The sequence below is a fragment of the Vulpes lagopus genome, chromosome 3 (assembly GCF_018345385.1).
Source record: "Vulpes lagopus strain Blue_001 chromosome 3, ASM1834538v1, whole genome shotgun sequence".
Taxonomy (NCBI): domain Eukaryota; kingdom Metazoa; phylum Chordata; class Mammalia; order Carnivora; family Canidae; genus Vulpes; species Vulpes lagopus.
In genome coordinates this window covers 110,397,450-110,469,538 of record NC_054826.1, presented here as the reverse complement: position 1 = coordinate 110,469,538, position 72,089 = coordinate 110,397,450, and the positions used below count along the sequence as shown (strand labels likewise).

At 40.4% G+C, this 72,089-nt stretch overlaps 1 protein-coding gene across 2 annotated transcripts; it reads left to right on the top strand.

The window, feature by feature from the left end:
- The first annotated feature begins 29,672 nt into the window (after positions 1-29,672).
- Positions 29,673-62,243, top strand: RBBP6 (RB binding protein 6, ubiquitin ligase). Of its 2 annotated transcripts, XM_041748156.1 has the most exons (18): positions 29,673-31,024; positions 36,357-36,456; positions 38,604-38,640; positions 43,186-43,230; positions 45,306-45,394; positions 45,512-45,608; positions 45,983-46,122; positions 48,794-48,966; positions 50,534-50,637; positions 50,751-51,088; positions 52,482-52,578; positions 52,731-52,809; positions 52,910-52,964; positions 54,409-54,477; positions 56,306-56,668; positions 56,959-57,060; positions 57,909-59,672; positions 60,259-62,243. In XM_041748156.1, the coding sequence occupies exons 1-18, from the start codon at positions 30,859-30,861 to the stop codon at positions 61,826-61,828; spliced, it is 5,388 nt and encodes a 1,795-aa protein (XP_041604090.1). In that variant the 5' UTR covers positions 29,673-30,858; the 3' UTR covers positions 61,829-62,243. The 2 variants fall into 2 exon arrangements, with proteins under 2 accessions (XP_041604090.1, XP_041604091.1); XM_041748157.1 differs by lacking the exon at positions 56,959-57,060.
- Positions 62,244-72,089: the final 9,846 nt, after the last annotated feature.

Genomic DNA, 72,089 nt, shown 5'->3' with positions numbered 1-72,089 from the left:
TCCGGGGCCGTAATATACTCCTTTGTAATGAGACTTTCTCCCTGCAGTCCCCAGACTCCCCATCATTTGCAGAAGGCCTCAGGCCTTAAAACAAACCGGTATGACTGGGTTATAACACATCCATTTGAATTTAGGATCTAAGGCTGTGTACAACATGTCCAAGTGTGGTTGGCTTTCAAGCAATCAATTTTAGGAACATTAGAGGCTACCTGGACCAGGGAGGCCTGACTCCCCCTTGCTTCTCCATTCAAATAGGAGCTCAGACTCTAGCCAGCCTGTGTGTGGCCATCTATCCAGGGCATCTTCTCCCAGTTCTTGCCACTTTCTGTGGCACCTGATAAGACTGTCTAGCTCATGGGGTACTCTCCCCTTAGCAGAAGAGGCCATAGAGAGTTCCGCTTCTAAGGTGACAAGGGTCAAGTACATAGGAAACCTCAATGGATATTAGAGGCAGCGGGGAAGAGACTACTGAGATCTGAACTCATCATTGCCAGCGGGTCTCATCGTGTCTTGAAGCTCTCAAGAGCAGGCATCTTAAAACTCTTGATGGACCCAGAACTTATCAGAATAGAAGCACAACAGTGTTTTGGAATGAATGAATGAGTGAATGAATGAATGAATGAATGGCTTAACAGTCACTAGGAAATGACTGAAATCATGCACTCTCCATGAGAATATAGAAGGGGAGACATGTCCACTTTAAGGGGCATTCAGCAGGGAGAGTCAGGCAACCATCCACAAATGTTTCCTGAGCACCTACTATGTGCCAGGCCGTGTCCTAGGCATCAGAAAGAATGTACTAAACAAGAAGAAAGACTCCTCCCTCCAGAAACTCACATTCCAGAGGGGATAGAAGAGGAGTCAGAGAGGTTGGAGAGTCACCAGTGAACAAGGTTCTAGGTCTCTCAGAGGGGGAAACAGAGGCTCACCAAGGGGCAGACTTGCCCAGACCCCACAGCTGGCAAGCAGCAGTGCTAGGATTCGAACCTATGTCTGTGTGACCACCAATGAACCACATACAGAAAGGAAGGAGAGAGGGATCAGGTGCCTGCCCTGGCCCAACACACCAAGAGGATGCAGCCCAAAGACATACAGAAACAGCCAGCACCTGGGAAGAACTCGGAGCCTGTAGCGGTTCACAGATCGCAGGCCAGAAAACCATCGGCTGCTTCTTAGCGGCAGTTGGGCCTGGGCCCAGGGGAATCTCACTCGCCTGTGTCCCGATGCCAGCTTCTCACCTGTAAAATGAAACTAATGATACCCACCCCACACAGCTTTTAAATGTCTTTTAAGGGGCACCTGGGTGCCTCAGTGGTTGAGCGTCTGCCTTTGGCTCAGGTCGTGATCCCAGGATCCTGGGATCGAGGTCCACATCAGGCTCCCATGGGGAACCTGCCTCTACTTCTCTCTCTCTCTCCCTCTCTCTCTCTCTCACTCTCTCTCTGTCTCTCCTGAATAAATTTTTTTAACTCTCTATTAAAAGTTCCCAACACATAGTTAACACTCAGAAGCTGTTTTTATTACTTCCCGTTTCTCTCTCTTTTTTTTTTTTTGCCCCTTTTTTTCCCCTGGTGAGTTCTCAGAAGTAACTCAACTGCATTTGCCCTCAGTGGGAACTTCCCATCCTCTCAGCCCAGTGATAAAATCCGCTTGCTGGTGAACAGGGACAGAGACACACCTTGGAAGGCGTCTGTCCGGATTCCAAGGTTTTGCCTCTGGACGCAGGTTAAGGGGCTTTGAACTTTGGGGTTAGCCTGACCTCTAGTGGTCAAGCAGAAAACTGAGCAGAACGCTGGTCGCAGTCACCCCAATGCTGGAAGGCTAAGGCTGGGCCCCCCCGCGAGGAGCTTTCCTGGGCCGCCCTTCCGCAGGGCTCACTAGATACTGAACCGTGCTAACCCATTTAGACGTGGCAGGGCTGGGTCTGGCTCCTATCCTGCCTGGCTCTAGAACCTTCTTGTTTGCCCACAAGGCACCATTCCTGGCTGGAGAGAACCATCTATTTTTTTAAAAAAAAGCTTTTATCTATTTATTCACAACAGACACACAGAGAGAGGCAGAGACACAGGCAGAGGGAGAAGCAAGCTCCCTGTGGGGAGCCCAATGCAGGACTCGATCCCAGGACCCCAGGATCATGACCTGAGCCAAAGGCAGGTGCTCAACCACTGAGCCTCCCAGATGCCCCAGAACCATCATTCGTATTCAGACAGATAATCCGGCCTACAAAGCTCCTCGCTGCCATCACTGCTACGACCCAAACGTCCTGACAAAGGTTTTTACGCCTATTTCTTACATCTGGAACCTGCAGTTCTAAAGGGCCCGCCCCTAGAGTCATGCCCAGTCCTCCAATCAATGCATATTTATCCATCTGCGTTGGGCACTACAGTAGACTCTGGCAATTGATGGAAGGCAAAACACGGGGCCCTGCCCGCAGGAACTTAGAGACCAAGGAGTTAGCTCCAGAATGGAGGTTCCCCGCTCCCCATGCAAATGCTCTTCTCCCTAGGACGCTGGAAACACTGCCATGGAAACTGCTCATTTTAGGGCACTGGGCTTCCCACCTGGACTAGAAACTCAGCAAAAGCAGAGATGCCACGGTTCTGTCTCCACTTGCTCCATCCACAAAGCCTCCTATGGGGCTTTCCTTGCAGTCAGCTGGGAGCTCAGGAGGCCCCTTTGGTTACACCGGGTTGGAGGGTTTCTGCACGTTACTGAGATGGTACAGCCAGGACTTGAATCTACATCTGCCTGACTCCAAATCCCACACTTTGAAGAGTGTCCTCTATCCTCTCCCACCTCTGCCTGCCTTCTGGGTTATCAAAGCTTGATCTGTAGAACTCTGTGTACCCCATTCCCTACATGTTGTTGGCCTGAGAGATGGGATCTGAGTGCAAATAGTTTATTTGGGAAGTGATCTCAGGAGGCACTGAGAGAGGATTAGGCAAATGTATAACAAAATACCACTCACTGCGTGGGCTGACACAACAATTTATTTTTTCCCAGTCCTGGGGGCTAGAAACCAAGATCAAGGGGCCAGATCAGTTGGTTTCTCTAAAGTCTCTCTCCTTGGCTTTAAAATAGCTGCCTTTTGGCATGTCCCTGGGTGTCCCCTGGTGTCCCTAACCTTCTCTTCTTCAAGGACATCAATCAGATTGGATGAGGTCCCACCCTAATAGCCTCATTTTAACTTAATCACCTCTTGAAAGGCCCCATATCACCAGCACATTCTGAGATCCTAGAGGGTAGAGTTTCAATATAGAAATTGGGTCTTGGGCAACCCGGGTGGCTCAGCGGTTTAGCGCCACCTTCAGCCCAGGGCCTGATTCTGGAGACCCTGGATCGAGTCCCACGTCAGGCTCCCTGCATGGAGCCTGCTTTTGTCTCTGCCTCTCTCTCTCTCTGTGTCTCTCATGAATAAATAAATAAAATATTTAAAAAAAGAAAAAGAAAGAAATTGGGTCTCAGGAGGGGCAATTTGATCCATAACAGGAAGTAAGACAAGGGAGAAGGGAAGAAGCAAATGAAGGGGTGCATTACTGATTAGGTTACAGCTATGGGCAAGTGGGGCTCTGACCCCACTGAGGGCATGTGGGAGATGGTGTAAAACCTTCTCTGAGTTATCCTGTCCAGCTAGCAAGCTAATGGCTGCCGTGGAGCATTAACTCTCCAGCCCTCCTGGTCCAGGAGGAAGCATTCAGACTCAGATGCAGCCCATTGCAGAAGGATATAGTCAACACGTAATGGAATGGTGAATGCCAAGGGCATAGGGGTGTCTGCTGTGTCAGCTATGCCATCACGACCACCCCCATCTACTGAGTCCATTGGATTCTTACTCTATACTACCTGGCTCCAACTCAACCCTAGAGTTTCAACCGCTGGTCTTAAAATGATCTTTCTAGGGGCACCTGGATGGCTCAGTGATTGAGCGTCTGCCTTTGGCTCAGGTCATATCCCGGGGTTCTAGGATGGAGTCCCACATTGGGCTCCCTGCATGGAGCCTGCTTCTCCCTCTGCTTATGTCTCTGCCTCTCTCTGTGTCTCTCATGAATAAATCAATAAAATTTTTTTTAAAAATTGGTCTTTCCACAATTACATATGTTTACGAGCGACAAAGTAAAGTCAGAGCCCTTCCATCAGAGCTTGCTCGGTTTCCAGTTTTTGCTGCTCTTCCCATCATAGGGCAGGAGCCATTTCACTTCCACATCTTCCAGTGCAACCTTGTAAGAGGCAGGATTCTGATCGCAAATGGCAGAACCTCAGTTCAAATGGGTTTTAGAATAAAGGACCGGGGGAGTTCTGGGCTCACGTCACTGAAGACACCAGCACTGCTGGAAAGGGCATTCGAAAAACAGCCTGGGGAATTTGTCTTTCTAAACCTCAAGCCACCTGAGTGGCTCAGTCAGTTAAGCATCTGCCTTTGGCCCAGGGCATGATCCCGGTGTCCTGGGATCGAGTCCCATGTTGGGCTCCCCGCAAGGAGCCTGCTTCTCCCTCTCCCTGTGTCTCTGCCTCTCTCTGTGTGTGTCTCTAGTGAATAAATAAAGTCTTTTAAAAAATAAAAACAAATTTTAAAAAAGAAAAAAAAACTAGAAATTACTGAAATGAACACCAACATACTTTCTGCTACATTTAAACCAAGAAATCCCAGACAGCTGATTGAAATGAGATAAATCCATACGTACTCATGTGGAAAGACTACTACATTTTTTATTAAATGAAACCATAAACATTTTACTAAGTGAAAAAGCAAAGTAAAACGTAGTGTATGGAGTGCAAACACTTATGTACATTTTTTAAAGGATATATTTGTATGTGTGTGTATGTGTATAACTGCAAAGAATGTAATTTCCAGTATATTATAAACATTGTAGTTTTAAAAACCATTCTGTCATTCCTCCAAAGCTATGCAATGGAATGCAAATACCATATTGACTTTCATATATACCCAAAAAATTTTTTTAAGATTTTATTTATTTACTTGAAAAAGAGAGAGCACGAGCAGGGGAGGGGCAGAGGAAGCAGATTCTCCACTGAGCAGAGAGCCCAAGGTGGTGCTCCATCCCAGACCCTGAGATCATGACCTGAGCTGAAGGCAGATGCTTAGCCAACTGAGCCACCCAGGCGCCCCAACATATGAGCTTTTACAGTATCTATTCTTGACCTCTCCTACACTACACAGAATCCCAAGTGATCTTTTACAATGCGAATGCAATTATATCACGTCCCTGATCAAAATCCCTCAAAGCCCCCTGCTTTTTGGAAATCTTCACCAGCACAGACAAACACCTCCTCTCTACTGAGTGCATCTGTTGATCTGGCAGGTGAGTTCTTTTCAATCCCCATCAGAAAGGAGGATCCGGAGCAGTTCAGTTCCACTTGTCCAAAGCTATACCAACTCCCCTGCTCCTTGTGACAATGTAGTACCAAGGGAACTTGATCTTCTGCACATCCCACAGAATATCACTCTGGTCCATTTTACTAATGACGCCATGCTAATCAGGCCTGGTGAGCAGGAAGTTCAAAATCTCTGAACATTCTGACATGATGCAGGACAGGAGATGAACTCAACAAAGATTCAGGAGCTTGCTGCATTCGTGAAGTTTTCCTTCCAGTAGGGTAGTCTGGGGCATAGCAAAGCATGCCATTCAAGATAAAGGAAAGGATACTGCACCCTGCCCTTCATATCATTAAGAAGACTTAGGCCCAGAGAAAAATAAAGCTTTGCTTTAAGGTTTTTATAGTGCAAGTCGATTTGCAATTTGACCCTTAGAACATGGCAGATCCCATGGCATAGAAGTATCCATGATAGAAAGTGAGACCATGTGGATATCCAGCAAACTCCAATAGGAGCATTGCAGCACAGACCTCTAAGGTTCTGGACAAAGGCCATGCCATGTGCAGCAGAGGACTCTATTATTTGAAGAAGCAGTTCCTAGCATGCTACTATGCTCTACTAGAAACTGAGTAACTCACCATGGGACATCCACCATGAGCTGACTACCGTTAGACCCACTGAGTCATAAGATTGGGCAAGCGAGGCAGAAATTCATAGTACGGTGGAAATGGCACATTTGGGATCAGTCCTGAGCAGTCCAGGGGGCTCGATTAGGTTATACATACATGTGGTCCAGATATCCCTGTATCTACCTGTATTGCTCCAATACTCTTCCTCAGCCCATGCCTATGTCTCCAAGAAGGGTTTCCTACATACCTGCTACAGAAAGAGAAAATCCAAGCCAAGCTCATGGATAGGTTGGCTCAGTATATTGGTGTGAGCTGAATATGTATTTCTCCTGCACTACATCCCCACTTGGGGCCAGCTTTGAAGGACTGGACAGAGCTCTAGGCAGTGGACCTGGTCATCAACTTTGTGAGAAGTAAGAAGTACTCTGTGTTAAGATATATGCTGACTTCTTCGCGGTGGTGAATGGCTTAAATGTTTGGTCAGGAGCCCTGAAGGAGCAAGATCATAAGATCAGAGATCTTGAGGCAGAATTATGTAAATGGATCTGTTGAAGAGACACAGAGTACGCGGGTCCTTGTGCCTCAGGTCTGTAACCATCACAGAGCATCCATCATCAAAAGAAAGCAACTGCATGACAATGGGGCAGACAGGTCAACTTGTCCTGGAGATCAACCAGCCTCTTTCCTCAGCTATAACTGTGCCATAACTGGGAGCCTTTGAGTGGAATAACTATGTGGCAGAGTTGGAGGCTCAGCAAGGATTCAACAGCATGCACTCCCTCCAAAGGTTGATCCAGCCACGGCTGCAGCATCATCAGTTGACACTGACCTCTTAGTATGGTGCCATCTCTGGAAAAAAACAATCAGCCAACTGGTGGCAAATTGATTGCATTGGACCATTTCTAACCCAGAGCAGGCAGTGATGTCTTCCCACTTAGGATTCATGTGGATTCCAAGTATGGGTTAATCTACCTTTCCTGTCCCCAGTGCCTAGCACCAGTAACCAGAGGTTCACATGTATGATTTTCCATCATGGGATCCTGAATAACAAAGTCTTAAGTCAAGGGATTCCTACTTTATGATGAAAGAGAGGTGATCACGAATGTGATGTTCCATGTTACCCAGAAGCTGCCTATCTAATAAAACACTGAAATGGGGGATCCCTGGGTGGCTCAGCGGTTTAGTGCCTGCCTTCGGCCCAGGGCATGATCCTGGAGTCCCGGGATGGAATCCCATGTCGGGTTCCCTGCATGGAGCCTGCTTCTCCCTCTGCCTGTGTCTCTGCCTCTCTCCCCCTCTCTCTGTGTATCTCATGGATAAATAAATGAAATCTTAAAAACAAACAAACACTGAAATGTTTTCTTAAAAGCACAGCTAAGACACCAGCTTGGGGATGACGCCTTGGGGGAAGGTGGGGTTAAGATGCTATCCCTCAAGATGCAGTATGTACTTTGCCCCCATAGCCATTATATGGTAGTACATACCTAATAATAAAGTTATAATGCATGGGTCTGAGAGACAAGAATAGCATCACTACCCCTCCGCCATCACTCCCAGTGACCCACTTAGGGAATCTCTGTTTCCTCTTCCTGCAACTTTAAGCTCTGCTGAACTAAAGGCCCTCATCCCTACAGGAGGGATGCTCCTACCAGGAGACACACTAACCATTCCACTTACTGAAAGCTAAGCTACTACCTGGTCATTTTGGGCTCCTTATGCCAGTAGCCCAGCAGCCAGAAAAAGCAGTTACTGTATTAGCTGAGCTAATTGACTCTCATTATCACTGGGACATAGGATTGCAGCTACATAATGAGGACAGAGAAGAGGATTCTGAAACTCAGAGGATTTGCTGGGGTGCCCGTTGGTGCTCCCATGCCCAATTTTAACTGTGAGGAGGCAATTCCAACAACCCCAGCCTCCTCCAGGCACAGAAACCAGGGGCTCAGAGCCCTAAGGAATGAAGATCGAGGCTAAACCACCAGACAAGCAAAATTGGTGGCCAAAATAAGCACATGAAAAGATGCTCAGCATCATCAGTCTTCAGGGAAATGCAAATCAAAACCAAAATGAGATACCACTTTACACCCACCAGGATGGCCATAATCAAAAAGAAGAAGAAGTGTTGGTGAGAAAGTGAAAAAAATTGGAACCCTCATATATCGCTGGTGGGAATGCAAAATAGTACAGCTGCTTTGGAAAACAGTTTGGCTGTTTCTCAAAAAGTTAAACTATGAGTTACCACATCACTAAGCAATTCCACTCCTAGGTATAGATCCAAGAGCAATGAAAACACCTGTCCATATGAAAACTTGTACATGAGTATTCCTGGCAGCATTGTTCATCATGGCCAAAAAGTGGAAATAACCCAAATGTCCATCCCAGATGGGTAAACAAAATAGTATATTCATGCAGTAGAATCACCCAACCATGAAGGAACAAGGTACTGATCCATGCTACAGCGTGGATGAACCTTGGAAATATTACGTCAATTGAAAGAAGCCAGACACAAAAGACCACACATGGTCTGATTCTGTGTACATGAAATGTCCAGAAGAGGCAAGTCCAAGGAGACAAGAAAGTAGATTAGTGGTTGCCAGGAGTTGGGTAGGGGGGGAAAGCAGAAGTGAATGGGGGTGTGACCGCTAGTGCTGTCTTTTTGGGGTGATGCAAGTGTTCTGAACTTAGTGGTAATGGTTGTGCAACTTTGTGAATACACTAAAAACCATGACGCTGTACACTGCCAAAGAGCGAGTTTCATAGTTTGTGAGTTATATCTCAATAAAAGGAAATTTGTGAGAAAAAAAATTGCTGGCCAAAAGTTGGGGAGACTTGACAATGGATATTGAAGATAAATTATGGACCAACTGAAACAGTGGAGCTGGAGTTTATCCTACCAACACTCTTTTTGGTGATCTTTTTTTTAAGAAACTGTGATGATGGGCCACCATCCAAAGGGACAAGTGACAGGAAAGAATGAAGAATGAATTAATATGAAGCATGAGGGAATCTAGGTGCCCAGCTGTCACATTAGCCTCCAATGCAAACAGCTGCAATTCTTTGCCTGGGACTCTCTCTGGCCAGTGAAGCCACGTGGTCTACCTGCAGGAAAGGCTGAGCATACTCTCAAATGCTAATAAAAATGGAGGGACTGGGTACCCCTGGGTGGCTCAGTTGGTTAAGCATCCAACTTGATCTTGGCTCAGGTCATGATCTCAGGATTGTGAGATTGAGCCCCGTGTAGGGCTTTTGTTCAGCGGGGAGAGTGCTTGAGCATCTCTCTGCTTCTCTGTTTGCCTCTCTCCCCCTTAAATAAATCTTAATAAAACAAAAAAAGGTAGATGGCTCACTCCCCATCTCTGTCTCTCTTGTGGTCAAGATAATTCTATGATGTGTGTTCTGTACCATCTCCCAGAGTCCCCATTAGGGTTCATACCAGTTGCTCACAGCAATAACCTGTTCCATAAAGCACTCCTAATTGGCTGGCTTGCTTCCCTCCAGTGTCAATCCCCTAGTGATGCTTCCTGGGATCAATTGCCAAATTGACTAGTTGCACTCACAACCTTATTGTGGGATCTGCTTCCAGAGGAATTCTTCTGGAGACAACTCCACTCCAGGCAGGGTCTCCCCAGTGGCCATCAGTAAATTCAAGTTTACTACTCATCTTTTCAGCAACCTAACTGTAGGGAAGAGACAGACTGTTTCTTCTGAATTACTTTAGGGTCCGGGGGGAGGTAGGTAAAGTAAGGATCTCCGAGGGATTTTCAAGTAGAAAAGAAACTCTCAAGTAGAAACTCTTTGAGATTTCCAGAATTTCCTTGGCCCCAGTACATTTCCAGCAGCTGCCAATGTTCCCTAGACTACTTTGCCATGTAAGAAGCCACCAGTCTTGAAAGAATTTTCATGTCCTTGGAGTGGAATCATGGACTGCGAAATTTTCCCCAGACTCTTCTTGTAGGGGAACATTTCAAGATGTCTCTAGCATGCTGACAAATGTTTCTAGATATAGTCAATCTACCATAACCCCATAACCAAGACAATATACATGATATACAGCAGAGTGTTTTAAGTGGAGGGGCAAAGTAAGCCATTGCAAGCCTCCCTGGAAGCCTAGAATTTTAAAAAATATTTAATTAAAAAATATTTAATTTATTTATTCATGAGAGACTCAGAGAGAGAGGCAGAGACATAGGCAGAGAGAGAAATAGGCTCCCTGCAGGGAGCCTGATGGGGGACTCCATCTCAGGACCCTGGGATCATGACCTGAGCCAAAGGCAGACGCTCAATCACTGAGCCACCCAGCCACCCCGGTGTCCCTGGAAGCCTAGATTTTTGATGGCCCCATGAAGTTCCTCTGAGATATAGGGACCAGGGGGAGCTGAAAGCAGAATTGGAGGCTGCCAGGTCCTGGCAAACACTAAGAGGCCCGGTTCTTTTTTTCTTCCTTTTTTTTTTTTTTTTTTGGTGGTTTTGGGGATGGGGGTGGGGCATGAATAGCGTCTCTGCAGAGAGGGGAAGCACTTAATAAACCAACTCTAATTTGCCAGGTATGGTTTCTCGATAAGTCAAGTGTTAGTTCGCCTTAGGCCTAGGCTAAGGCAGGCCTGCCTGGGAATGACCTCGGGTCTCTGAGTTCTTACAGTGCAGTTTCTTTGGAAAACAAAGATTTAAGATAAATATGGTATGCTGTGGCAGTTTCTTCTATCTGGGGCATGCTCCTGTATCAGAAGCTCTCTGAGTCCTGCATGCAGGACTCAGATCTTGTGACTAGTAGGGCATCAGAGATTGGTGATAAGTCAAGGCAGAGGCTTCTCTGTATAAAGGTGATTTATGCACACCTCGGAACTCTTGTCATTGCAGCTTTGTGCATGAAGAGGCAAGAGAAGCTATGTACATGGGTACCGCTGGCCCTCCTGATGAGATAAAGACACTGTGCAAGCTACCTCTCCTGCTTTGTATCCCTCTATTACAATACTTCTCAACTGAGGGCTATTTTGTCCCCCACAAAGTATTTGGCAACATCTGGGGACATTTTTCGCTGTCACAAGTAAGGGAAGAATGCTACTGACATCTAATGAGCAGAGGCCAAGAATGTTCTTAAACATCCTACAATGCACAGGACAGCCCTCCCCCCATAACAAAAGATTATCCTGTCCAAAATGTCAATAGTGCTGGGGTTGAGAAATTGTACTGGATTAATCCTGTCATGCCTTTTAAATCTGATAGCCTGTGCTCGCTTCGGCAGCACATTTACTAAATCTGATAGCCCAAACTTGTAACCAAAGCATGATGGTACAGGCTGACCTCGATCAGTCCCCAAAAGTGTACTTATGATGCCAAGGTAAGCATGCCATTTCTTTAGTGAGGATTATCAATTTGTTCTCTCCTGATAGCAGATGCTAATACAGAGCTGAGGCCTTGCCCTCCTGCAGGAAAGAGCTCAGTGCACAGAGGAGGATTTTCTAACAATCCAATAGAAGCAGTCTTGCAGGAATCCACTAGGGGGCAACCATCTGCAGCATCCTCTTGTGAAGGTAGTTTAAAATTAAATTAAAAAATACAAGAAAACAAAAAAGATCTGCTGCCTGTCACCATGCTGTCCTAAAGAGAAGCAAAAGAGCCTGGAGTAAGAAGACACATGAGTTAAAATTCTACCTCTGCCATTCACCCATATTTGCCAAAAAATATAAGACACTCAGATGGGCAGCACATCCTACTTTTTCAAGGAAACATATATGTAAGCATTGTCAACATCTTTGTATGGAAAATTATTTTAAAGTGGCTTTATAGAGATCCCCAGATGGTTCAGCGGTTTGGTGCCTGCCTTCAGCCAGGAGCGTGATACTGGAGACCTGGGATCAAGTCTCGCATTGGGCTCCCTGCATGGAGCCTGCTTTTCCCTCTGCCTGTGTCTCTGCCTCTCTCTCTGTGTGTGTCTCTCATGAACAAATAAATTTTAAAAATATATATTTATAAATAAATAAATAAATAAATAAATAAATAAATAAATAAATAAAGTGGCTTTATAAGGGATCCCTGGGTGGCTCAGTGGTTTAGTGCCTGCCTTCGGCCTGGGACCTGATCCTGGAGTCCCAGGATCAAGTCCCACGTTGGGTTCCTTTCTGCTTCTCCCTCTGCCTGTGTCTCTGCTTCTCTCTCTGTGTCTCTCATGGGTGAATAAATAAAATCTTTAAAATAAAAAATAATAATAAAGTGGCTTTATAAAGACAAGTTTTCTTTTAAAAACATATAATGAGGGAACCCTGGGTGGTGCAGCGGTTTAGCGCCTGCCTTTGGTCCAGGGCACGATCCTGGAGACCCGGGATCAAATCCCACGTCGGGCTCCCGGTGCATGGAGCCTGCTTCTCCCTCTGCCTGTGTCTCTGCCTCTCTCTCTCTCTCTCTCTCTCTCTCTCTGTGTGTGTGTGTGTGTGTGTGTGACTATCATAAATAAATAAAAATTAAAAAAAAATTTAAAAACACATAGTGTAAGTTTCATCAGGCACTTGGGTGGCTCAGTCAATTAAGTGTCTGCCTTTGGCTCAGGGCATGATCTCAGGGTCCTGGGATCAAGCTCCACTCATGCTCTCTCTCTTTCTCTCGCTCTCTCTCTCTCAAAAAAAAAAAAAAACATAGTGTAAGTTTCATAATTGCATATGCACATGGAACAAAATTCCAAACACACAAAAGAATACACAATGGAAAGCAGATCTCTATCATACATTTGTAAAGTTGGCCAAAAAAAATTAAAAGTGTTATCATCCTATTTGCTGATGCAAATGTAGAGCTGGTGGGAGTACAAGTGGGTACAGCCACTCTGGAAAACAGTATGACATTCTTCAAGTTGAAGATGTACAATTCCTCTCCTCATGAAGACATACACCAGGAGACATATTCAAGGTTATTCATAAGAGCATTATTCTCAATGCTGTTGGGAAACATCCCATATGTTCACCTACAGTAAGATGTATAAATAAATTGTGGCATATTCATATAATGAATATGATACAGCAGTGATTGTCAACCTTTTTAAAAAGATTTTTATTTATTTATTTTTGAGAGAGAGTGAGAGATAGAGCACAGAGGGAGAGGGAGAAGCAGGGTCCCTCCTGAGCAGGAAGCATGACAGGGGGCTGGATCCCAGGACCCTGACATTATGACCTGAGCTGAAGGCAGACACTTAAATGACTAAGCCTGTCAATCTTTAAAAAGATTGTCAATCTTTAAAATCTCAGGACTTCTTCACTTGTTAAAAACTACCAACTGTTCCCAAAGAGCTTCTGTTTACATGGGTTATATCTCTATGTACCTACCAAATGAGAAATTTAAACTGAGAAACGTTTTTTTAAGGTTTTATTTTTAAGCAATCTCCACACCCAATGTGGGGTTCAAACCCACAACCCCAAGTTCAAGAGTCTCATGGTCTACCAACTGACCCAGCCAGGCACCCCTAAACTGAGAAACTTTTAATAATTCTATTTATTCATTTTTAAAATAATAAACATATGACATAACAAATCATATTGGTATGAAAAATAACTTGTTCTTTTCTAAAAAAAAAAAAAACTAGGAAGAATGGCAGTATTATGTCACATTTTTAAACATCTCTTTAATGTCTTCCTTAATGGAAGATAAATGAGTTCTTATATCTGCTTCTGCATGCAGTCTGTTGCCATGTTACATATGATATATGTATAACTATATGAGATAGTTTCTCAAAACTATACAGGACCCTCATGAGAGAAGGAAGATTAAAAAAAGACAAATAACTTCTCAGTATTTATATACTACATATGTGTAGTTGGTAGTAGGAAAATAGTTTTGTCTTCTTGGATGGTCTGATTTTGAGAAGCACCACAATATAGCAATGAAAATGAATGAGCGACATCATTGGGTGGGATGTCACAGAGAGCTCTCACAAATATCATATTGAACAAAAGAAGCAAGATACATAAGAACACATTCGTGGGGGAGGAGGAAATGGGAGTCATTGCTTAGTGGGTGCAGAGTTTCAGTTTTTCAAGGTGAAAAGTATTCTGAAGATGGACCATGGTGATGGTTGCACAGCATTGTGGAACACTGAATACCAGTGAAATGTACACTCACAAAGGGTTAACATGGTGAATCTTATGTTACAAGTGTTTTACAACAATTAAAAATTTTAAAAGAATACACTCAGTAAGATTCTATACATGTAATAACATTTCAAAACAGTCAAAACTAAACTAAATTACTTAAGGACACATGCATGCATAGCAAATTTAAGAATGAGGGAATTATTACTACAAAACCAAGATGGTCAGTACTCTTGGAGAAAAGAATGGGGTTGTCCTTGGAGACTGACCTGAGTAGTACTATATATAATTACTCTTTTTTTAAAGATTTAAAAAAAATTTTAAGTAATCTTTACACTCAGTGTGGGGCTCAAACCCACAACCTGAGACCAAGAGTCACATCCTCCATCAACTGAGCCAGCCAGGTCCCCTTGTACATATCCTTTAAATTGAACATATTTTATGCACTTTACATATATATATGTATATATATATATGTGTGTATATATTTATATATATACACACATATACACTTTATATATATACATATAAGCATATATATGTATACATGTGTATATATATGTACATGTGTATATATGTGTATATATATATATATATATATATATAACAAAGGAAAAAATATATATATATAATGGATTGCTCTCAACAAAAGTCAAAGGCATTTGGGGAGAAAGGACATTGGGGAAAGGACAGCCTATTGAGCAAACAGTACTATAACACTATAACTGTAACACCCACAAATCCAAAATAACAAAACAAAGTCTTATCCATAATCAAAAATTTACTCAAAATGAGGATGCCTGGGTGGCTCAGTTAAGCACCTGACTCTTAATTTCAGCTCAGGTCATGATCTCAAGGATGTGATCTCAGGGTCATGATCTCAGGGTTGTGGGATTGAGCCCTACGTCAGGCTCCACACCCAGTGGAGAGAGTCTGCTTGAGATTCTTTCTCCCTCTCTCTGCCCCTTCCCACCCCATGTTCTCCCTCTCTCAAAATAAATAATAAATATTTTTAAAAAATTAACTTGATTGGGAGGACTGGGTTGCTCAGTGGTTGAGCATTTGCCTTTGGCTCAGGGCATGACCCAAGTCCTGGGATCGAGTCCCACATTGGGCTTCCTGTGTGGAGCCTGCTTCTCCCCCTGCATGTGTTTCTGCCTCTCTCTCTCTCTCTCTCCCTCTGTGTCTCTCATGAATAAATAAATAAAATATTTTTAAATAAATAAATAAATAAAATTTAAAATTAACATGAAATGGAGGACATTTAATGTAAAACCTTGAACTACAAAAACACTCAGAAGAAAACATAAAAGAAAACCTCTGTTATCCTGAGTTATGCAAATGCAAAAATTTCTTAGATAAGACAGAAAAAGCAAAATCCACAAAAGAAAAATTTGATGTACTGAACTTCATCAAATTTTTGAAACTTCTGGGGTGCCTGGGTGGTTCAGTCAGTTAAGTGTCCAACTCTTGGTTTCAGTTCAGGTTACAATCTCAGGGTCATGATCTCAGGGTCATGGGTTCAAGCCCCACGTCCAGCTCCACGTTCAGTGGGAAGTCTGTTTGTGATTCTTTCCCTCTCCTTCAGCCCTTCCCCCTACTCGTGCACACTCTGTCTCTCAAATAAATCCTTAAAAAAGAATAATAATAAATAGGGGCAAAATATTTGAATAGACAGTTCACTAAAGAAGATATATAGACTGTCAATGAACAATCTGAAAATGAAATTAACTAAGGAAATGAAAAGACAAGCCACAGACTAGGAGAGAATATTTGCAAAATACATTCTATATACACAGGAAAAATACAAAGAACTTGTGAAACTCCATATTAAGAAAATGAACAACACAGTTTAAAAATGGGCAAAATATTTGAATAGACAATTCATTGAAGAAGATACAGACTATCAATGAACAATGTAAAAAATGAAGTTAAGAAAACAATTCCATTTACAATAGCATCAAAAAGAATAAAGTACTTAGGAATAAATTCAACAACAGAAGAACGAGATTTGTACAGTGACTATTACAAGCATTGTTGAATATAATTGAAGATCTAAATAAATAGGAAGACATTCTGTATTCACAGATGAGAAGTCTTTTTTTTTTTTTTAAGGATCTTATTTATTTATTCATGAGAGACACAGAGAGAGAGGCAGGCAGAGACACAGGCAGAGGAAGATCCTGATATGGGACTCAATCCTGGGACCCCAGGAACATACCCCGGAGCCAAGGCAGGCGCTTAACTGCTGAGCCACCCAGGCATCCCGATCAGAAGTCCTAATACTGTTAAGATGGCAATACTCCTGATTGGCAAATTCAATACATCTGCATTAAAACTCCAGCTGGATTTTTTTTTGCAGAAATTGAGAAGCTAATCATAAAATTCATACCTTGAATGTCCAAAACAATCTTGAAAAAGAAGAACAAAGTTGAAGGACTCACACTTATTTGTTTCAAAATTTACTATAAAGCTATAGTAATCAAGAAAGTGTGGTACAGGTTTAAGGGTAGACTTATAGATCAGCAGAATAGATTTAAGAGTTCAGAAATAAGGGACACCTGGGTGGCTCAGTGGTTGAGTGTCTGCCTTTGGTTCAGGTCGTGATCCTGGGGTCCTGGGATCAAGTCCTGTATCAGACTCCCCATAGGGAGCCTGCTTCTCCCTCTGCCTATGTCTCTGCCTTTCTCTCTGTGTGTCTCTCATGAATAAATAAATAAAATATTTTTTAAAAAGAGTTCAGAGATAAACTCATATTCATGGCTAATTGATTTTCAACAAAGGTGCAAAGGCTACCTAATGAGGAAAGAATACTCTTAACTGAAGATGAATTATAGACCTAAATAGAAATATAAATATAAAACTCCTAGAAGAAAGTATAGGAATAAATCTTTGTGACTGTAGATCAGGCAATGGTTTCTTAGATATGATACTAAAGGGAAAATAGAAGTTTTTCATCAAAATTAAAAAACTTTTTTTTTTCCCTTCAAAGGACATCATCAAGAAAGTAAAAAGGCAAATCACATCATGGGAGAAAATGTTTGCAAATTATATGTCTCATAAGGAATCTGTATCCAGACTATATAAGAACTCTTAATATTCAATAACAAAAATACAAATAACCCCCCCAAAAAATACAAATAACCTAATTTTAAAATGTTCGAAGTAGGGACACCTAGGTGGCTCAGTGGTTGAACGTCTGCCTTTGGATCAGGGCATGATCCCAGAGTCCTGGGATCGAGTCCCATATCAGGCTTCCTGCATGCAGCCTGCTTCTCCTTCTGCCTATGTCTTCCCCCACCCCCACCCCATCTCTGTGTCTCTCATAAATAAATAAATAAATAAAATCTTTAAAAAAATAAAATAAAAATAAGATGTTCAAAGTATTTGAATACATACATCTCTAAAGAAAATATACAAATGGCCAATATGCACATGAAAAGACCTTCAATATCATTAGTCACTAAGGAAATGAAAATCAAAACCACAATACAATAGGACTTTATACCTACCCACTAGATGGCTGCAATCAAAAAGGAGGACAATAATAAATGTTTGTGAGGATGTGAGAAACAGGAATCCCAATACATTGCTAATGCAAATGTAAAAGAGTATAGTTGCTGTGGATGATAGCCTGGTAGTTCCTCAAGAAGTTAAACATATGCTTACCATGTGGCCTGATAACACATTCTTAGTTATCTACCAAAGAGATGAAAACTTATTCTCATGGAGTATGGAGATTCCTCAAAAAGTTAAAAACAGAGCTACCTTATGACCCAGCAATTGCACTACTAGGTATTTACCCAAAGGATACAAACAGTTATCCTAAGGGGCACCTGCACCCCAATGTTCATAACAGCAGTGCCCACAATAACCAAACAATGGAAAGATGTCCAAACATGTCCCAGATGCCCATCAACAGAGGAGTGGATAAAGGAGATAAAGGAGAAGGATAAAGACTCACACTTACTTGTTTCAAAATTTACTATAAATCTATAGTAATCAAGAAAGTGTGGTACAGGGAGGGGTATCACTGAAGAAGATACAGACTATCAATGAACAATGTGAAAAATGAAGTTAAGAAAACAATTCCATTTACAATAGCATCAAAAAGAATAAAGTACTTAGGAATAAATTCAACAACAGAAGAACGAGATTTGTACTATATATATATATATAACTCAGCCACCAGAAAATGAAATCTTGCTATTTGCAATGATGTAGATGGAACTAGAGGATATTATGATAAGTGAAATAACCCAGTCAGAGAAAGGCAGTTATCATATGACCTCACTCATATGTGGAATCTAAGAAATAAAACAGATGAACATTGGGGAAGGGAGGGAAAAATAAAATAAGAGAAAAATCAGAGAGTGAGACAAATCATAAGAGACTCTTAACTCTAGGAAACAAACTGAGGGTCGCTGGAGGGGAGAGGTTGGAGGGAAGGGGTGACTAGGTGATGGACATTAAGGAAGGCTCGTGTTGTAATGAGCACTGGGTATTCTATGCAACTGATGAATCATTGAATTCTACCCCTGAAACTAATAATACGCTGTATTTAATTAACTGAATTTAAATTTAAAGAAAAGAAAATTTATCTTCATGGGAAAACCTACACATTAATTTTGTAGCAGTGTTATTGATGATTGCCAGAACAGGAGATAACCCAAATATTCAACTGATGAGTCAACCAACCATGGTGCATCCATACAATGAAAGATTAGTCAGCGACAGAAGGGAACGAACTGTTGGTTTTACAGCAAGATGGATGCATTTCAAGTGCAATATGCTAAGTGAAAGGAGCCAGCCTCAAAGGCAACATACTATATAGTTCTATTTACATGATTAACTGGAAAAGGCCCATTTGTAGGAACAGAAAGCAGGTCAATGCGTGTCAGGGGCTGGGAGTAGACGGGAAAGGAGCGCACAGAAATTTTGGAGGCTGATGGAAACATTCTATATCTGGCCTGTGGTGGTTGCTACGTGATTGTGTTTGCCAGAAATCAGACAAGTGTAAACTAAAACGCAGTGAATGTTTCTGTATGTAAATTACACTTCAATGAATCTGACTTAAAAAAAACCACAAAGGGAAAAAGTGATTCTTGCTCTACATCGCTGGGCCAACAACTCAATTCTATTTTTCCTTCCCAGAAGACCATCACTGTTACTAGTTTGTAGATCCTTTCAGCTTCTCAGAAATTTTCTAGATATATACAAGTGCATATGGCTACATGTATGTGTATATACATTCACATTTATATACATTTACATATACAAATATGTGTGTGTATACACACACACGCACATATATAAATAGTTTTGGAAGCATATTATGCACCAATCTTTGCTTTGCATCTAACTATATATTTTGAGTACCCTTCCATATCAGTATATAACAGCCTGTCTCATCCTTTTTTTTCTTTTTATTTTTTTTAAAGATCTTATTTATTTGAGAGAGAGAGAGAGAGAACACAAGCAGTGGAGAGGGGGAGAAGCAGACTCCCCACTGAGCAGAGAGCCAGATTTGGGACTCCATCTCAGGATCCTGGGGTCATGGCCTGAGCTGAAGCAGATGCTTAACCGACTGAGCCACCCAGGCAACTCTTCTTTTTTTAAAACAGGCAGTTAATTTGGCTAAACTCAAATCGCAGACTGCCTCATGGGGGTGAGTGGCAGCTGAAGTCCTGTATTAAGTGCTCTGCTAGAGATGCCCAGGTGGCTCAGTGGTTGAACATCTGTCTTTGGCCCAAGGTGTGATTCTGGGTCCCAGGATCGAGTCCCACATCGGGCTCCCTGCATGGAGCCTGCTTCTCCCTCTGCCTGTGTCTCTGCCTCTCTCTCTCTCTCTCTCTCTCATGAATAAATAAATAAAAGTTTTTTTTTTTTAAGTGCTCTGCTAGAGATATGGGCAGAGCTCATACATAGAATCTGGATTCCCCTTCTCTGAATCTTCTTTTTCCAGGATTCCCAACTCAACGTCCAAAGGCTGTGTTTGCATATTCCGTGTTCTCTGGTTCTTCAGACCAGTAAAACCAGATATTCTGGCAGAGTTTTGGCCACTGTCCCTTGGCATGGATTTGCTCTGCCTTTGAAAACGGGACACTCAGCCTGGACTGTCCCTTTCTTCCAAGTGACAACACCTCTCTATCTAGCACCTGCCTGTTTTTTTATTGTTTTACGGGTATTTTAATTTTGTGGGGGTTTTTTGTGTGTGTCTTTTGTGTGTCTTTTGTTTTTTGTAGTTCGTCCAGAGATTATAGTTGTTATGTGCAGGACCCACCAGTAAGGAGTTACTCAGCCGTGACTGGGAGGAGAATTTTGCCTCACTCTTGAACTACCACATTTCCCCTTCCAGGAAACCTGCAAGAAAGGTGGTCCTCTGCCTCCTGTCTGCAGTGCAATGGGTACAATGGCTCCACCGGGGCCCAGATGATTTGAGCATTTGGGGATGGACTATATTTTTTTTCTTTTCTCCTTTATTTATTTATTTTTTTTTTTTTAGTAAAACTTTTTCAGTATGACCTTGGAAAGGTCACTTCACCTCAGTTCTCATTTCTAAATCTGAATAATAATGATACTCTCCTCACAAGGCGGTCCTGAAGGGCAATGAAATAGTACAACGAAGGCCAACGTCTGTGTGGTGCTTACTCTGGGCAGGAACTGCCCTAGGGTGCTTTATTCCTTGCCACAGCCTATGAATGAGGTACTATTATTATTAGCTCCATTTGACAGTGAGTAAACTGGGGCAGTGAGCTTATGCCACTTGCTCAGCACCCCTCATGGCGTATATGGCAGAGCCGGGCTTTACACAGAGGCTGTATACCTGCATCTGTGCCCTTAGCCATGTGCATCCTAAAATGTGGTGGGTCTTTAATCCTGGCTGTGCATCATGATCACCTGCACAGCCTGCAAAGACCTGCTGAATCAGACTCTCCAGCTTCTGCGTTTGGAACAATCTCTGTGCCTTGGCACAATCAGTGTTGGAATATAGGCATTCCCTTCTCCTCTCTGTCTTCCTTTTCCTGACTCACCAGCTCTTTACCAAGTCATAGGACAAGATTATCAGGGTTACCTTTGACCCGTTCCTGACAGAGCTATGTCACCAGCTTGCATGACAGGTAGAACAGGTTCTAGGAGCTGCAGGAAGAGACAGCTGTCACTGGGATCATCCTTCCCCTCCTGTCTGAAGCCACAACCCTGGTCATATGACCACTGGGAAAGATGCTATGAGCCATGGTGGATGTGTCACCCAATCTCTGCCTTTTATATAAATCACACTTGACAACACCTTGCCCCTTCAGGATACCAGAAACTTCTAGGATGTTTCGGGGAAGTATATGATTCAGCTGTAACTTGGGTCATGGGAACCCATGGTAACAGCCATTTGTCGAATTTGCCCTGAACTTTGAAATAAGATGGCCCTGAGTTCTCCTACCCTTCTAGGACTTTCCTGTCTCAAATCAAACTTTGTTTAAATGGCTTTTGTGGTTTTACATGATCTGGCCTCTGCTAATCTCTCTGACCTGAGCCCAGTCACTCCCCATGATGATCCACACTTGAGCCACACCAGGACTTTGACTGTGATGGCTCACACCTCTAGATTCTTGCACTTGTCATTCATCCTACTTAGAAAATTCTTTCCTAGAACCCACATGGCTAGCTCATTCTTGTCACTCAAATGTCAACTCCAATGTCACCTCCTCACAGAGGCCATAGAGTGTAAATCCTCCTCTGCCCTCCCCCTTCATTCTCCACCTTGCTAACTTTGTTTTATTTTCTTCACAATACTTAAAGCATTCCATAGCCATCCCTCTCCTTTGTCTAGGTGCTTATTGTACCTCTCTAACACTAGAATGGAAAATCCAGGATAGAAAAAGCTTTGCCTGCCATGGTCACTGCTGTGTCCCGTGTGCCAGAAGCCTGCCAGGAACCATGCCTAGAACACTCCATAAGTACCTAGGAGATGAATGAGAGCCTTTGTCATTAGCACTTTCTCTCATCCCCCCACTCCTCCAGGAGCAAAGCCAGCAAACTGAGGCAAAGTGTGCACCTGAGAGAGGCACAGGTGTAACAGAGGCCACCAGGACCACCTGACAGGGAGCATAAGCTCCCAACTGGATTTGAATCCTGACTCCATCACTACCGGCTGTAACCCTGGCCTCACCTCCCAGGTGTGTGACCTTGGGCTTCCCCCTCTGAGCCTGTTTTCTTCCTGTGTAAAATCAGGAAAAGGATCAGACCTACCTCACAGGGTCACGGTAAGGTGAAATGAGATAGGACACGTCAAGCACGTAGCAGAGTGCCAAGTCTCTCAGATCAGCGATCCTGGATGCAGAGTCGGGGAGGCTCCCCCCCCCCACCCGCGCACAGAGCCTGCAAGGCGTCCCTATTTGCACTTCCTCCAGGGAGGTTTCTAAGTATGAGGGGACATTCAAGGCCACTGCCGTGCTTTAATCTACCAAGCTTGTTACTGCTGGAGAAGCCAAGCAGAACCACTTATCAAGAGTCATTTTTGGGCTCCCCAAATAATTACCAAGCACCTGCCAGGTAACTTAGGAAAGGCATAGAGGAGGCAAATGATGAGGTCTGAGAACGTAGTCTAGGGGTAGAGACAGGATCAAAACCCAGGACCAGGGACGCCTGGGTGGCTCAGCAGTTGAGCATCTGCCTTTGGCTCAGGGCGTGATCCTGGAGACCTGGGATCAAGTCCCACATCGGGCTCCCTACATGGAGCCTGCTTCTCCCTCTGCCTGTGTCTCTGCCCCCCTCTCTCTCTGTGTTTCTCATGAATAAATAAATCAAATCCTAAAAAAAAAAAAAAAAAACAACCAGGACCAAAGAGGATAAGTGGAAGCCAGAGGGAGGAGGGCCAGGGCAGTCTGAGGCTTTGCTTCTGGTACCTGAAGAGAGGGCACCTCTCCATGGGCCCCTCTGGAGGAGTGCTTCCACAGTAAGATAGAGTCAGTGGTTAGAGAGTGCCCTTCCCATTCAGGCACACCCCTTTTTAAATTGCAACTCCTATGTGACCTCAAGCCTATGATGTCACCTCTCTGAACCTCATTGCTTCATTTATAAAATAGGGAGAATATCCAGGACCTATTCACTGGGTTCTTGAGAGGATTTAAGGAAGTCTGTATCCAAAGTACTTGTCACCGGGCAGTGAAATAGTAAATGTGTGGCAAATGCTAGCCACAGTTGTTTTGTTATGTTCATCCAAGATGGAAGCATTTCAACTTCAAAGAAAACTCTCTAGCACTTGCCACTTAAATTTATTTTCTAAACAACATTTATGTGGTGCTTCTGTGCCAGACTCAGTCATGGATTTATCTTAACAACCTTATAAGGAAGGTACTATTTTGGGGTCTTTTGTTTTTACACATAACATAAAATTTGCCATTTTAACCATTTTTAAGTGTATAGTTCAGTAGTGTTAAGTATAATCATACTGTTATTCAACAGATCTCTAAAACATTTTTGTTCTTTTTTTGTTTTTGAAAATGTGAAACTCTATACCTATTTGGACATCACCTCCTCACTTCCCCTTCCTGTAAACCTTGGTTTCTGTTTCGAGGAAGGTACTATTTTAACTCTGTTTCACAAGTCAAGAAACCAAGATCAGCTACATAATTTGTGGGACTCGGTGCAAAATGAAAATGAAAATTATGAGGAATGGTTAAGATGACCACAGCAGAGCGCTACATGAAGCACAATCACACAGGACCCATGAAACAGGCCCTGCAGGAAACCAAGGACCAGAGAAGTTAAGTTACTTTCCCAAGGTCACACAGCAAGTTTGGGAGCGTCTAAAATCCTTTGCTTATTTTAAACTCCCTGCAGGCAGGGGCTTTGATTTGTTCGTCACAGAGTGCCCACCATAGTGCCTGGCACACATGGTCACTCATTACATCATTCATATCTGGGCAAATGAATAAATAGGTCACATTCACCTGACAGAGAAGGGCTTTGTCCAAGGATCTGTGCTTTGCCTCGGCTCTGGCACAATAGCATTCCCATTCTTGCTCCTCCTTTGTGTTTACCTAGAGCTCTGGAATTTCTAGGAGAAGCAAGCATGGCGTGTGTCTTTCTATATATAACATCTCCTGGCACTTTTATGAGGCCTCTCCTTTTCAAAACATTCCTGGTCTCGAGTCCCACCTTACTGTGGTGGAGGGGAGTTAGAAGTCACTGGATAAGAGCACCTGGAAGGCTCAGTTGGTTAAGCATGTGCCTTTGGCTCAGGTCATGATGTCCGGGTCCTGAGATGGAGCCCTGTGTTGGGCTCCCTGCCCAGCAGGGAACCTATTTCTCTCTATTCCCCGCTTGTGCTAGCTCTGTCTCTCTCTCAAATAAATAAATAAAATCTCAAAAAAAAAAAAAAGTCACTGGATAAAGAAAGATCACTGGTGGCGTGTTCTGACCCCAGGTCCCCAGGTCCCCAGGAGTCTGATGGCCAAGAACCCTTCTTTATCTCAACATCAGAAAACAAACCAAATTATAAACTAAACACGAGTTTCATTTACAGTTATGGCATTCAGTGCTACAAAGGAGTTTAGGGAGCTTGCCGATTTTTTTGTTCCTCTGAAAGGGATTTCATTTCTTCTGTCTGACCATGAGAGTCTTTGCTGGTAGTGGGAAGAAGGAGAGAAGAAATGTCAGGGACACATCAATGAATTAATTATACTCCTAATCTCATGACCTCTCACTGTTTTGTGCATTATTTCCTTGTAGTTTAACTATTCTTTATGTGTTCATTTGCAGGATACTAATGATTACCTGTGAACCCGCCCAAGAACTAGCTCATTGCGGATAGCTCCTACCTCCTCTGGGCTCCTCGTCTCATCCTTCCATCTCAGAGGTAATCGCTGTCCTGAATGTGGTGTCTCCTGGTTGCCAATTTTCAGGTGTGTTACCTTTGTATGCTTCGCTAAATAATGTATTGTTTGCTTTTAGTTGTTTTTGAAATTCATAGGAAGGGTATGGTATGTCAGCTTCTGAGACTTGCTTTTCTGACTCCAGAACAGTCAAAAAGATCCCATTGCCTTGTCATTACACATACTGTTATTTTATGTTTATTATTGCACAATACTCCACTGTCTGGATAGATTTTCACATATTTATTCATTCCCCCTTTCAAGGGCATTTGGGTTGTTTCAGCTTTTTGCTACACTAAAGAAAGCACCCGTGAAATTCTCATGCAAGTACCTGAGTTAAATTTTGCCTTGGATATATTTAAGCAGGAGTGCAATGACCGGTTCATAGGGTATACGAATTGCAAGAGGATGCCGAATCATTTCCCAAAATTACTGTTCCAAACTCCCCAGTGATCATAGGGGATCCCATTGATCCCCATCTCTTACATATGGTATTGTCAACCTTTTTAATTTTGCCAGTTGAATGAATGAATGAATGAATAATGGGGAAACAAAAAAAAAAATCAGTTCATATGCTCAATTAATGACCTTTAGCTTTAAACAAATTAAGTGTGGTTTAAAATGTTGCCAAGGGGCATCTGAGTGGCTCAGTTAGCATCTGCCTTCAGCTCAGGTCATGATCTCAGGGTCCTGGGATGGAGCCCTGAGTGGGGCTCCCTGCTCAGTGGGAAGTCTGTTAGGATTCTCTTTCTTCCTCTGCCCCTCACCCTGCTTGCTCATGCTCTCAGATAAATAAATAAATCTTTTAAAAAAAATAAAATGTTGCAAGGAAGAGAAAATGAAAAGTTTCAAGTAAAATGTTTCAAAAATTTTAAACTCAAATCATTCAATCTATTATCAATTGCCATAAAATATAGTTAAAAACAAAAGAAACTCCCTTTATAAGACGCATGTATAATTTGCATCAAACCATAATACATATTTTATGCTTTTTTTTCCTTTACTAACAATATATTCCACAATTTAAAAAGGGATAAAATGGCCTTCACTTTATATTACAGCCTATATACAAAAAAATTCAAATCGATTACAGAGTTTAATTTAAAATCATAATGCCTGGGACACCTGGGTGGTTCAGCAGTTGAACATCTGACTTTGGCTCAGAGAGTGGTCCTGGAGGTCCCGGGATCGAGTCCCACATCAGGCTCTCTGCATGGAGCCTGCTTCTCCCTCTGCTTCTGTCTCTGCCTCTCTCTCTCTGTGTCTCATGAATAAATAAATAAATAAAATCTTAAAAAAAAATCATAATGCCCAAACATAAACTGGAAGGAAACATAAGCAAACAAATATCTAAGGTGGGTTCTGAGTGGCTAGGAACTATTTTTTACAGCATACGAGTAAAGACCATGAGGATAAAAGACTGATGGACTTTATTACATAAAAAATGCAAAACTTTTTGTAGGCTTCAGTACTAAATAAAGAAAATATAAATATTTCCCCATTTGGGGAAGATACATTGGTGATATAAAGAATCTATCTTTTGTGAACTTGGGCTGAAAACATGGAGGCCAGACTCAGAATTTGTGATGTGCCTGCTGTTGGGAGTACTTGCTGAGATTAGATTATAGGAGTATATAGCAGCCTGGGTGGGGTAGATCTCATTCTAACTTCCGGAGCCTGGATAGTAGCACAAGTGTCCTGCAGCGGACCGGCAGATTTTCTTGGGTCTCCCAATTCTGTTCTCTGAAACTGAAATGTTGGCATACTAAAATAAGGTAGGGGATCTACTAGACGTATGTGTTTGGTGGAAATGTGAGGGTACAGTGGGTTTGAGAGTGACAAAGTTTCAAAATCCTAGGAGGTGGGAGCTCAGGAGATGCTACCTACCAGAAGTTTGGAAAGGTAGGTACAGTACAAGGGCTTTCCAGGGCTTATATGGATATTGGGGTGGGGGTGAGGGGAGAAGTGTCAGGGAGAGAAGCTCCATATTACCAACAGAAATTTAGGGGCACCTGGGTGGCTCAGCTGGTTAAGTATCTGCCTTAGCCTCAGGTCGTGATCCTGAGGTCCTGGGACTGAGCCCTGGCATTGAACCCCCTGCTCAGTGGGGAGCTTGCGTCTCCTTCTCCCTCTGTTGCTCCCCCTGCTTGTGCTCTTTCTCTGTCAAATGAATAAATAAAATCTTAAAAAAGAAAAATTCACATAGTTGAGATCCACTGAGGAATTTAATGGAATGAACCAAAGGTAACATTTTGTCAATTAGGCAAGCAACTGAATTAAATCCCATCACGAGCGCTTTTAATGCAGGTTGTGGGTGAATTTTGACCTGTTTGATGTGTTATAAGGTAAAGTCTCCAAAAGCATGGTAAAGGGCTCTTGGCTGAGAACCGTCGGACCAAACGATAACATTGACAGCGGTTTGGCGCCTGCCTTTGGCCCAGGGTGCGATCCTGGAGACCCGGGATCGAATCCCACATCGGGCTCCCGGTGCATGGAGCCTGCTTCTCCCTCTGCCTGTGTCTCTGCCTCTCTCTCTCTCTCTCTCTGTGACTATCATAAATAAATAAAAAAATTAAAAAAAATACCTCATTTTCCTGTCCACCTTTTCTTTCATTAGATGTAATTACCCCCCTTTGGTTCATACAGGTTTTTCAAGAAAAGTGGCCGTTCTGAAGTGGACCCAAGAGCAAGGAACTTTTGGTTAGTTACCAAAGAAGATAAAGGTGGGAGAAATTTGTTATATGTGTAAAGCACTGATGTTAATGGTGTGGTTGAGTTACACTGTCTTTGTTGTCTCCGGGGCTGATTTGCCGAAATCTTACTGCCATAGTATTTCTATAGATCAATGCATTTATTCAACATATTTATTGAGTGCCTACTATGTCCAGGCTGGGGTTCTAAGAGCTGGGTATATGGCATAACCAAAAGAGAAAAATCCTTGTTCTCAACTGTGGGAAGGAAACAGAAAACTAAAAAGTAAATATATACCATGTCAAGTAGTAATAAATGCCTGGAAGAAAATAAAAAAGTGAAAGAAATAGAATGGTGGCCATCCTATTTGGATGAAGTTCCCTTAGGAAGATTGTCCTAATAAGAGGATGATGGACTTAAACCACATTCTGCAAGGATTGGGTGTCTGTATCTAGGAAGTCCCTGGCAAACTTTGTCCCATCATGGCTGTGTGAGCTTTTTCTCGGTGACTTAACTTCCCTGAGCCCAAGCCAGTAAAAATCTAGGGAGCATGAGGAAAATGCATTGTAAATTACAGTGATTATTACAGTTCATGAATGCATTTTTTTTTTACAGTATGAATTTTATGCATGTTACAATAACTTCCCCATGCCCCAAGGAAAAAAATAATCTCCGACCCACTGAGGGGGTACCTGGCACAGTTCCCTTCTTTTACAGTTAGTAATGGGCTTTCTGAGATGCTACAAAGCAGGCATTCCCCTGACTCTGCGAATCAGAAAGTTCTCGATTGTTAGCTTCCATTCCCTCATCTATATAAATCGGAGATCATGTAGTGGCGACCATTTACGGGGTTTTGTTGATGTTGTTAAAATGACATTTATGGGGCAGCGCGGGTCGCTCAGTGGTTTAGCGCCGCGCTGGGCCCAGGGCGTGATCCTGGAGACCCGGGATCGAGTCCCGCGTCGGGCTCCCTGCATGGAGCCTGCTTCTCCCTCTGCCTGTGTGTCTGCCCCCCTCTCTCTCTGTCTCTCATGAATAAATACATAAAATTTAAGAAAAAAAATAAAATGACATTTATTGAGTTACATGGGAGACACATTGAACCATATGCCAGGAATGGTCCTCAACAATGGAAACGTATTTATTCCTTGAATCCATAACAACCCGGGAGGCCGAGTACCATTTTCTTTCTTTATTTTTTAAAGGTTTTATTTATTCATGAGAGACCGAGAGAGAGAGAGAGAGAGAGAGAGAGAGAGAGAGACTGAGACACAGGCAGGCGGAGGAGAAGCAGGCTCCCTCTGGGAAGCCCCATGCAGGACTCGATCCCAGACCCCGGGATCTCGACCTGAGCCAAGGCAAAACGCTCAACCACTGAGCCACCCAGGTGCCCCCATCCGCCACCCCCAGTTCTAGTTTAAACTGCGCTTTACCGCCGAGGAAACTGAGGCACAGTTAAACCTTGACCCCAAAGCTGGGGTTCCGGACCCCGACAACTGGGCTCCAGAGCCCGGCAGTGCTGCAAAGGGCTCAGCCCCAGGCCTGGCACATAGTAGGGGCTCAGTAAACCTTTCCAGTGTTGGTGGTGGTTGGCGGGGGGGAGGTCTGGTCAGTTGTAGCCTGGGGGCTGCTCCAGAATTGCCGCTTAGCAGAGCCGAAGGCAGCCGGCTCGTGGGAAGGGGAGGCTAGGGGGCGCTTGCATAGCAACCACAGTTCAGTGCATAGCAACCATAATGTTTACTCCAACTGGGGGAGCCGGCGGGGACTGCGGGGAAAGGGAGTTGGCCGGCCGCCCGCCTCCGCCGCGGACACTACCTCGCACGCCGGCCGCGGGAACCCGGGCTCCCCCCGCGCCGAGGCCGCCTAGTGAGCCGGCCCTCCGCGCCGCGCCCCCCCTCCCCCCCGCGAGCCGAGGCCGATGGTTCCTTCCGTTCTCCCGGCTGGCTCAGGTTCCGCGCTCCGAGTCACAAAGCGCGGGGTCACGTGGGCGGGCCGGTGCGCTTTGTGACGCCGAGGGCCCCGCCCCCGGCCCGCCTCCCCGCGCACGCCAGCCCCGCCCCGCGCGCGCCGCCCGTGCAATCCCTGCTTAAGAGACCCCGGAGTGGGGCGCTCGCCCGAAGCCAGGCCGCGTCCGCCATAGTGCCTGGCTTGGAGGTGTCGCCGGCGCTGGGTGAGGGCCCGAGAGCGGCGGGGGGGGCCGAACAAAAAGAGAGCCCCCGAAGCCCGTGCCGTTGCCCGGCGGTTCCCGTGGGGCCTCCTCTCGCGGCTCGGGCCGCAAGGCGACGGGAGCGGAGAGGCGAGAGAAGCGCGGAGCACACGGCGAGAGGAAGCGTCGGGGAGCCCCGGCGGCGTCCCCAGGGTCCGCCAAAGCCACCCGGCCGCTGGCTGGGGCCCGGGGTGGTGAGGAAGCGCTTCGAGGCCTCGTTGAGGCCTAGTACCGGCTTTGTGTCTGAGGCGGCGGCGGCGGCGGCGGCGGGGGGGAGGCGGAGGCGGAGCCGGAGCCGGGGGCGGCCTGCGGGAAGGCCTCTCCTCCGCCGACCGCGCGTTTCTGGCCTAGGCCGCGGGGCCGCGCGTGGCCTCCGGGGAGCAGGCGACAGGGGTCTGTGCGAGGGGGCCTGGGCCTGGGCCTGGGCCTGGGCAAGCTGACGCCGGTCGTCCGGAAGCCAGGAGGAGGCGAGAGGCCGCTCGTGGACTCCGGGCCTAGGCCCTCTCCCCCAACCTTCTCCCGGGGCCTGGGTCACCCCAATCCACGGAAGGAGAGACCAACCGGGAGGTGCGGCCGCGCTATGGACCCCTGACCCCGCGGGGTCATCCGGACTCTAACGTGTGGACTGACCGCTTACTGACTGCACCGCCTGCCCCCCGTCTCCTGCCGGCCCCTTAGCATGAGCGAGGGGGACCCAGCCGGGTGACATTGTGCCCGTTGGCGGATTCTCGATTCCCCCTTTTCCCCCCTCGTCCTCGTCCGCTTCCTCCCGTATGAAGTGCTTCTGAGTCTCCGGGGGGGTGGGGCGGGGAGGGGGCGCCGTGGGTGGGTGGGGGGGCTGTGTGTTCTGATTATTGTTTTTTTTTTTCCTTTTTTTACGAACCCCTGCTTGTGGTTTGGGGGGGAGTTATTTAAACTGAGGCCTTAGGGTCCTTCGGTGTCTTTTTTGAGTGTTTTGTGCGTGTACCTTATTTTGCTCTTAAGTTCATAAATACACATATATTGAGCGTGTCCACGTCTCCTCGCTGAACCTTAGGAATCCTTTGGCACCATGTCCTGTGTGCATTATAAATTTTCCTCTAAACTCAACTATGATACCGTCACCTTTGATGGGCTCCACATCTCCCTCTGCGATTTAAAGAAGCAGATTATGGGGAGAGAGAAGTTGAAAGCCGCCGACTGCGACCTGCAGATCACCAACGCGCAGACGAAAGAAGGTAAGAGCCACATGGGCTCCAGGGACTTGCAGGTTGGAGCTAGGTACCGGTTGTGCTGGGCGCTGGTGGCCCGGCAGGGAAACCGCCATGACGGCGGGGCTGCTCCTTCTCACACTTCGGGGTACAACTTTTCGCTGAGGCCCAAGGGTGGCAGCGGTCGGCCCGCGGGAGTTTAACCGGCTTGTTTGATGCCCGCGTACGTGGGCTCATCGGGTAACAGGCTAACCCCCCAAAGAAAAGCAAACAGACGTGGGAGTCTGGTTCTTCTCGAATGTAATTTAAAAATGAGGATTTTATTTTGGTGGCTGGGGTGGGGGGTGGTTTGCTATCCAGATTCTTGGGGGCCTTTTGCCATGTTGCCTTTCGGAGCTTGGTTTTCATGAGAAGGAGGGGAGGCTTCTTACTTGTTAAAGCAGCAGTCGAGGTACTTCTCTAACTTTCTGCCCTGACAGCGGTTTGGGGTTCAGTGGCAGGTTTTATGTACTTGTGTTTTTGTTGTTGTTGTTTTTATTGTTTTTGTTTGTTTGTTTTCCTGTCCTTGTGCACTTCATTTCTTTTTATTTTGGAGTTGCCTGTGTTGTTGGAGAAGGGATCCTCACTTAAATATTTTTAAATGATTGAATCCAGCCAGTCTTTCCTTACGGTTGGAATTTCTTTTGGAACTTGATGTGTTCTGATGTCACCACTTTTGTGTGTAAATTCCAGAATTAGTAATACAGTGATTAAGTGATTGAACTAACTTCATCACGTTACCCTTAAAATTTAGCAAGTTAGTGAAGATCAAAAACTGGAGGCTCTTCTTTTTTAAGCTAGTAATTAATTGCTAGACTTTACAAGATTATTGTCGTTACCAGGATACGTGAGAATTAGTAGGCTGCTACCGCATGAGTTTCAAACAAGCCACTGATAGGAATCTTAAGTTCTTTCTCCTTTTTGAAAACGTTTTATAATGTTGCAGATTTTCACTGTCAGATAAGACAGTGTGATAAGGGGTCTCTTTGGATTCTGGCTCTGCATTTGTTTTGGTTTCTTTTTCTCAGTACTGTAATGCTGATGTGTAGTTTCAGTAGGTCAGTCTGGGTTGAGAAGAAATAAAGAGAAGTTCTAATTAGCTTAGGGTGTTTTATTGGTCACTAAATTTGGCTTTAAGGTGTGACTTGGGTTCTTTTAGTTGAAATTAAGGAGAGGGTGCCCTCACTTTTAGCCTATAGGGAGTGGTGGTTGTTTTTTTAAGACTTTATTTTTAATCTCTACCCCCAACCTGGTGCTCGAACTCACAGCCTTGAGACCAAGAGTCGCTTGCTCTACTGGCAGAGCCAGCCGGGCGCCCCTAGCCTATAGTTTTTAATAGAGTGAATCTTACTGTGTAAAAGAGCTGCTACCCATTTACATCCAGATATAAGCATAATTGTGTTATGATACAGAGTGGCGCTACTGGCGTGACTCAAATATATTCATTAAGAAAGAATTTTTATTTACTCACGTGATAGATGATATGTGAAAGAATATTCTCTGCTGCCCCCACCCCAACCCTTTTTAAAATTATGTCATACCTAAGGGATACTTCACTTGAAGCTTTGGTGATCATAATTATGTGTAGAATCCTCTACTCAAGGAGAGTAAAAATTGCTAGTCATCATGAACAGTTGAGAAACAGCTTTTTAAAATAGTATTCAAGAAAAATCTTGAAGGAAGTACTCTTTAAGGCCACCAAAAGGGTCCCTCAAATATTTTAGCCACACTTCACAGGACAGATGGGTTTATAAGAATTTCAGGATATACTTGTTAATGGTACTTATGAATGAGAGGAAAGAAAATATAAGTGAAAGCAAAGAGTATTAAGACAATTTTCACTTAGGCAGGTTTTTTTTTTTTTTTTTTTTTTTTTTTTTTTTTTTTATATGATAGTCACAGAGAGAGAGAGAGAGAGGCAGAGACACAGGTGGAGGGAGAAGCAGGCTCCATGCACCGGGAGCCTGATGTGGGATTCGATCCCAGGTCTCCAGGATCGCGCCCTGGGCCAAAGGCAGGCGCCAAACCGCTGCGCCACCCAGGGATCCCTTAGGCAGGTTTTATATTTTACTGGAGTATTAAATGATTTCATCATTTGGGGCTATACTTTGTCCATTTTCTCCCCCCAGTAATTGAATACAACTTTGTTAGATTGGGGTAAGTTAGAGTTGATGGAATTCTTCTCCAGAAATCTGAGAGATTTGTGACATTGTGTTGTTGTTGTTGTTGTTGTTGTTTTCCCGAAGTCAGGAAATTATGTGATGTATTATTTTTATAAATCCTGAAAGCCCGGGAAATGTTCTGCCTAGCAAAACATTTTCTTTTATATGTTTGTGTGAACTGTCCTTATTGGAGAAAGCTTTGGTGTTAGATTGGTTAAGAGAAGGAGCTTCAGGGGAGAGAATGCATTTTGTGCAATCCTCAAATTAGGAGAGGAAAAGATACCAGGCATAGAAGCTCAGAGGATAGTCGCTTAATGAGTTTTACGGGAAATAGCGTCCAACGTCACAGGCAGCTGATTAAGAATGGGCTGGATTTTAGCACCATTCAGTGAATTAGGGAGTACAAAATAAATGTTTATAGCCCTCATAGTTAGGAGATTGCCTGGGAGAGGATGCTGAACTGTATCACTTCAATTTGTTTGAATTAATGTTTAAATTAACCAGTGTATCACATTTCTGTAAAACATTCCTTAGAGTTTTAGGAATCTGTCCATGTTTAGGACCCTTAAATCTTGATTAGAGCAAAATGCTTGGATCAGAATTTCATGTATTAGATTTAAGAATCTTGCTCCTTTATTTCTAGACTATATTTCAAAACAGATCCCAAATGATCTTCCTATATTTTTTAATAGAGCTTTCCCATATAAACTTGTTTTCTTACCTTTCACTTTCTCCCCACCTCCAAAAAAAAAAAAAAAAAAAAACCAACAAAACAAACCTTCATTCTAAACTTAAGTGTGAAAGATTTGAAAGCTGGAATGAAATATTCTTAAAAGATTCTTAATATCTTCAATCATTTCTCAAATTCGTTTTATTTCTCATTTCAAAATCCATGGTCTTCACTTTTTTTTTTTTTTTAATAAAAAATGGCACCTGGAAAGGTACTTGTGATGATGCTGACCGGCTACTTAGTAAGGTATTTTAAGGGTAGGAAGTCAACAATGTAATTCAGGTACTTATAAGGCAATCAGAGTATCTGGTGTTAAGGTACCTGACTTTTAGTCTGACACAGTACTGTGTTGATCAGATTAATAAGTTGTCTTGGGGTGACGCCTGGGTGGCTCAGTGGTAGCATCTGCCTTCGGTTGGGGGCATGATCCTGGGATTTCAGGATCAAGTCCCACATCGGGCTCCTTGAGAAGCCTGCCTCTCTCCCTCTGCCTGGGTCTCTGCCTATGTGTCTCTCATGAATAAATAAAATCTTTTTAAAAAAATTAATAAGTTGTCTTGGAAAGCTACAGTGAATGCTTTTGATAATTGCTATATATTCAGAAAGTATTTTTTTAGTATTTTATTTATTTATTAGAGAGAGAGAGAGAGAGGCAGAGACACAGGCAGAGGGAGAAGCAGGCTCCATGCAGGGAGCCCAACGTGGGACTCCATCCGGGTCTCCGGGATCACACCCTGGGCCGAAGGTGGTGCTAAACCACTGAGCCACCCAGGGATCCCCTTCCAATTTTTCTTAATCAGAGCTTGCTTGAAATTTAGGACTATCACAGACTATCAAGACAATGATGACGGGTCTCTAATGGTCTAGGAAATTGCATCACTCTGATCGGATATACCTTTGAGATACCATCTACTATTTGAAGTATACTGAAAAGAATGCTTTCTTGAACAATTTAGTTTGTAACAGGAAATAACTAATGATGTTATGATTAAAATTAAGAGCATATATAATCTTAAAATGCTTACGTGTGTGATAAATTCAAATAACTGGAAGAACAGAGGTAGTCAGCCACTTGGTGCTGAGTGATACTTAAATGACATAAACTCCGCAATCTTAAGAGTGAACCCTAATATCTGATTGTGTGATGGGGGGATGGGTACATTTTCACATTTATCCCCCTCTAGTGGATTATTTTTCTTTTTGGTATTTTTACAGATCCCTTCCTCAGGGAATCATTTTACCCATAGTTAAATTAATTGGTCTAGTTCCTCTTGTAATTTCATTCTTCCAGAACTATTGCAAGTAATGGGCAGTTTAAACAGAAAAATAGGATCCGCTCATCCTCCTTGTTTTCACCTCAGAAAGTGACATCACTGTTCTTCCAGTTACTTAAGCCAGGGACCCAGTTTTTTATGCTTGATTGTTCTTTTTCCTTCATCTCTTCCTTCCCCCATTAAATCCATTGATAGCATTATCAGTTCCACCTCAAAACATTCTGATTCTCTCCATTTCTTCATCTGTCACGTTCCAGCACAGACAGCGCATTCTTACTGGGATTTCGCAGCAGCCTCCTTAATGGTCATCACCCTCTTTCTACTCTTGTTCCCCTGTGGGTTCGTTTTCCACATAGATACTTAAGTTACCTTGTTTGTTAGTAAGGTAAATCAAATTGTCATCATTTCTGTTTAAAGTCCTTCAGTGATTTCCTGTTGTACTTAGAAACAAACTATAAATCAGTGTGTGATCTATACCTTTCTATCTGTAATTAAAGTCATTCTTTCATTATCTTTCAACTATTCTGGCCTTTTTTATGATTTTTTTCACACGTTTTTCTTTCTAACTGAAACACTCTTTGTCCAGCTTTTTTGCACATCTATCCATCTAGCTTCTCCACCTTTTTTAAGTTTCAAGCGTCCGTTCCTCAGAAGGGCCTTGAATCAACATTCTATCCAGAGTTGCATCCCACTTACTAATTCTTTTTACAAAAGTCTTTTCTCTGTCCAAAATATGTAAAACATGTCAATTTCTTTAGTCTGTCGTTTCTAGTAATACTCATGTTGAAGGGCTATAAGGACAGAATGCCTTCATTTTAAATAACAGCTTTTTCCCATAGTTAGATGCTTAGCATTACTGGCTGAATAAACTGAAGAATGAGAGCCTTACTGAGATTTGGGGTTCCACAAAAGTAGGGACATTAGAGCCGAGAACCTGCTGGCAGTATTTGGCATCCTTGGAAGAGAACCTCCTATGGCTTTGTATATTTGTTCTGGCAATATCAGTGACCTAGATGCAAGGAACATAGAGTAATTAGTGCTCTTTTAAATTTAAGTTCATTTTCCATAGAATTTATGTTTGAAGTTTACTAATTCTTGAGGACTGACTTCTCCAAATCACCAAATAGAAATTCACCTCTTTCTCTTTTTTACAGAATATACTGATGATAATGCTCTAATTCCTAAGAATTCATCTGTAATTGTTAGAAGAATTCCTATTGGAGGTGTTAAATCCACAAGCAAGACATATGTTATGTAAGTATTTATCAAATCTCATGTATTTAAGTCCTCAAAGTAGACTTTTTTTATTTTGTGGGAAAGAACAAGTATTTTAGAACTGAAGTCATTACTTTACCTTAATTATATCTTCTTAATCCTTAAAGCTGTGAGGGTGGATTTGTTTTTTCTTAATTTCTTTCCCCAGTTAACCTGTAGTTACAAGCTATCAGAAAGAATTTTTTGCTACATAAATATGTTAAGAGATTTGTGCTAAGTATTTTGAGAGCATCAAGAGTGTTCAATAATGCTAACATTTGCTTCTCAATAAGGGGCTTTTGTTGGGAAGCTATGGAGTTTATAGGACTTACGGAATCAGGCTTAGGTTTGACTCCAGTAGCTGCTTCACACCAATCGTGTGACTTTGGGTAAGTTACCTAAAGCTTCAAAATAGATTTCTCAAAATAATATAGGGATATGAGTGCTTAATACTAGAAGAGAGCTGTAAGAATTAAATAGTGCCTAGCCCATGGTAGGTGCTCATTGGAGTAAGAACACAACAGTATCTTAGCACCAACCTAGAGGTTAAGACCTTCACAAAAGACACAGGATTAAAACATCTTTAAACTTCTGTGCTTTCTTGCAATTTTAATGATGTTAGAATTCTAATAATGTGGGAAGGGTAATGATTTCCACTTAGAAGTTAGGTGAAATTTTGGCAAATTCTGTTTTTGGCCAATGGAAAATTCTGGAATTTGCCAGTTCTGGGAAATGGAATGTGTTCTTGGAATTGAGGTAAAATAGTCATTTCTTGGAGCTTTACCTCATACGGGTAAGTATTCATTGTAAGATTATTGTCATTGATTTGCTATAAAGTTATATTCCATGTCAGCATTTGGAGATCCTTTTGTGTAATATCTAATACCTTCTACATAGTAACAACTTAAAAACTTGCATACTTTTTCTTATAAATGCCAAGTGAAAAAAATAAATAAATAAATAAATGCCAAGTGAATTACGCACTTTTAATTTTGTATAATTTTTTAAAATTTTTGTATGATTTTAAGAAATTATGAGGAAATAATTCCTAGAATTTAGTGTGAAATTGCACTTTAATTTACCAAGTGCTCTTTTAAAAACAGTAAATATTCAGTTTTTAGTTGTTTTTGTTTTTTACTAAGAAACTCTTAGAGAATTACTTGAAGTACATGGGAAAATAAGGTGCTTCTTAAAATTATGTGTTAATTCACTATGTGTGAATTTTCCTTTGTAATCTTTTTGCCTTGTTAAATGCCTTTGAGTTCATTGAGCAAATACTAGAAAATGAAAGCTTCATTTTTATCCCAGGATTTCCAGATCGCATGTAAACTTAGAAACTCCTTTCAGATGTGCACTAACATTTCTCTGTGGTCAGGATAGCATAAACTTCATCTGAACATTTAAGCTCTGTATTAGCAAGTTAACCCCTGTCCCCTTTCCTATGAAGACTTTTAAAATTCTTCTTTTCTCTTCTTTATTTGTATGTACTTTAAAAAAACCAATTTGTTGAATTCCTAACCATCAAACTCATTCTTTGAACTAACACACTATGAGGCTATATTGTGTTTTTCCAGAAGTTGGAATTCTTGTTTAAACTTTGGTCATTGTTTTGAGATTTATACAAAATTAAAGTAACTATCAACTTGTCTTTCTGGATTTGAAATTTAGTTTTTGGAACACAGCAATTTCTCGGGGATCCAGATTCTTAATGTTAACAGTGATTGGTCTTTTAAGAAAATCTAATAAGAAAATTTACATTTGTTACTATTTTTAAAACCTGGGAATAATATAATTTAGTTACTCAGTCTATTAAGAAATAGCTACACTGTTTCCTAGCAAAAGATCTTCATGCCACCTGTGAGAAAACGTCTGTTAAAAATGACAGGGTACACCTATTCTAGAATTCCTTAATACAGAAGTTATTTATCTGCCACAGATATGTCTTAACACTGTTTAAAGATGGTAAAGATTAATCAAAGTAGTGTATTTATTACTTAGGAAATTGGCTGTTTTTAAGTATTTGTGCCAAAGGAAAATTGTGTTCATAAAGATATGTGATTAGAGAAACGTGTTAATATGGCTTAGGGCAAAAATCCATAAATAGCTGCTCATAATTAATGTTATTTTCGGTTTTGTTTATTTTTTAGAAGTCGAACTGAACCAGTGATGGGAACTTCAAAAGCAGTATGTAAAAACACAATCTCACACTTTTTCTACACATTGCTTTTTGCCTTTATAATGTAGCAGTGAAGTAAATCATTTAGAACTTAATATCCAACTGATCATAGTACATGTTGTAAATAAAATGTATTTTGATGACAGCTCAGTTGAATATGGATATATGTGGCATAATTTGCACATTTACTTTGTAGAAATGGGTAATTTGTGCCCCCCAAAACACTGTTTCTTATTAAATATGAGAGCATCCTCCCTGTATAACACTGTGTTGTACAGTTAATGTATGATTCTTTTTAGATCGTGTAGGTTTTACACTAATGAACATGATAACATGTTCTACATCTGTCTGTCTATAGTTAGTATTTTGTATGTATGTACAGGCTGTTGTGTGCTTTTTGTTTCTTGCAATAAAAAAATGTTTGGAGTGTATATTTTGCCATTTTCACGTTGTATCACTTAGTTTTTGTTAGTTTTTTTTCTGCCTGATTGATGGCTTTAAAAAATGCATTAGCACTATGCAAAGCTAATATTAAAATTTGATACTTTCTCCAAGTTCAGACACATATAGAAAAGAGCTTTCCAGAAACTTTTGATGCAGCTTTATTATTTTGTTTTGTTCTATTTGGCAATTTTGAGTTTTTATTCTTTATATAGAGTGAGACTTGAAATTGGGCCCCCGTGAGTACATAAATGTCTCATTGATGATTTATACAATTGAATATGTTGTTTTTAAATTTAAATACAAGGTCTTCCACTTCTAGCTTGCTTAGTTTTCCAAATTCAAATCTTTCCTTCTTTCTCATAAAGATACTAAAAATGCTGCATTAATGGTAAGCTAATTGAGAGCTGTAGCTTATCAAAGGTAACTCCCCTTGATTGGGATAACATCTTAATTTTTATAATCATAGCTTAAGTGTGACACCATGTTGACTTGGAGGTCTTAAGTAAAAGGCAGCTATATTCTTGGGGTGTGGGGTGACACATTTGTTTCAGAGCATAGTAGGGCTGTAGTAATTGGATTCTGTAAACTTGATGGTTCTCGAAACATTTTACTGCTCAGGCTTGATCTGTACACAATACGAGATTGTCTGAAATCTTGATTTAGAATTCAAGGGTATTGCTTGCTGTTTTACTTTATCCTTTTTAAATACTACTGATCTTTAATTGTGTATCAGGCATTTCACTAACCTTTGATCATTGCATCTTAAACATGATAATATAGAATATCTGAACTTTGGACTTGTTCTCTAAATACATGGCCTTTTAGTTCTCATGGAACTAAATAATGGTGATTCAAAGATCAAAACTTAGTGTTTTGGGGTCATCACCCCCTCCCCGGGGTATATGGGGTTTTTTGGTTTTTATGGTTTTTTCGTTGGTGGTTTTTTTTGGGGGGTTTTTTGGTTTTTTTGGTTTTTTGTTTTGGTTTGGTTTTTTGGTTTTTAAAGCATAATGCTGTAAAAAAAACTGTCCAAGTTTCTGTTTTGCTGGTGATTGGTTTAAAACTGATTTTATGTATCCAAATGCTAGCACAAATTAGAGTGACTATCCTGGTGACTGTAGTAGTTAATGTAACACATTTTGTATAAAGTACTTTTATATAGTATTTAAACTAATTCAGATGAAGTTTTATTTCTTGAAAACAATTATTTCCTTTTTGTTTATTAGCATGTGTATAAACACAAATCACATGTTCATAAATAAAGTTAACATTCTTTTAGCCTTGTGTGTTCCCTGGCATGTCTGTATTACACTACAAGAAGCAGTTTATTTTATGCTTATTTAGATTTCTCTTTTCTTTTTTTCCTTTTTTCTTTTTTTTTTTCCTTTTTTTTCTTTTTTTTTTTTTTTAGATACTTAAAAGTGGCTTTAATTTTTAGGTAGAATTGTCTGAAATGGAGACATTAGATAATTTAATATCCCCATCATTTATTTGCTTGGGGTACATTTGCTGGCATTTAAGATGAGAGAATATATTCATCAAGCATAATTAATGCCCATCTTACAAATCACGTTATTGTACACATTCACAAAAGCCAAGTAAGATAGAGGCACCAAGCCATATTTCTAAAAATTCTGATTAATAAAAGTAGATTTGTGTACATTTTTGGTAACCTAAGCCAGTTGTGATCAAGGATGGCTGTTTCTGTATTCTTTAGCTTTGTTTTATTTAGTCATCCTTTCATGTTGGTACTGCAAAGCTGGATATTCTTTACTAAATATCAGAATTGCATTTTGTAGGATCCTTTAATTTCAAGCAAGTGTAGGTGGCATAAAAGATTTCAGATTCTTTCTCACAGAAGCACAACCACAAATCAGATGTGGGGAAGTGGATTAATTTTAATGATGTCCAAAGTATGCATTCATCAGTTTTTTTTTAAGACAACTTTTTTTAACGTGGTGCATTTTTTTTTTTTAATCATTAGTATCCGAGAGTTAATACATTTAGTGATGCTTAGGACGTGTAAATTCCTAGTCATTTTTAAACCATTCCTTGTCTGCAGTTTTCCTTTTATTTCCAGTACCTTGCTATATGTAGAAAGCAATTGGATGGATGCCTTTCTCAAATTTGTGGTAAATTTGACTTCTTATGGACTTTAAGGTATTTAAGGTGCTTGAGTGATTATTTGATGGAAAAAAGAAAGTGATGTGGATATCATTGAGTATCTGAAACTACTTCTTAGGATACTAATAACAAGCTGGCAGAAAACTAAAAGGGCAAGAAAGCCTGGCATAAGAACCCAAAAAAGCTATATCTTAGGAATGGGAAGAACAAAAAAAGTATTTTGGTTCCAGCTATAGAAAAGTAATATAGCTGCTTTGTTTTAAAGAAATAATCAGTATTAATATTCTAGATAGTAATGGACTATTTTGAAAAGCTGTTAAGTTCTTTGGTTAGAAACATAGATGATACTTGACAGTAATTTGTTCAGTTCTTATTACTTAAATTTGAGTAATTCCTAGCTGACATAAAATGTAACCCTTTTCAAAATAGATTGAAGGATCAGAATTTATTCTGGATAAAAACAGGATATTTGTATATTTGTTTTCTTCTTTAAGCTTCTCTTTGAGATTAGTTCTGTAACAAAAGACCACTTAAAAGCTAGATGAGAATAAGAACCCACTGGTAGATTATATATTTGTGTATTAGGAATGTGGAGTTAGTGCATTATGAACTCTGTAGCCACTCAAAGGGGAGCTAAGAACTTTTTGTTTAAATAAGCATCCCAGTAATAATATCCATTAAACTAATTTTTAAAACCCTAAGATATTTATAAGATGTATTTTAAATTTACTCAACATTTTTATTTATTGAACTCCTACTGTGGTAGGTATTGTGCTATAAGAAACTTCATATTGAAACTGGTAACATTTCTGTTTGGGGCTCTCAGTCATGCTGCTTTTATTTTAATACTCTTAGTTCTCTGGAATATTTGAAAAATACCTGATGGAGAGTCACTTCGCTGTTGTTGCTGTTTTTGTTGTTTTTCTTTGACCCAGACATCTTGTTATATCTTCTCCATATTAAACAAGAGTTCTGACCAATAATGCATGAGAAATTTATGACCTGTTGAATAAGCAACCCAATGACTACATAGGAAGCTAATACTGTTTTCATTTTGGTACACTTACAGAGAACTATCTTTAGAACTAAATGCTAAAGGAGTGTCTGTGTGTGTACACATACACACATATACTTTTTAAAAAACTGATATTAAAATCATTTCAGGGGATCAAATAATTAAAATTTTTTAGAGTTACATTTGAGAATACATTTTTAAAATCCTTCTTATATCCTTCAATATATAATACTTGCTCTGTTTGATTAAATTAACTTTCTTCGCACATTAAAGTCCATCTTCTAGTAGCCCTGTTTGCCTATGCCCCAGGCTACCTTAGGTTTCCCTTTTTTTGGCTTAACATCTTTGCACTGATAAAGCTGTGGGTGTTTTTTTTCTTTTTCTTTTTTTTTTTTTTTTTTGGCAAGAAGCCATTCTTACTCTTTGTATGGGAGAATAAACAAACTTATTCAAACTGAACAGTACATGCTCAAAAAAAAGAGAAAAAAGTAGCAATTATGTTGGAGCTGTTTTATTAAAGCAATTATCTGAGCCTTTAAAGAGCTGCTTGTTTTTACAATGTTATATAATGGCATTCCAGGAAGCTTAGAAAGATTTCTTATTCTCTTATCTAGTGTACATTGTTGAGAATTATCAAATTTAGAGACCATTGATAGACAGGAGACTCTTTAATATTTAGTCAATGCTCTGAACACATTTTCTGTGATATATTTTTCTTTACCATGTTGATTTTTTTTTTCATTGTAATTGAGTCCCCCTTAACTTTAACCTTTTACTGTGTGTGAAATATGTAGAGAAGGGTAAAGAGGGGTGAGCTACAATTTCAGCTTAAAACTGGAAATAACATTCTTTAGAGAACTTGTAAGAAAATGCCCAATATTAGAACATTAAGTGGCAGTAGGGACTAAATGATCACTTTCAGATGTTTTCAGTGTGGAACTTGAATGTGTGTTTAATTTTTTGTGAACAGATTGATGACTCTTCTGCGTCTATTTCTCTGGCCCAGCTTACAAAGGTATATATATATATTCTTGAAAATATAAATCTTTTTCTAACATCGTATTTTTTTTAATGTGGAACAGTCGTTTGAAGAGGGGTTGGGGGAGGATATATTTTGCGAAAACCTTGTACACATTATTACTATCCTGTAAAGAGTAGTTGCCGTTTTGAGAAGATAGGGGGAATATTTTGGCAGCCTCACCATAATGTTGGAGTGTTGTTCATCTTCAAGACAGAAGAAACACATGAAGCTACACTTACTTGGTTTTTTTTTTTTCCCTCATACATTTTGTTTAATTATACATTGGAAACTAACAAAGTTCTGGAGGAATTCCCTGGTTTTGGCTGTAAATTATGTGGACTTTCTTTAAGCAGCCAAAATAGAAGCTTTCCTTTACATGGACGATTGCACGGTTATTTCTTGAATATTTGAATTGATCCCATGAAGGTCAACATTTTAAAATGTGTTAACAATTGTTTCTTTATGCTATAGACCTGTAGTCTGTCTGCATTAGAAAAAGTTTTAAACAACCTAATTTGTTTGAACACAGACTACATGAATTGTGTAAATGTATAAAGCTGTTTGCAGGAATATACCAATGTGTATGTTTGGCAGAGGGGCAAATTGTTACCTCCTGAAATAATTGTATATGCCATGTTTTGCGATAAAATTGCTTGCATTTTCTGATCAACAATGTGTACTTTTGTTTGGGAAAGCACTAGTGATGGATTACTTTTTACAACAATAGATGTAGCTTGCAAATCGTGCCAAAAAAAAAAAAAGACCTATATTACGGAATAGGCAGATTTTGAGGATCAAGAAGGAAGTCTTTCAGTTTTCCAAAAATCCTTTTTTCCCTACTATCAGAAATGTAAAACCAAACTTAGCAACCAAGATTAATGAGTTAGATGGATTTTCCATTAGTGCTGTCCCTGTCTTATCTTTGGCTTTGTTATAGGTTGTGTCCTTTTCCCCTAGAATGTATCCCCCCAAAATGTCCTAGTAACAAATACAGCTTTCTAAGCTCTTGTTCCGGGAATACTAAACATTAAAATTGATTCTAAAACAGAAAGTGGGCTGAAACCATCCTCTCTTACAATTTTCTAATGCAAAGTGGTCTAGCATAGAGTTAACATCTTAAGCAGTTTATAGTTCACGGTTTTAATTCTTATGTGCTGTAAGGACCATATTTGAGTTTTGGTCTGTTCCTACCATTGTTTCTTTGTGGGAAGCAGTTGGGGAATTTTGGAGGTTTGGGGGATTTTTTTTTTTAACTATTTGTAAATTAATGTTTGGGTTCAAACAAATTAGTTGTTCAACATCTGTAATCCAGTTTTCTGTAAATGTTGCTGTTGTTCTAAGCTCTGTTAATGTTAAGCATTCTTTGTATATAAAATTACAATAAAATGTTAAAACTGGTTGCTTGTTTTGTGGATGAATGTAAAGATAAAACCCAGTGAATGGCTGATGTGAGTGCTAGATGCTTGAAGATTCAAGTTATTAGGACTCACTCCCTTAGACCCTGCTTATATCTAGACCATTCTGTGTATAATACCTTAAAGATGAAATTTGTAAAACTTTGGAGACTTGGATTTAAAATTGTGAGTGCTCAGTTTGGGTGCTTTGCACTTTGAAACTGATGCTACTACTAAAAGAGCCTTTCTGGCATAATATCAGCTGTGTAATATGTTCAGTTATTCTACCCAGCCCCTACCTCCAAGTTGTAAGTATTAAGTCTTTATGTTGTGACACTTGAATTATTTTTAAGGTTTAAAATATCAAGTGTTTCCTGAATCTGTTTTTTAACCCATTAGAGGAGTCCTTCGCAAATCTTAATATAAGGTACAAACAGGGTCTAAGGTTTGAGTGCCCCCAGAAAGACCTTCCTCAGCCCTGCAGACACCCAAACATCATGTAATGACCTAAGGAGCTCCCAGTGCCTCTTCTAGGTTAAACATGTAAATAGCTTTCGGCTTTAGGTTTTATGCAAGATTAGATACTGCTCTTTACAGGATGAGTGGTGTTGTCTTTGGCTGTGTGGTCTTAAATGTGTTTCTAATGTGTATGTCAAATAATTACCTGTTAAACAGACTGCCAATCTGGCTGAAGCCAATGCTTCTGAAGAAGATAAAATTAAAGCAATGATGTCGCAATCTGGCCATGAATACGACCCAATCAAGTAAGTCCATACATGCTTCATACTAATAGGTACTTTGGGGTGGATTCCCCTCCGCCCCCAGTCAAAAGCATTATTTTTTCAAGTTTTCGTGTACATGTAATTTTTTTTCCCTTTCAGTTACATGAAGAAACCTCTAGGTCCACCACCTCCGTCTTATACCTGTTTTCGTTGTGGTAAACCTGGCCATTATATTAAGAATTGCCCAACAAATGGGGTAAGTCCAAAGTAGAAACTGTGGTACACCTTATTTTTCTTAACAGTTTCTTAGATATCATATATTTCTTGGTGAACACTGCCTTCTCTGTTACAATGGCAAATACACACAGGCTCTGAAGCCAAATTGCCCAGGCTCTGTCACTTAATGGCTAGGTGAGTTTGGGCAAACTACTTGAGATTTTTCAGGCCTGTCACCACTTCTTTGTGAGATGTAGATGCTCGTGGCAGTATTTCCCTCACGTGGCTGTTGGGAGGATTAAATGAGATATGTATAAAGCACTGCAAATAAGAGAAGCAATAAGCATTGCATGTTAGCTAATACTAAAGGTAACTGCTTGCTTTTTTCTTCTTTCTCCTTTTCCCTCCGAATAGGATAAAAACTTTGAATCTGGTCCTAGGATTAAAAAGAGCACTGGTATTCCCAGAAGTTTTATGATGGAAGTGAAAGATCCTAACATGAAAGGTGCAATGCTTACCAACACTGGAAAATACGCAATACCAACTATAGATGCGTAAGTATGCGAGTTAGGTATGACCTGTGAGGCCACCATCCGGCCAGGCGCCAGTACTTTGTATAGTCTCGGGCTCGTAATGTGGCTACTTGGATTTCTTGTGAGCATTGTATAGTAAGACTGTTATTGTTAGTCTCCATGTGTTGCATTCCTATGTGAAGAATGTGAGGCTGCAGTCTGCTCCATTAAATGCAAATTTAAAATGAATTTTGGGGTTTTTGTTATCACTGAGTGCCACTTCCCTTGTAGTCTTCTGGTTTTTTTCTTTTTCTGTCATACCCTACTTTCTTCCTCATTCACATACATAATCCCACATAACCTTATATGCTATTTACATTTTTTAAGTGAAGAAGACAAATATCTTAATCCTTTTGAGAAATAAAAGGCTTAAGCATAAACATTCTACAAGATGTCAAGGCAAATATAAGTGCCAAGAATAAATGAAAAACTGAGTTCTCTTGAACAAGTTTGGATATACTGTGTGAGTGTTAAGATTCTGAAATATGGTTTATCTTAAAAGCCATTAGTTTAAAAGACCTACAGTGCCGTATGCTACTGCTTCATGCTTATTTTGAAAGGGTTTTCAGATTTTACATTGAGTCAGATTTAGGATAGATGTGAAAACCTCATGATATAGTTCAATTAGATGACTTCTCATTTTATTTGCCCTTATTGATACATCCAATTACCTTTTCAGTTGCCCTGGGCAACTGTGAACTCATAACATGGAGCACAGTATTAATTGTGCCTTTAGACTATGTTCTCTAACCAGTCCTCCAGTGGTTTATGAAGTGAGTGTGTCCTCAGGACATAACCTTGAGAAACATCAATTTAGAGAGTAGCTGGCCATGTTCCTAGTGACCCAGAGAAAATACGCAGAACAGTTATCCTCAGCTTCATACTGTCATGTTGAAATGCAGTGTAGTGAGCAGGTAAGGGTGATGGAGTAAGATAGCTCTGATACAGAATGATATGGAACAGATGATGTGGTTTTGAGTATGCCCTTTAGCGAGTAGCTAATTATTTTAGTTCATGGGTAGGAAAGAATGTTCTTCCGAATTCCAACCCTGTTCACTTTCTCGGTTTCACCCCCATCTATTTTTTCTCCGTCACCATCCTGTGTTTTGTGGTTCATCTTAGAGCAGTCTGTTGTTACGCTGTCTCTAATTCGGATGTTTCATACATGCTTCCAAACAACTTAGGTTGAATTGGATGGTTTTTACAGACACAATTTAAGAGCAGACCGCTTCATCTTAATATAATATATACAAGTAAAAGTATTTAAATAGAAATTTGTGTTGGAAAAATTAACACCACCTTTGTGAACCCTAACTAATAATTAACTCATTGCTTTTGAATGCTGAAATACAAAAGCCCATTTGTGCCAAACACACAGCAAATACTGGGGAAAATGGGAGCCCAAATATTTTAAATGAAACTTTCACCCTCTCCACTAACACCACTGATAAGCAACTCAGACTCTTCTTCTGTTTCTTTTTCTATCCTCTCTTCTCCTCTTTTTTTTTTTTTTTTCTTTTCTCTCTTTTGGGCAGTGGGAGACTCCTCTTTCACAAATTGGGAACAATGGGGCATAAGCAAATTGATACTTATTTCTGGAATCGTGGTGATGTCTATGGAGCAACTGCAACACAAATAACACACCTAAGGTACCCTACTCTGTACAGCTTAGATTCTTTCATTTCCAGCGTTGAGATTGACACACTCTGTTCCTAAATGAGGTAGCAAGAATTTATCTAGGAATTCCTGTGTTTTATAAACCTGCCTGATTATGGAGAAGATGGGGGTGTTCAAGCAGTGGTGACAAGTCTGAGAATAGTGTGTTGTTGTTTTTTCCTTTTAATATATTTAATATACAACATTTCTGCAAAATGCTCTTCTGCTAAAAAATGGACCCCAAATGATGGAAGTGTTACTTTATAGTTTTGTAACACATAACTTTGATCACTTAAGTCCGTAATATTTCTTTTTTCTTTTTTTTTTTTTTTTTGTAATATTTCTTAGTTGGTTGTAAATAGATTAGTCTTTTAAAATCGTGATTATAAGTAGGCCACTGGTTTTGCAGTCTACTAGCAACTGCGGTGGTTGGTGGCATTCTATTTCCCTTGAGCTATCCCCCTTGATTGTGTGATGTCAACACCAATTTCTCTTTCCCATGGTATGGCATTCACTCTTTAATACCTTCACACGTTCTGGAGACTGTACTGTGGAGGGGAAATTTCGTTTGTTTGTTTTTCAAGTAACATGGTAGGATAGAGAAAATTGTGGTTAGGGTGTTGTCCTGTCTTAAGTTCAAATCCTGTCTCTGCCACTTAAGCATAATTTTGTGGCACTGAATGTGTCCCTTTATTCTCTGGCCCTCAGTTGTAGAGTTGTGGATTCTTAAGATCCTTTTAGCCAGTTTTATAGCATATCTTTTTTTTGTTGTACTTGTTTAGGATTTTGTTTTATGTCTTTTTTGTTGTTTAGGGGGAGGATGTTCATAACTACTCCCTTATTTTGGAAGGTATTAAATACTTGTATAAACAAATTTAGCATCATACTGAATTGTAAGTTCCCATTATGGTATAGTAGAACATGTGTATGTATGTACGTATCTTGGAAATACTTTGCGTTCTTAACAGTGTTGAAACAGTAAAACCTTCTTTTACAGAGAAGCGTATGCAATTGGGAAGAAAGAAAAGCCACCTTTCTTACCAGAGGAGCCATCTTCTTCTTCAGAAGAAGATGATCCTATCCCAGATGAACTGTTGTGTCTCATCTGCAAAGATATTATGACTGATGCCGTTGTCATTCCGTGCTGTGGAAACAGCTACTGCGATGAATGTAAGAAATGGTGACCCTTCAAAGGCCTAGATCTTAGAATGTTCTGTGTGTTTACTTGGAAAGGCTCTTAGCAATGCTATAGGTTTTAATAGTGAAGTACAAACTTGATAATTGGTCAGTTCATCAGTGAGCATTTAGTAGCAACCGTTTTTGTCACTACATTTTTTTTTAAGAGATTTTATTTATTCATGAGAGACACAGAGAGAGGCAGAGACATAGAGGGAGAAGCAGGCTCCATGCAGGGGGCCTGACATGGGACTTGATCCTGGGTCTCCAGGATTAGGCCCAGGGCTGAAGGCGGCGCTAGACTGCTGAGCCACCCGGGCTCCCCTTTTTTTTTTAAACAAGTGTTGTCCTGCTAAGTATTAGAATGGACCACTTGTACCTTCAGTGTAGGTGTACCAAGGTTTTATAAAATGAAGGATTTTTGTTTCCTATACATTTTAAATGGTATGCAAAATTTTGAAAGCCTTTTGGGCCTTAGATAATCTTGAGATATTTTTAAATGGTACTTAAATCCCTTTCCTAAATTGTGAAAAATAGCTTATTCTAAAATTCCTAAGTGTGATTGAGAACTGCTCTCTGTAAACCTACTACTACCCAACATTTGTCATGTGGTAGCTTGTGACTTTTTTTCTGATCATTTATATGAGCACTTGGTTTTTTTCCGCCACACTCTAAATTTGCCCCTTCTTAACCCAGATGAAAATGGCATCATCTGAATATTTCACTGCTCAGTCCTGCTCTGGCCTTTTTCATTTCTAAACATAGCTTTGGAATATAAATCTTTATTTTGGGAGCCTCTTCAGTGAAGACCAAAGTTAAGTCCCTTAAGATTTGTGTCAAAGTACGTCTCAGATTTAACAAATCACTTACTCCCAGGTGTTTTATTTTGCAGCATAGTTTGTGAATCTGTCATTTAGTGTTTGCCCTATGTCCTGTTTGGTAGGCATCACTGACCTGCTTGCCTGAATAACGCTGCTGGTTTTTACCCTGTATTTTTCTCGTGAGACTTTTTTTTTTTTTTTTTAAGATTTTATTTGACACCGCGGGGCGGGGCAGAAACACAGGCAGAGGGAGAAGCAGGCTCCACGCAGTGAGCCCAACATGGGACTCGATCCCAGGTCTCTAGGATAAGGCCCTGGGCCGAAGGCAGGCACTAAACCACTGAACCACCCAGGCTGCCCTCATGAGGCTTTTTTAAAAGCCTGTTAACCACATAAAGTTTTTATCTTTCTAGACTGTATCTGATTTTTATTTTTTCCCTTATAATACTCCCCTGAAATAGAAAAATAATAATATTTAGAAAAGAATGCTTTTTCTCTCAACTTAAATGTTTGTTGCAATTATATTTATGACCTCTGTTTTTAAGGTAGAGAGATATTAGAACAGGAGTACTATCAGGCGAGAACTTTTACTTCTGAGTTTCTTAATCTTAGAAATGATTAGTGATGTATGCTTGGAAATAGTCATGTAACTGAACCAGATGTAAGTGGTCTTTGTAATTCATTCCCTGAACACCGAGTTTGTGCTCTGCTTTTATTAATATTTAAAATATTTTACATAGGTATAAGAACAGCACTCTTGGAATCTGATGATCATACATGTCCTACATGCCACCAAAATGATGTCTCTCCTGATGCTTTAATTGCCAATAAATTCTTACGACAGGTAGCTATCTTTGTATCCCTGAAAATTTTTAAAAAAAATTTTTTATTACTTAAACTGTACTTGAGTAAATACAACCTTACATTTTCCTGCATTTTTCTGTTTGATATCTGTAGGCTGTTAATAACTTCAAAAATGAAACTGGTTATACAAAAAGACTACGAAAACAATTACCCCCACCACCACCCCCAATACCACCCCCAAGACCACTCATTCAGCGGAACCTACAACCTCTGATGAGATCTCCAATATCAAGACAACAGGATCCTTTGATGATTCCAGTGACCTCTTCATCAACTCACTCAGCTCCTTCTATGTCTTCATTAACTTCTAATCCGTCTTCCTTGGCTCCTCCTGTGCCTGGAAATTCGTCTTCTACTCCAGCTCCTGTACCTGATATAACTGCGACAGTCTCCATATCAGTCCACTCAGAAAAATCAGATGGACCTTTCCGGTAAGTCTGTGTATCTCTCATTTTTCAGAAATAAGTGAGATCGGTAATACAGTTTTTTATTGATGTATGTTGCTTTAGCAGTTGTAATGTCCTGCAGTACGAATTCTTGTGAACCACTGGGCTGAGTAAGGTGGGGGACTCAATAAAGTAAGCCTCCTCTAAAGGTTTCCCTGTAAGAGATGACTTGTTCTTATTGGAGGAACAAGCAAATGAAGGAGATTTCACTTGGCAAATGATTAAGCATCCCAAGGTCAACAACTATACAAGTTGCCAACAACCTTTGTTAAATGTCGAATCACAAAGAGAATTCACTTTTGGTCATAATGATGGTATTAGAAAAGAGTCGATTTGAGCAGCAGAACTAAACACAATTTGGATCCGTAGAGTAGAGGCAATAAAACATTGGTGGCAGTAAAGAAGTCAAACTAATTATTTTGGGAAAAAAATTATTTTGGAGCCTAATTATATAGAAGACCAATAAAAACTCATTTAAATCCTACCACTTCAGACACTAAAAGGACCTTGGACCACGTAGTCCAGTGATTCATAAATTCTCTTTTATTATTATTATTCATGAAAGATTGAGAGAGGCAGAGACATAGGCAGAGGGAGAAACAGGCTCCTCGTAGGGAGCCCGATATGGGACTGGATCCTGGATCCTGGGATCATGCCCTGAGCTCAACCACTGAGCTACCCAGGCATCCCTGGTCCATAAATTCTTAAAGAATCAACCACCTTTTAAAAAAATAGGTGTCAGAAGTCTGTGCAGATTTTTTGAAACAAAATCTTGACTTTCATATGTATATGGAAGACCTCTCATTAATTTTCTGTGATTAAAGTGGGAATAAGTCTCAGGGTTTCTTGGCTTTTCTATCTCTTTGATTCAGTGGTAGAGCTGGAAGTAGAATTTACTCTTAATTCTGTCTTCCTTGGGTCCCGCACTTTGACTTTTTTTTTTTTTAAGTTTTATTCTTACAGCTCAACTGGTTTCTGTCATGACTATCACAGATGGGACTTCTTAAGGAGACTTCCTTTTTACTTAGCACTTTGCACTTTCCTCAAAAGTTTTCATCAACTTTGATTTAACTCACCTTAATGCGGGTGGTAGGCAAACAGACTTAGTGATAATATGTAATATTTTTACTCTTAATCCTCCATTTTTGATGACTTTTTTTTTTTTTTTTTTTATGATAGTCACAGAGAGAGAGAGAGAGAGAGAGGCAGAGACACAGGCAGAGGGAGAAGCAGGCTCCATGCACCGGGAGCCTGACGTGGGATTCGATCCCGGGTCTCCAGGATCGCGCCCTGGGCCAAAGGCAGGCGCCAAACCGCTGCGCCACCCAGGGATCCCTTGATGACTTTTTAATGTCTTGCAAACTACATTGTTTTACAGGGACTCTGATAGTAAAATACTGCCAGCTGCAGCCCTTGCACCAGAGCACTCAAAAGGGGCCTCTTCAATTGCAATCACTGCTCTTATGGAGGAGAAGGTAAGTTTAGTTGGCTCTTAAATTTGGAGATTTGTCATATAGTTCTGGTTTTTCTCTGATTTTTTTTTTTTAACTCTTCTGTTTCTTTTTTATTTCTTTCTTTTTTTTTTTTTTTTTAACTTTGTCTTTTTACTTGTGTTTTTATCCTACAGGGTTACCAGGTACCTGTACTTGGAACCCCATCTTTGCTTGGACAGTCACTATTGCATGGACAGTTGATCCCCACAACTGGTGAGTAAAATCATTTTGATTTGAACATTTTCTCCTTTCAGAAATAATTTTAACTTTACTTAACATGTGGTTTCATATTTACATTGTTTTTTATTCCAAGGTCCAGTAAGAATAAATACTGCTCGTCCAGGTGGTGGTCGACCAGGTTGGGAACAGTAAGTATATGTTTAAAATAATCTCCAGATGATTGCTTTTGAACTAGATAATGGAAATTAGAATCTAGTGTGTTTCTTGTTATTTTTTATTATAAACTCCTCTTTTGTAAATGCCCTGTTAACATAGTTTTTGTTTAGTGTCACAAATCCAAGATTATGTGAAGAACTATTTCCTAAAAGAATGAGTAAATCTGGGCAGCCTGGGTGGTTCAGCAGATTAGTGCTGCCTTCAGCCCAGGGCCTGATGCTGGAGACCTGGGATCAAGTCCCATGTCAGGCTCCCTGCATGGCGCCTGCTTCTCCCTTTGCCTGTGTCTCTGCCCCCCTCTCTCTCTCTCTCTCTCTGTGTCTCTCATGAAAAATAATCTTTAAAAAAAGAGTAATTCTTCTTAAAATGGTAAAATGTAAATTCTTATCTGTTCTTTTCACTTTCATGTCTTACCAAATGGTGTTCTTGATAGGAATGAATAGATAAGTTGTCTCTTCAGTTATCTATTCATTTAGGGAATAGATAAGTAATTGAAAATATTTTTTTATTTTACATACTGAATCACTTATGGTGTAAATAAATTAAACTTTTTCCTAGCCTTAATATGGATTTTAAAAATTTGATTTGAGTAAACAGATATTGAGGCTACCAAAAACAGAATTTCTCATTTTGAAAATAGTCTGAAAAAGAAAATAGTCTGTTGGTGATATTTTATTACATATTAAAATCTGTAGGGTATGATTTTCTGTCCTGTGAAATACAAAGAATTTTGATCTTTGTAAGATGGCCTATGGCATTAAAAATTCATATATTTGTTTGTTTATGGTCTTTCTATGTATAGTCCTTTTTGTTTTTATAATCTATATAAACCCGTTTTTATATTTATATAAGCTGGCTTATATTCTTAAACTTTGATCTTTTTGTTTGAGAGATAAGTGAAATTTTTTGTTTTAAAAAATATGCCATGTTGAGAGACTTAGCAGATGGTGTCAATGGAAGGAATACAGGATTTGGAGACAGGTAGTCCCACGTTAGAATCTTAGCCCCTGCACTTAACAGCTACATAATCTTGGGCATACAGTTTTACTCCTCAGCTCCATTGCCTCATCTGTAGAATTGGAATGGTGCTAGTTCCTCACCTCACCTGCACAGTGCCTGGCAGATAAGCGGGCTTTATTTCTCTTCTGTAACATAAATTCACAGTTACTTGTAGAATGCTAAATGGAATGCAGTATTGCAGAAGTTTTGTGCATTGAGGTTTAATGTCAAAATAATCAGAAAAAAATAGTTTAAATGTAATACTTGCCCGTATCTTCTGTATCTGGAACAAATTTCAGAATAGAGGTCAGGGAGAGGAAAACGTTTCTAGAATAGTTAAAATATATGTCTTAAAGTCTGTGCACTAAGAGAGATTGTGTGTTTCACTCAAGCCCACTTTATCTTTCTTTCCAACAGTTCCAATAAGCTTGGATATCTGGTTTCTCCACCACAGCAAATTAGAAGAGGGGAAAGGAGCTGCTATAGGTAGGCTTGTTAAAAATCTTGGAAAACTGTAATCTGATGATATGCCAAAAAATACAACACAAAGAAATTAAAGCTCTCCAGTGGCTGGGAAGGGAGGTCATTTGGTTTATGCTTATCTTACTTAAGTCCTCAGGAGTTGCCCCTGAGGCCTAGAGAAAAACAGATTACATTTAATCTTTTAAATGATGGTTTGGGGCTACATCTTTAATACTCCTTCCCAATGACTACTTTGCCCCAGCACACAGGAGAGTATTAGCTTACATTTACTCTTTTGAGGATAGAAGGAAGTCCTTAAGGCCCAGAAAATATTTAAGTGCCAGTTTAAGATGAAAGTTAACTAGCTCACCTACCAAACATGAAGAAGAATTGCATTTATTTCTCTTCTAGACTCCATTGTCTGAATCTTCTCCCACCTTCTCTTTTCCAAAACAAGAGACCAAGAGATTGTTCGGGGCTCTTGCCTTGGACAGGCAAGAGCAATGTTAGTCTGTGAAGTAAGCCCTAGGTCTTATTATGTAGGTCACACTCACCACCAGGGTAAAGAGCCTCCAAATTAACTCTCTAGCAAGAATATTAAGGATATTTTCTAGGGCTTCATTGAGAATTGCTAAGAGCTTTGTTACTAGATCACATGCTAATAGAAGATAATATTTACTAATTTAGGCTGTGAAAAGAGGGTTAAAATCTAAACCCCTGCTATTCTGTGCCATTTATCTATAAATTAAAGAACGTTTAAGCTTAACAGAAATAAGCCCATTTTTTTTAAGAAGCCACTATTTCTTTGATGAGGGACCAATCAGAAACTGGTCAGTACTTTTACTTTCACCCAACTCTTTAAAAGAAAACACTGATATTTAGTTAATTACAAATGTTAAGAGTAGTACTTATTTTCTTGAGGATGAAAGGAAGAACATAGGGAATATAATCAATGGTATTCTGATAGTGTGATATGGTTGACAGATAGTAGTTACATTGTGAGCCTCACATCAGGTGTAGACTTAATTGCTGTGTTGCACACCTGAAAATAATGTAACCTTGTGTGTCAGCTATACTTCAATTTTTTAAAAAAAACGTAACAAATAAGTACTTTAATTGCAAAAACAAAACCAAAAAAAAGTACTTTAAATACAAAAACAAAAACCTGTTCAGGACACCTGGGTGTCTCAGTGGTTGAGCGCTGCCTTCGGCTCAGGGCATAATCCTGGAGTCCTGGATCAAGTCCCACATCGAGCTTCCCTGTAGAGAGCCTGCTTCTCTGTCTGCCTGTGTCTCTGCTTCTCTGTGTCTCTCATGAATAAATAAATACAATCTTTAAAAACCAAAAGCAATGAAGCCAGAAATATTTTAATGACAGAGAAATGTTTTTCTGTCAGAAAAATAAAATGATGTAAAATGTCAAAAATACCTAGTACTTAGGTACTGGTACCTAAGAAAGATCATTTATTTATACACTTCCTACCTCAAAAGATTACAGGAAGTGGTTTTTCTTCATTGAAGATTTTGGTCTGGAAGGCATTTGGGGGAGGCCTCTGTCAGAGAGGCATTAGCATTGTCAGTTCTTTTAAAGCACAGATTAGGAAGTCACAAGAGAACTTATAAATATAGCATCTCCATAGAGAGAAGACCCTGTAAACTTGTATCATCTAGGTTCTCAAGTGGCCTTTAAAATTATATTTACATATAAATAAGTGTTCCTATGCTTATTTGAACAGTTGGTAATATTCCATCTTTTGTAAGTTTAAAGATAATTATGAATAGAAAAGACAAGCTTACTTGTCTTGGGTGATTTTAGTTTGAAGGAATAATATCTCGGAATTTATTTCTCCAGAAGTATAAACCGTGGACGACACCACAGCGAAAGATCACAGAGAACTCAAGGCCCATCGCTACCAGCAACTCCAGTTTTTGTGCCTGTGCCACCCCCTCCTTTGTACCCGCCCCCACCCCATACACTTCCTCTCCCTCCAGGTGTGCCTCCTCCACAGTTCTCTCCTCAGTTTCCTCCTGGCCAGCCGCCACCTGCTGGCTATAGTGTCCCTCCTCCAGGCTTTCCTCCAGCTCCGGCCAATTTATCGACATCTTGGGTATCGTCGGGAGTGCAGACAGCTCACTCAAATACCATCCCAACAACACAAGCACCCCCGTTGTCCAGGGAAGAATTCTATAGAGAACAACGACGGCTAAAAGAAGAGTGAGTGTTTTAATTTGAAATTCTCATACACTTTCATTTTCTGATGTAACATTAAGCCAGGTATCTTTGGAAACATTTTCTAGTGTTTCCAGTTAGTACAAGAAAAATCACCTAAAAACTGAACCAAAGCCATACAAGCAACTTCCTCAGGGATTCCTAGTTATTTATAGTTTTAAAATGGAAAACTAATGGCAATTTCATTCATTTCATTCATGATCTAATTACATTTGTCTTGTTAGTTTTCTTAAATGGTTTTTGTTAACTTTCACTCTTTAACTTTATTTTACTAGGGAAAAGAAAAAGTCCAAGCTAGATGAGTTTACAAATGATTTTGCTAAGGAATTGATGGAATACAAAAAGATTCAAAAGGAGCGTAGGCGCTCATTTTCCAGGTTAGTGTTTTGCAAGCCTTCACAACAGAATTACAAATGGGACTTTGAATATCCAGGGATTAGCTATGGATATAAATAACATTGCACTTACGGAATTTTTCTGATTCGGTCTAGGTTTATAGAAATGGACATGTAGCTTATTTCCCAATATCTGTTTATTGAAATAATGTCTCAATGTAAATTCTATTGTGTAGAACTAGCAGTTACGGGGATTAAATTGCCCTTGTCCCTTGAAGTTATTTGTAGTGTGAAATAATTGGGAAATGTTTGTGGAAGGAGAGAAATAGAAGAATAGCTAAAGAACAATTCTGAGGACCCTTTTACTTGAGGCTACAGCTTCTTGCTGGAACATTAACCTGTATAATTAATGAAGTAGTGGTAGACTACAAATGCTTTATCAGTAGAAAAACTGAATTATAAAAATTCCCTGGAAGTTTGTTTAAAAGACTTATTTTTTAAGCTTACATTTGAAAATGTGGTTCCTTTCAAAGCTAGACTATTGGCCGACGTAGGACAAAGAAATTACTCCTACTTAAATAACCAGATAGGAAGTTAAATTTAATTGGCATTTTGTTTAGTGTTAACTTAATTAGCTCATATAACTCACGGTACATTAATGCGCTTCACTCTAATTGTCAAGATTTCACTTTTGTTTTGTAACAAGTGATTGCTCTGATCTTTGTGTACTTTATTCCATTCCAGTAGAGGTCACTGTGCCTCTTTAATCATCTAAGATGAAATTTGATATAAAAGATGGAACCGTGAGGAGAGCATGCTAGAGTCTGAATCTGTATTTTATTTTGTATGTATTTCTCAACTATCAATTATTGTTTTGTTTTTGTTTTTAGGTCTAAATCTCCTTATAGTGGTTCATCATATTCAAGAAGTTCCTATACTTATTCTAAGTCAAGATCTGGTTCAACACGTTCACGTTCTTATTCTCGATCATTTAGCCGCTCACACTCTCGTTCCTATTCACGATCGCCTCCATACCCCAGAAGAGGCAGAGGCAAGAGCAGAAATTACCGTTCACGGTCTAGATCTCACGGATATCATCGATCTAGGTCAAGGTCACCCCCATATAGACGATATCATTCACGGTCAAGATCTCCTCAAGCATTTAGGGGACAGTCTCCCAATAAACGTAATGTGCCTCAAGGGGAAACAGAACGTGAATATTTTAATAGATACAGAGAAGTTCCGCCACCTTATGACATGAAAGCTTATTATGGGAGGAGTGTTGATTTTAGAGACCCATTTGAAAAAGAGCGTTACCGAGAATGGGAGAGAAAATATAGAGAGTGGTATGAAAAGTATTATAAAATAGGTTATGCTACTGGAGCACAGCCTAGACCATCAGCAAATAGAGAGAACTTTTCTCCAGAGAGGTTTTTGCCTCTTAATATCAGGAATTCTCCCTTCACAAGAGGCCGCAGAGAAGATTATGCTGGTGGACAAAGTCATAGAAGTCGAAACTTAGGTGGCAACTATCCAGAAAAGCTTTCAACAAGAGACAGTCACAATCAGAAGGACAACACAAAGTCGAAAGAGAAGGAGAGTGAAAATGCTCCTGGAGATGGTAAAGGAAACAAACATAAGAAACATAGGAAAAGAAGAAAGGGGGAGGAAAGTGAAGGTTTTCTAAACCCTGAGTTGTTAGAAACTTCTAGGAAATCGAGAGAACCTACAAGTGGTGAAGAAAATAAAACAGACTCATTGTTTGTTCTCCCAAGTCGAGATGATGCTACACCTGTTAGAGATGAACCAATGGATGCAGAATCTATCACTTTTAAATCAGTGTCTGAAAAAGACAAGAGGGAGAAAGACAAACCAAAAGCAAAAGGTGACAAGACCAAACGGAAAAATGATGGGTCTACAGTGTCCAAAAAAGAAAACATTGCAAAACCTGCTAAGGGACCTCAAGAAAAACTAGATGGAGAGCGTGAAAAATCTCCTCGATCTGAACCTCCACTTAAAAAAGCCAAAGAGGAGACTCCAAAGACTGACAATGCTAAGTCATCATCTTCCTCCCAAAAAGATGAAAAGATCATTGGTACCCCCAGGAAAGCTCACTCTAAGTCAGCAAAGGAACACCAGGAGACAAAACCAGTCAAAGAGGAAAAAGTGAAGAAGGATTATTCCAAAGATGTCAAATCAGAAAAATTAACAAATAAGGAAGAAAAGGCCAAGAAGCCTAGTGAGAAAAGTAAGCCACCTGACAGCAAGGGAGAAAAAAGAAAAAGAAAAACCGAAGAAAAAAGTGTAGATAAAGATTTTGAGTCCTCTTCAATGAAAATCTCTAAACTAGAAGTAACTGAAATAGTGAAACCATCACCAAAGCGCAAAATGGAACCAGATATTGAAAAGATGGATAGGACCCCTGAGAAGGACAAGATTTCATCATCCTCAACTGCCCCAGCCAAAAAAATCAAGCTCAACAGAGAAACTGGTAAAAAAATTGGAAGTACAGAAAATGTATCTAATACAAAAGAACCCTCTGAAAAATTAGAGTCGACATCTAGCAAAGTTAAACAAGAAAAAGTGAAAGGAAAGGTCAGACGAAAAGTAGCTGGAGCTGAGGGATCCAGCTCAACGCTTGTGGATTACACCAGGTATCTGATTATGGGTAGTTGGATGTAGATGTTTGTTTTGGGGGAGAATATTCTTTAATTTTATCCATGCTTGTACTTTTAAAGTGTCTGTTAATTAAGAAGGGGTTAGACTGGGGATCCCTGGGTGGCGCAGCGGTTTGGCGCCTGCCTTTGGCCCAGGGCGCGATCCTGGAGACCCGGGATCGAATCCCACATCAGGCTCCCGGTGCATGGAGCCTGCTTCTTCCTCTGCCTGTGTCTCTGCCTCTCTCTCTCTCTCTCTGTGACTATCATAAATAAATAAAAAAAATTAAAAAAAAAATTTTCAAAAAAAAAAAAAAAAGAAGGGGTTAGACTGGTTTACTGGTTAGACTGGTCTTTAATGAAAGGAGTTGAAGATTGTAAATCAGTTTGTGGGTGAGCCACATTTGTTTTTATGCAGTCCTGCATTTGAATCATTTAATCTCTATTAGAGTAGCGCCAATGGCTTTGAGAGTTAAAAGGACATTTATGTTTAAGTTAGCCTTATTATACTTAACCAGTGTTCAGTAAAAGTAAATTCTTCATTAAATTCTTCATTATTTAACAATATTTTAATTGTTTTTAGTACGAGCTCAACGGGAGGCAGTCCTGTGCGGAAATCTGAAGAAAAAACAGATACAAAACGAACTGTCATTAAAACTATGGAAGAATATAATAACGACAATACAGCTCCTGCTGAAGATGTTATTATTATGATTCAGGTTCCTCAGTCCAAATGGGATAAAGATGACTTTGAATCTGAAGAAGAAGATGTTAAGACCACACAGCCTATATCAAATGTAGGAAAACCTGCCAGTGTTATTAAAAATGTTAGCACTAAACCATTAAATACAGTCAAGTATACTGAAAAAGAAAGTGAGTCATCAGAGAAAATTCAGAAACTCACCAAGGAAGTGAGCCATGAACTTATACAGCATGAGATCAAAAGTTCAAAAAATTCTGCCTCCAGTGAAAAGGGAAAGACCAAAGATCGAGATCATTCAGTTTCAGAGAAGGAAAACCCTGAAAAGAGGAAGAACAGTGCTCAGCCGGAGAAAGATAGTAACTTGGACCGTCTAAGTGAACAAGGGAATTTTAAAAGTCTGTCTCAATCTTCCAAAGAGACAAGAACTTCAGATAAGCATGATTCAGTTCGAAGTTCCTCAACTAAAGACTTTACCCCCAACAGAGACAAAAAAACTGACTACGACAACAGAGAGTACTCCAGTTCCAAACGTAGAGATGAAAGGAATGAATTAACAAGAAGGAAAGACTCTCCTCCTCGAAGTAAAGATTCTGCATCTGGACAGAAAACTAAGCCAAGAGAGGAGAGAGATTTGCCCAAAAAAGGAACAGGAGATTCCAAAAAGAGCAGTTCCAGTCCCTCAAGAGACAAAAAACCTCATGATCACAAAGCTACTTATGATACTAAACGCCCAAGTGAAGAAATAAAACCTATAGATAAAAATCCTTGTAAAGATCGTGAGAAGCACGTGTTAGAAGCAAGGAACAATAAAGAATCAAGTGGCAATAAATTACAATATGTGCTTAACCCACCAGACCCACAGATTGAAAAAGAGCAAGTTCCTGGGCAGACTGACAAGAATGCTGTCAAGCCGAAACAGCAGTTAAGTCACTCCTCTCGACTTTCCTCTGACTTAACTAGAGAAACTGATGAAGCTGCTTTTGAACCAGACTATAATGAAAGTGACAGTGAAAGCAATGTGTCTGTAAAAGAGGAGGAGACTTCCGGAAAAGTTTCTAAGGAACTGAAAGATAAAGTCGTGGAGAAAACAAAAGACAGCCTGGACACGGCAGCAAGTGTCCAGATAGGCACAGCCAGGAGCCAGAGTCAGAGCAGCCCTAGTGTTAGTCCAAGTAGAAGTCATAGCCCTTCTGGAAGCCAAACCCGAAGCCACAGCAGTAGTGCCAGCTCTGCAGAGAGTCAGGACAGCAAAAAGAAGAAGAAGAAGAAGGAAAAGAAAAAGCACAAGAAACATAAAAAACATAAGAAGCATAAGAAGCATGCAGGCACCGAAGTAGAATTGGAAAAAAGCCAAAAACACAAACACAAGAAAAAGAAGTCAAAGAAGAGCAAAGATAAAGAAAAGGAGAAGGAGAAGGATGACCAAAAAGTGAAATCTGTCCCTGTATAGAAGGACAGATTTTAAAAATTGACTTAATTACTAAGTCATCTGTATTAAATTTTGTTATAATGTAAAGAGATTCAAGCCTTGTAAATAATGATATGGAAGACCCTGTGCTGCACTTAAAATATTGCTGCTTGATTATTTGATTTTTACATCAGAGCTTTATAACACGAACTTTTGTACAGAATTGTGAGTTGTGACCATGTAACATGAGAGGTTTTGCTAGGGCCTATTATTTTTAACCACCATTAATTAGTTGGGGTGGAGTTTACTGTACTGTGAAATTTTCACATTTGAATTTTTTTAATTGCCTGGCAAAAGCTGGTATCAGTTCTAAAATATCAGCAGAATGATTTGCTGAATTCATTACAACCCCGTTATGTCACTTTTTGATTACAATAAAAGTTTTCAGTAAACTTTTCAAATGTCGAATATTTGTGTTATTTGAAGGAAGTATTTCATGTCTCTTCCCCCTTCCATTTTCTTATTTGGAATATCCTTTGAGCCTGTAATATAAGCTGTACCAAATATACAAAACTACGAGGTAAACATAGTAGATCCTAGACTTTGATCAGTGGGCTGGTAGTAGGTGACCAGAAATAAGAAATCAGGATAAATGGAGACCTGGTTGGGGGGGGGAAAAAAATCTAAAAGGGTCCTAAACATATATAGTAATTAGAAGTTTGGACTTGAGTTTTAGTGGTGAGGAATTGTGATTTATGGTCCTGTATTTTTCTTGAAACCCTGATAAACAAGTGTTAAATTCCTTGATAAAGTGTCAGCTAACGAGCACCCACCAGTGGGTATCTGTGGCCTGTCTGGTCTGCCCGATTGACAAAAGCAAGAGCAGCAGGTCTAGGAGCACGAGGTTGGACTATGATGGGCTCTTCCTTTGTGGCTGTGGTTCAAGAAGTATCCTAGGCAACGAAAAGCTTTTGACAGGTTTTAGGGAGTTAGGGTAAGAATGGTGCTTCAGAAACATGGCAGTATAAATGGGTCAAGACTACAACTGCTAGGAGGAGGAAAAGAGACCAGCTCCAGTCTGAGGGTGGTCCTAGAGTGCCCTTGGATGGTACATTAGCAGTAGCTTGCTTCTATTAAACTCCTGTGACCCTGCCTTGTCAGGATTTCCAGACTGGGCCGTGTGGACAGGATGCAAACATACTTCATTGTGTTTTTAATGCAACATTTAATATTTGAAGAAAGAAACGAGCATCACAAATATTGACAGCATCAAAGCCATTCAGGACTGAGTTAAGATTATTGCATGTTTGTCAAAAGTAAATTTGTTAAGTTAAATGAAAGCAACTTTAAAAGGGCTCTGTCAAAAAAAAAAAAAAAAAAAAAAAAGGGCTCTGTCACTAGGGAGGAAGGTGTCTTCCACCCACTCCCAGCCACAGCCCACCCTACCCAAATAATTACTACTACTTTTCAGGTATTCCAGCTTGGCTACCCTCTTAATTCTTACTAGTCAGGTCCCCAGATCTAGATTGTATTTCTCACATCCACTGAGGATTTTAGCACCCAGGACTCAAATTTCCATCAGGTGAGGTCAGTTTCCTTACCTAAGTAGGCTCCTGGTCTTTCATTTTAACCTCAGCTGATCTTCCCCTTAACTGTGGTCCACTCCAAGACAGTTTTCTGGAGTTCTGCGGCCACTCCGCTCTTAAGTTTAAACCAATCTTTCATCTGCAGCCTGGTCTTCTAGCTCCATCCTCTACTGACCTTACTTAAGCCTGAGATTTTAACTCCTCTCTCTTTCTGCTGTCTTTCCTTCCTATGATTGCCTGGATCCCATCATTCCTACCACATGACCCCCTACCCCTCCCAAACCTCCCCCTTACCCATCTTCCTGTACCTAAACAGCTTAATTCCCAAGCCTAAATAAGGGTGCTGCCTAATGAAATTCAAGACTTGAAAGAAATGTTAAATACATGTCCAGCACTGTGCTAGGTGCTTGTATTTATTTGATCCTTAAAGATTCTAATGGCTTTTGATGTCCAATACTACTTTTTTTTTTTTGTCCAATACTACTTTGAGCAGGAAATGCCACTACCTATGAAGGGTCAGTCCAGCCTAGATACTCAACCCTCGGTGCCTAACCAGTCCAACTCACCCCTGCCATGTAGAGGAATGGGATAACGTGTAAGACTCAACTTGTTTTTGCTGGACCCCAGAAAGGCCATGTTACATCTCCATGTCTTTCACACTTGGCTGCTTTCATAGGGCTGAACTTTTCTTCCTCCTCTGCCTGTCTCACAGTTTCCTACCCATCATTCAAGAGTTAGTTTGCCTTTTTTTTTTTTTTAACTATTCCTTCATAGTGCCTGCTTGAGCATCCCCATATACACCCAAGATGGCATAGCATCATTGGATATGCTGTGGAGACACTTCAGTTGTTTCCTGTGGGCTTTGGTTGTCTTCCTCACTGGACTGAGAGCCTCAAAAGGAAATGTGGAGTTTATATTCCAGAAGCCAAACCACACCTTGCACGTAATGTTTGAATTGATAAGATGAAATTACTTTTTTCAGCTTGAAGTTAAATTTTGCAAACTTCCTGGAAACTAGTGATACGTCAACATTTTTAAGGGAGGAAAATAATTTTTGAGCTACTATAGATTTGGAAGATAGTATCCTTCCAATAATCAGCTGCTCCAGTGTGCCAAGGATATTGCAAAGTCTTACCATCAGGGGCCTAAGAATAACTCCTTTGCTGGTCTCAGCATGCCAAATGAAGAGTGCTAAATCCCCTCCAGAATTTTTAAGCCTGAGATTTCAGAGTTAGAAAGCTAGTTAATGGTTTATTCATCCCAATTTGTGCAAATGTCCCCTTCTGTCTTGTCCACTTCTTTCCTGTCTTTAACTCCTCTAAAGAACTCTGTTCTTACTGTACAAAATTGCATAGAGCAAACCTGGTTTGGAGCAAGCTCTTCTCTAAACCCTTTTATACTGCAGCTATTTGTGTAAGCCAATTTCAGCTGGTCTCTTATTTTAACAAGGCCTCACTAATACATAGAGATGTAAATATAGTGTGCTTTCTCTTTGTGTATCAAACATGTCCTTTTGGCATTAACATGTTTCATTAATTTTAAGAATTGCAAATGATGACAAATTCAATAAAGTAAGCCACTTAAATTCTTAGAGTCGTGTGGCACTGCTATATGTAAATAACAGTTCAGCACACATGGAAAATGCGGTTACCGGGAATGTTCAGAGATTTCATGAGAATCCTTTTCATTAATGCAGTATAAACTCATCAAGGCTTCTCTTTGTTACAGGCTTCTGAGATTTTTAAGGTTGTGTTAAAAGGACTTTTAAAGAACAGCTATTGCTAATTTATACAGTTCAGAAAAACTAATGGTGAGTGGACAGTGATCCCATTTTAGAACAAACACCAAAATCTTGCTTTTCCACTCAGAATGTGGCTCTTTAGTAATTTGCTATGAAGTTGTTTGGCCAGGGTGGATCTTACTCATTTTTTTTCATTTTTAAGTCTAACGTAGTAAGAGATGCTAGTAAAAGAATGGACATACCTTTAGAATTCAAAATAGTGTCTTTTTGTAGAAACCTCAACCTTAAAATTTTGATAATTATCTATAAATATGTTTTAGCCTTGGCTTAATGACCTGTAAGTATATCTGGTGGACTGATACCTTTTCATATCCTAAAACTTAAATGAAAACAAGTTGGATGAGAAGTGATCTTAGGAGGAAACTGTATCAGTGCTAGAACCCAGGGAAAGGATGGAAGGGGCAGACAGCCAGAAATGTGGGATTTTGCCACAATGCCACATTTTAAAAGTTGTGTTTTTGTTTTTAAAGAACTAAAGACAGGGGCAGCCCGGGTGGCTCAGTGGTTTAGCGCTGCCTTCAGCCCAGGGCCTCATCTGGAGTTCCAGGATTGAGTCCCACATCCGGCTCCCTGCATGGAGCCTGCCTCTCCCTCTGCCTCTGTCTCTGCCTCTGTCTCTCTGTGTCTCTCATAAATAAATAAAATCTTAAAAAAAAAAAAAAGAACTAAAGACAGATCCCCAGAATTCTCTTCCTTGAGAAAGCAGATGGCCTCTTGGGAAGTGCAAATAGAAGATCTTGGGCATTATGAATGCCTCATAATCTGGAGGGACAATGGTAGGTTATGGAGCATATGAGGAATACTACCTTTGTGGCCATTTTAATATGATGGAAATTGCACAAAGGAAACCTGAAGCATAGGCTACAATGTTGATGGCGCTAGGGGAAGGTGCCATCCAAAAATAGATTTGCTGTATGTGGTCTCATCACCAGGAAGGAGGTCAGACCAGAGAGCCCTCACTCACCTGGCTATTACAGGTGGAAGTGAAAAACCAAAGATACACAATTTTTGCATCATGATAGTGTTGGTACTGGAACTGGTAGACAAACAGTGAAATTGAATGAAGCTTGGAAATTGGCCCGAATAAAAAAGTACTTAATAGTTTCAGCATAAATAAATGTGAAAAAGGTCAATTTTTCAGTAAGTAGCTTTGAGAGAACTGGATTACCATTTAGAGAAAAAATTTTCACACCTTAAAATTCTAGATGAATTAAATCCATTTATCCACAATTTCATTTTACTACATAACCCAAGTCAGTTTTCCTTTTTCTGGGATCAGCTTCTCTTTAATAATAGATATTTGTTTTTCAAACTGACCAGTCAACTGGAAACAGACCTTCCCCAATATTTCTGTGATAATACTTGTGAGATGTGGTTTATCTTTAGGATTTTTAGAGTTTATTTATTTGACAGCGTGGAAGAGCACAAACAGAGGGGCAGAGGGAAAGGGAGAAGCAGGCTCTCCACTGAGCAAGGAGCCTGATGTGGGGCTCACCAGAGATCATGACCTGAGCCGAAGGCAGTCACTTAACCCACTGAGCCACCCAGGCGCCCCAGATGTGGTTTATTTTGGTCTGCCCCTTTCTGATTCCCTGACGTCTATTCCTAGTGCTGATTTTTCTCTTCAGATCTCACTATGGTAGAGCCTCAGTCTTCATAAGTTTTATTGCATTTCCCTCAGAATACATCACATCCTCTCACTTGCCTGTGTTCAACATCTTTACTTCTTTTTTGTCCTACGCCATAGGCTCTTCATCTTTTAAGGTATTTTTCTGAGCCAAGGAACAATCCCCCTGTGATCAATTTTACCATTAAAGAGCAGAAGAAACTGCAGGCACTTCTTTAAAATAGCAACTCTTTTCTTCCCTCTACAATTTAAAAAAATTACAAACTCAACCATTATACAGAATACAAATGGCCAATTGACATTTGAAAAGGTTAAATGTCACTGGCAATAAAAATGCCAGTAAAAGTTCCATTGCCTTCAGGCATTTAGAGTTACCTGCAAGTCCAAAACCAACCCTATTTTCCCTCCTCCCACCACCTTGGCATTTCCATTAGCACTTGTCTGTCGTGGTTAGCTTTTCACTAAGTTTGCTCAAATCATAATATATATCCTCAGTTTGCAGGCTTAAAAAAAAAAGATATATTTATTTATTCATGAGAGACAGACTGAGAGAGAGGCAGAGACACTGGCAGAGGGAAAAGCAGGCTCCTCACAGGAACCCGATGTGGGACTCCATCCCAGAATCCGGGATCGTGACCTGAGCCGAAGGCAGTCGCCCAACCGCTGAGCCACCCAGGCGTCTCAGTTTGCAGGCTTTTAAAATTTGTTTTGCTTTTATTTCTAACAAAACCCTACATATTTTTAAAAGTCATAGTTCTTCAAGGCATAAAACACTTGAGTCTTCTGCCCTAACTCACTGCATCCTCACTTCAGCTCTTCAGATGCAATCAATTCCAACTCTTTCAGCTTTTTTGTTAAAAAACAACACATGGGGCGCCTGGGTGGCTTAGAGGTTGAGCGTTTGCCTTTGGCTCAGGTTGGGATCCTGGGATTGAGTTCCCCATCGGCCCCCCCCCCATGGAGAGACTGCTTCTCCCTCTGCCTATATCTCTGTCTCTTTCTGTCTCATGAATAAATAAATAAAATCTTTAAAAATTTAAAAAATAAATAAGAACAATAACACTTGTTGAATATAAAACGTATACTCTTGGGCAGCCCCAGTGGCACAGCGGTTTAGCGCTGCCTGCAGCCCCCGGTGTGATCCTGGAGACCTGGGATCGAGTCCCGCATCGGGCTCCCTGAATGGAGACTGCTTCTCCCTCTGTCTGTGTCTCTGCCTCTCTCTCTCTCTCTCTCCCTCATGAATAAATAAAATATTTTTTAAAAAAGTATACTCTCACCTCAAATTCTCAGTTTCAGTGACCAGCTACTACTACTGACTTCAGTTGTTCATCTCCCTCCCCACCCTAACCCACACTATCTTTTCCCCTCTTCCAAATAAAAGTTCTCATTTGGTCTAAATTGAAATGACTGGACATTATTATGTCTTGGGGCTCCTAGCTGGCTCAATATCTAGGTAGAGACTCTTAATCTCAGGGTCTCAGGGTCATGAGTTCAAGTCCCTGGGTGGGGGAAAAGCTTACTTAAAAAAGGATGTTGAGGGCAGCCCAGGTGGCTCAGCGGTTTAGCACTGCCTTGGGCTCAGGGCCTGATCCTGGAGACCTGGGATCGAGTCCCACTTCAGGCTCTCTGAATGGAGCCTGCTTCTCCCTCTGCCTGTGTCTCTGCCTCTCTCTCTCTCTCTCTGTGTCTCTCATGAATAAATAAATATTTTTTTAAAAAAGGGTTAGGACTCACCTAACCCTTTAAAAAAATAATAATAATAAAAAAAGGATGTTGGGAGACATTATTATGTCTTTACATCTGTCATTCAAAATAAAGTCATTTGTTGTATTAGGATTCTCTTTCTGGTAAAATTTTGGTTTCCTTGGAATTAATAACTTAATTATTTTTAATTTAAATTCAATTAATTAACATATAATGTATTATTTCAGAGATAGAGATCAGTGATTCATCAGTCTTATATAACACCCAGTGCTCATTACATTATGTGCCCTCCTTAGTAATGCCCTTCCCCACCCCCTCCCCTCTAGTGACCCTCAGTTTGTTCCTATGATTAAGAGCCTCTTATGATTTGTCTCCCTCTCTGATTTAGTCTTTTTTTCCCCTCTTTTCCCCTGTTCCTCTAATTCTGTTTCTTAAATTCCACATATGAATGAGATCATATGATAATTCTCTTTCTCTGATTGACATTTTGCTTAGCATCATACCCTCTAGTTCCATCCATGTCATTGCAAATGGCAACATTTCATTTTTTTTTTAAGATTTTATTTATTTATTCATGAGAGACACAGAGAGGCAGAGACACAGGCAGAGAGAGAAGCAGGCTCTATGCAGGGAGCCCGATGTGGGACTGGATCCCATAACTCGAGGATCATGCCCTGGGCTAAAGGCAGGTGCCCAACCACTGAGCCACCCAGACATTCCAAGATTTCATTTTTGATGGCTGAATAGTATTCCATTGTATATATTGGAATACATATATATAATATGTATCATATATATATATATATATATATGTATCACATCTTCTTTATCCATTAATCTGTTGATAGACACCTGGGCTCTTTACATAGTTTGGCTATTGTATAAACGACTTATTTATTTTTTTAAACGACTTATTTTAAAACATGTTTCATTTCCTATAGATTACCAAAAAAAATGTAAGTCTCTCCTCAGTATATTGAAATGAATCAAGTGGTTATTCAAGCTTATCTTTTTTGTGATAACCCTCCTTTAAAAATTGGTTGTCCTCTAGATCATCCACACAGCTATGACCCTGCAAGCTTCTCTACTGTCATCCTGGGGATTTCCCTCACCTTCTCCCTGCAATGGATCTTTGTGTCTTTCACCTTGTATCTTTGTATCTTTCTCTTTCTAAGTTGGCTGCCTCATTTGGGGTGAAGGACATATGCTCTAGTAGATTCTTGAGAGAGGCTGAGTGAGAGGTACATTTTTTGAGAGCCTACAATATCAAGAATGTTCTTACTCCATCTCCACACTTGATTTATGGTTTGGGTATAGAATTGTAAGTTGGAAATTATTTTCACTTATACTTGCAGACATTGCTCATAATACAGCTTTCAGCCGTATTTTTCTCTTTCAGGATAATTTCAGGAACTTCCTTTTATCCTGAGTACATTAAAAATTTGATGATGTGTGTTGATATGAGTCTTTTAAGATTTATCTTGCTAGGTGTTCTATGAGCCCTTTCAATCTGGAGATTCAAGTCTCAGTTCTAGAAACCATCTTTTATTACTTGTGGGATGATATTCTCCATTTTGTTCTGGAACATATTATTTAGATGTTAGATTTCCTTGACTGATTCTCTGATTTTCTTACCCCTTTCCTCCTATTTTCTATCTCTTTTTTTAAAAGATTTTACTTATTTATTCATGAGAGACACAGAGAGAGAGAAGCAGAGACATAGGCAGAGGGAGAAGCAGGCTCCATGCAGGGAGCCCGATGTGGGACTCGATCCTGGAGCTCCAGGATTACACCCTGAGCTGAAGGCAGACAACCACTGAGCCACCCATGTGTCCCAGAATTTTTGTTTTCTTATTGTTCCCTTTTTATTATGTCCTCTTCTTTTCTCATCAGTATAATAGGGCTAGTGAAGATGTGATAGGATTGTTGTTTTTTAAGGTTTTCCTATACTCCTTACATTGGAAACTGCAAGGTTTGTCAAGTGGGTTCTATTGTAAGCTGATCTGATTAGATCATTTCCTTGGGGGATCCCCAGCTGCCCTTATCTTCCAAGAATTTTTCTTTTTTAAAAATTTATTTTTTATATTTAAATTCCAGTACAGTTAGCATACAGTGTTATTTATATTAGTTTCAAGTGTACAGTATAGTGATTTAGCAGGTCTGTACATTGCTCAGTGCTCATCATGGTAAGTATACTCACAAGCATTTTTCTTGGGCTAGTTTCCCCAGGAAGGAATCCTCCCTCTTCAGAGCGGGCTAGAGGAGAAGCAGTGTAATTACCACCCTGACTACCAGACTCTTTTGGAGATAAGTAGGCTCCATTAAGTATAAAAAGGCTTACAAAACGGCAGCCCTGGTGGCTCGTCGGTTTAGCGCCGCCTTCAGCAGGTCGTGATCCTTGGAGACCTGGGTTGGAGTCCCACATCAGGCTCCCTGTAGGGAGCCTGTTTCTCCCTCTGCCTGTGTCTCTGCCTCTCTGTGTGTCTCTCATGAATAAATAAATAAAATCTTTTTTTTTAAGGCTTATAAAAATACATTTGCTGTATTTTCATTACAGCAGACCGGCTTGCATCTATACCTGATGTCCTCAAATCCAGAGGTTCTCCCATTTGACGGTTCTCACAAAGGTTTCATATTGGAATTAATTAGGCAGCTTTAACAAATACTGAAGACTGGGTGGATGCTACCCCCAGAATTTCTGATTTAATACATCTGGGCATGACCTGAACCTCAGGCTTCTTAGAATCTCCCAGGTGATTACACACAGCCAAAGTTGGGAACAACTGCTCTCATTGAACTTCTCCATAGAGTTAGGCTTCATTCTTCTGCCAGAGTGAGTGGCTTTGTATTCACCCTCTTGGCCGTCTCTGCATTGCTACTCTCAGTAGTAATTGCTATCAGTGAATTGTGGATCTTCCTGGGCTGCTGAGTTACCAATAATCTGGCTTTGGGCTTCTGATTTAGACCTATGATTCTGGTCCTCTAGGTCACTTACCACTTCTCCATATGAATTTTGCCTTCCAAAACTATTATTTCCCATTCTTGTTCTTTTTTCTTTCATGCCTTCCCCACCCCCCTTCATTATCAAGCTGTACTTTTAGGAAGGAGCAAAGGTAAATGTATGCAGTCCACTATGTTTGACTGGAATTCCTCAATCCCACTCTCTGTGATCAATAATAGTATTAAAATATCTGCTGGTGGGGATCCCTGGGTGGCGCAGCGGTTTGGCGCCTGCCTTTGGCCCAGGGTGGGATCCTGGAGGCCCGGGATTGAGTCCCATGTCGGGCTCCCTGAATGGAGCCTGCTTCTCTCTCTGCCTCTCTCTCTCTCTCTCTATGTCTATCATGAATAGATAAATAAAATCTTTTAAAAAATAAAATATCTGCTGGTGCCTTGTCCTTTGGTATTATGTATGCATGTATTTATGTGTGTGCATGTATGAAAATTAAGAAGTTTCAACACTTTTTTTGTATGGTTTCCATCAAGAATTATCCCCTCAGCCCAGGTAACCACTGTTAGGTACTTGTATATCTTTCCAGGATTTCTTTATATATGTGCACACATACACACTACTTTTCCTTA

What these genes read in the sequence shown, in the direction of transcription:
- RBBP6 (XM_041748156.1), top strand. Translation starts at nt 30,859, where the DNA reads ATGTCCTGTGTGCATTATAAATTTTCCTCTAAACTCAACTATGATACC. An exon ending in CATGAATACGACCCAATCAA is followed by an intron (nt 45,395 to 45,511) that starts GTAAGTCCATAC and finishes TTTCCCTTTCAG; the next exon opens with TTACATGAAGAAACCTCTAG. An exon ending in AAATCAGATGGACCTTTCCG is followed by an intron (nt 51,089 to 52,481) that starts GTAAGTCTGTGT and finishes ATTGTTTTACAG; the next exon opens with GGACTCTGATAGTAAAATAC.